This window comes from Juglans regia, chromosome 1, assembly GCF_001411555.2.
Source record: "Juglans regia cultivar Chandler chromosome 1, Walnut 2.0, whole genome shotgun sequence".
Taxonomy (NCBI): Eukaryota; Viridiplantae; Streptophyta; class Magnoliopsida; order Fagales; family Juglandaceae; genus Juglans; species Juglans regia.
The window spans coordinates 37,076,290-37,147,473 of NC_049901.1; the positions used below are offsets into that span (position 1 = coordinate 37,076,290).

The following is a 71,184-nucleotide window of genomic DNA, read 5'->3' on the forward strand; positions in this document are numbered from 1 at the left end:
TTGTAGCTTGGTAGAAATATTTGTCTGGATAGGAACATTGGCAAAATGGTTCTTGAGGATACAATGAAGAAAGTATGGAGAGTTAACAAGCCTACTAAGTTCGTTGAACTAGGAGGTAACATGTTTACCATAACCTTTGCTAACCAAGCAGACAAGCAGCGTGTATGGAGTGGGAGACCTTGGCTCTTTGACTCACATCTATTAGCCTTGAAGCTATTTGATGAATATACACCACCACAAAGAAAGAGGTTTGAAAAGGAAAGTTTCTCTGTCCAAATGTATGATATGCCTCTTGCATGCATGAATGAAGAACATGGCAAACAGATAGGGAAAACAATAGGTAAAGTAGAAGAGGTGGATGCAAAAGAAGGTGGGATTGGATGGGGTAAGTTTCTAAGGGTCCGCATCAACATCGAGCTTATGAAACCTCTGGCCAGAGGTAGAACAATCACGATAAAAGGTGACAAGTTTTGGATCCCAATTAAATATGAAAAGTTGCCCAGGTTCTGCTTTATGTGTGGTTGCTTAATTCATGGCTCACAAGGATGTACTGGGAAGGTGGGCGAAAAGTTGCAATATGGAGTGTGGTTAAGGGCTGACACAAAAATGGGGTCCAAGGTGAAAATAAGAGTTGATGGTTTTGAAAGAAAGTGGAGAGATGAGAATGAGGGAGAAAGGGGGGAAAGGGTTGACCAGAAGGAGATAGAGGGTGAGGAAACAAAAAGGGGCGAGGATGAGCAGAACACAGAGGAGGAGTGTGATGAGGGGGAGAATATTGTGCATGGGTTTAAAGGGAGGGGATGAGAGCAATGAAGTACAGAGTTGTTGGCTAAAGGTACATCTAAAAAAAGAATGGAAGGGGTAGATGGTTGGTTGGTGGAAGCAAGTGGGGATGATAGGTGTTTGGAGATAGAGGAGATTGTGCAAACAGCCACTATTGGCATGGATCTAGGAATGCTTAGTAGGAAGACTAAGGGAGGGGGGAAAAGGAGAGCTAGAGAAAAAAGGGAGGACACCAAGCAGGATGGTGGGTATGTTACTAGAAAAAGGAAAAAAAGAAGAGGTGATGGGGGGTGAAAAAGTGCAAAAAAAGATCAAGCTAGGGAAGTTGGATAGTGAAGGTTCAGAGGATAATTCTCAACAATTATTGGCGGAGGCTGATCACCAATCCCGTCACTCTCAATGAAAATCTTAAGTTGGAACTGCCGAGGGCTTGGGAACCCTCAGACAGTTCAAGATCTCTACCTATTGGTGGAGGAGAAGAAACCCGATGTAGTTTTCTTAATGGAAACTAGATTAAAAGCAGTCAAGTATGAAGGTTTTAAGAAGAGACTTAAGTATGAAGGGTGTTTTATGGTAGAACCAGTGGGTCAAAAAGGAGGTTTAGCACTTTTATGGAGTAGTAGGGTCCATTTAGAAGTTTTGAATTACACACAAAGGCACATAAATGCATGGATATCAAATGAGGTAGATTGCTCGAGGTGGCTGTTGACTTGTTATTATGGCCATCCTGAGACTCACAAAAGGGCTGAAGCTTGGGAGCTACTGTCATCCTTAAAGCCAACAAGTTTTCAAGGTTGGTGTGTGTTAGGAGATTTCAATGAAATCTTAACTCATGGTGAGAAGATAGGGGGCAAACCCAGACAAGAGAAACTAATGGAAAATTTCAGAAAAGTATTGGAGAAAGGGAACTTGTCAGACTTAAAGTGGGTGGGTAGCAAGTTCACATGGAGCAACAGACACGAGGATGCTTCATTCACGAAAGAAAGGCTTGATAGGGTAGTAGCAAACCCTTCCTGGGTCCAGTTGTTTAAGGAATATTGGGTGGATGTTAACAGGCAAGAGTTCAGATCACAAGCCAATCCTGCTGACTATGAACAGAAGGGACAGATTCACAAGGAAGGATTGTAGAATCTTTAGATTTGAAGCAAGCTGGAATAAGGAGGAGGGATGTGAGAAAGTAATCCAAGAGGCATGGAGGAGTAATGAAGGAAGGAGAGGTTCACAAACCCCAATAACAAAACGACTAGAAAGGTGTAGAGGGGCACTTCTAGGATGGTGTAAGCAGTTCAAGCTGGACAGGAATCAAGAAATAAAGTTAAAAACTGAGGCACTGACAAGGTTACAAGATGAAGAGAGTTGCCTTAATGCAGCTGAAATAAAGAAGTTACAAAAAGAAGTTGGAACTTTGCTTGAGAAGGAGGATATTAAGTGGAAACAAAGGGCTAAAAGAAATTGGTATGCTAAGGGTGACAGAAATACAAAGTATTTCCATGCTTGTACAAACCAAAGGAGGCGAAAGAACACAATTAAACAAATTGAAGATGGGCAAGGGAGAATCTGCAAAGACCAAGAGGGCATTGAGGGAGCCTTTAAAGGTTATTTTGAGAGCTTGTTCAATTCAACTCAGCCTAGTTCAGAAGAGATGGAAGATTGCTTAAAACACTTAGAACCTCGAGCTACAAGGGAGGCAAATGACAAACTGCTCAGACCATTTAGCAAGGGGGAGATTGAAGAAGCAATTAAAAGCATGGCACCTCTAAAGTCACCAGGCCCTGATGGTTTTGGATCTTGCTTCTATCAAAACCATTGGAAAACAATTGGAGATGATGTGTGTGCAGCTGTGCTTAACCATCTCAATGGTACCATTCCTTTCCAACTTGTCAATTTTACCTTTATTGCTTTAATCCCCAAGAAGAAGGACCCAAAAGTAGTAATTGAGTATAGGCCCATCAGTCTTTGTAACGTTTTTTATAAAATTATTTCCAAAGTGCTAGTTAATAGATTCAAAGGAGTTCTAACAGAGATCATCTCAACCAATCAAAGTGCCTTCATTCTTGGTAGAATTATTACTGACAATATCATGATTGCCTATGAGATTTTGCATACCATGAAGGTGGGGAAGAAGGGTAAGAAAGGAAACATGGTCATTAAGCTTGACATGTCAAAAACTTATGATAGGATAGAGTGGCCATTTGTGAAAGCAGTAATGAAAAAATTTGGCCTCTGTGATGATTGGATAAAGATAGTCATGAGGTGTATAAAATCAATTTCTTACTCTGTGTTAGTCAATGGAAAGCCAGGGTCAAAAATTTTTCCTTCAAGGGGATCTCCTATCCCCTTATTTATTCATATTGTGTGCAGAAAGGTTAAGCTCTTTGCTTAATCATTCAGATTTGACTGGGAATACTAAAGGGGTTACAGTTGTGAGAGGAGGGAGTAGAGTAAATCATCTGCTATTTGCAGATGACTGCATTTTATTTGGGAGGGCTTGTGTTGAGGAATGGAAGAGATTGCAAGAGTTGTTGCTGAGGTATGAAAAAGCTTCTGGCCAATTTCTGAATAAAGAGAAGACATCAGTCTTTTTTAGTTCAAATACTCATATGGCAGACAGGGATCTTATTCTAAGAGCAGGGGGTCCATGGTCCAAGGCAGCTATGAAAAATACATTGGTTCAAGCTGCAATTCCCTCTTACACAATGAGTGTGTTTAAGCTTCCCAAAAAGCTTTGTAAGGAAATCAATATCATGTTGTCTAAATTCTGGTGGGGTAATAGGATCCATTGGAGGAGCTGAGAAAAAATGGGGATAGCTAAAGGCAAGGGAGGTTTGGGGTTTAGAGATTTGGCTAGTTTCAATTTAGCACTCCTTGCTAAACAGGCTTGGAGATTGTTACAAAGCCCTCACTCTTTGGTTGCTAAGATTTTTAAAGAGAAATAATTCAAGAACACCTCTATTACAGAAGCTAAATTGGGGAATGCCCATTCTCTGATATGGAGAAGTGTTTGGAATTCATTGGGGTTACTAAAGGAGGGGTTGAGGTGGAAAGTTGGGGATGGTGAAAAAATCAACATTTGGGGTAAAAAATGGTTGCTATCTCCCTCAACCTTTTGTGTTCAATCCCCCATCTCGATCCTAGATGAAAATTCAAAAGTTAGAGAACTGATTGATGATGTTTCAAAGGACTGGAATGAAGGCTTAATCAGGTCTATATTCAATAAAGAAGAAGCTGATCATATTTGTAGTATCCCCATGAGTACTAGGGGTGTAGAGGACAAATTGATATGGGGTCCCTCGAGAAAATGTGTTTTTTCAGTCAAAAGTGCATACTTCTTGGATGAAAATAGAAAGAAGGTTGTGGTGGGAGATTCTTCTAGGGAGAATGAGAAGGATAGCAGGTGGAAGTCTATATGGGAAATGAAAGTTCCTGGTAAGGTGAAGTTGTTTATGTGGAAGGTATGAAACAACCTTCTTGCTACTAGAGTAAACCTCTTTTCAAAAAAAGTTATTGAGAACCCTTTATGCCCCATCTGTTTGAAAGAAGAGGAGACTGTCATGCATGTTCTATGGCAGTGCCCAGCAGCAAGTGGTGTGTGGGCTGAGGCTCATAGTGCAACTCAGAAATTGGGGTGCTATGGAGACTGATCTGCTTAAGCTTTGGGAAGATCTGGAAGGGAAGCCCAACAAAATTGAATTAGAAGAAGTTGCAGTCATCATGAGGGGATTGTGGATGAGAATGAACAGTTTTATTTTTGACAACAAATTTCTTAACCCAAGTAGTATTATCAGAGCTACAAGAGAATCTCTGGAAGAATACCACTTAGCAGAGGAGGGGACAACAGATTCAAGTAGAGGAGGGGACAGTAGAGTAGAAGTCATCCAGAAATGGTCACCACCAGGAGCAAACAGTTTTAAAGCTAACTGGGATGCAGCTTGTAATGTCAAACTTAGGAAAATGGGGGTAGGAGTCATTATTAGAGATGAAAATGGGGCAGTTACAACAACATATTGTGGAATCAAAGGTAATGTGGATCAACCAGTAATAGCAAAAGGAATTACTCTTGGAAAAGCCATGGAACTTTGCAGAGACTTGGGACTCAACAAAGTGACATTCGAAGGAAATGCTCAAAACATTGTTAAAGCTGTTTATAGCCCAGATGAAAACTTATCATGCCTCGACAGTATCATTGAAGATTCAAAGTCATTTTTATCTGAATGGTCCAATTGGGTAGTTCAATATTCACATAGAAATACAAATACAGTAGCACATAGTTTGGCTAAGTTAGCTTTAAGATCAAGTGTAGAGCAAGTATGGATAGAAGAGGTACCAATTTGTATTTCTTCCTGTATGCAGAAAGACATGGAAGGTTTTGTAGACAGTGTTCTATGATTGAATGAAAGAATGAGGTTCTATTTTTTTAAAAAAAAAGGACACTTCGATCATGTCCAACCAAACAAAGCAGTTACCAATCACAGCCGTACGTATGTCCCTCATGCAGTCACCCACCTTGGCTCACAAGGGCAAATGTGGACAGATATTGTAAATTCAAATCAGTAATGATATCTATACAATACATTTTATAATATATTTTACAACATATATTTTAAAGTTGAGGTATTTTTGTAAAATGATGTTATTTTTATAAAGTATTTTACTAAAATACTCTTCATTTTAAAACATGGTTGTGTAATATATTGTGAAAAGTTATGTGTGTTTATCATTTTTCAATTCAAATAATTGATAATTTTGAATACTAAATTGTTCATTTTGGTAGTTTTAGGTGCAATTTGAAATATGATGTGTTTGAAGGGGTATAAAACGAAGTTTCCCTACACTACAACAAAAAAGAATTTTTGGGACAATTTTTTGTCGGAACGAAATGAAAATCGTCTCAAAAAGCACTTTTTGGAATGAATTTTAGACTTCATCCTAAAAAAATGAAGGAAGAACAAAACCGTTTGAACGATATAATTAGAGACGAAATATTTTGTCCCTAATAATGAAACCGTTCGAATGTAAGGTTTTAACGTTCGGACGGTTAAATTTAACCGTTCGAACGTACATTTCCACGCGTTAAGTATAATTATTATAGCGGGAAACTGCATTACGTTCGAACGTATAATTTTACCGTTCGAATGATAAATCAGCATTGTTCGAACGTGCAATTTGGCACGTTAAGTAACATTAATATAGCGGGAAATTGATATACCGTTCGAACTTATAGTATTCACAGTTCGAGTGATGAATCAATATTATTTGAACGTTATTTTCATGGTTCGAACGGTGATCATATGTTTTTTTTTTTTAGAATTATAATTATATTAACTAGTAATTATAAAAAATTTATCAATTTAATTATAGGAATAATATCAATCAATAATTAGTTTAGAAAATATAAACTAATACTAATTCATAATTAAATACTAAATTTACAAAATATTAAATATTTTCCATTCTAAAAATAAAATAAATAAAATATAGAAAGTACTAAGACGCCAAATCTTTGCACACTGCCTCGACTGCAGCTAAGCATTCCTCTATCTGTGTCAGTCAAGTACTGATGGTGACCTGAGTCGCATACCGATGCTTAGAGAAAGAGGCTTTGATTGGGCACTGTTCGCGGTGGCGACGGCGGCTTTAAACGGCAGAGATGGATAGTTCACTTGGAGAAAACGAAGTTTTGTTAATAGTTCGAACGTCCGTGAAAATGATCGTCTGCAAGAACTTATTTATGCAATACCGTTCGAACCGTTTGTAAAAACGTTTGAACGGTCCACTTCAATACATTTAAATATTATACTAATATATTAATATATTATTATTTTAGTTATAGTCTAATTAGATGACACTATATATGATACTATATATATGTTATCTATAGTCTAATATATTAAGATATTAATTAAGTATTTATGGTCTAATTAAATGACACCATCTATGTTAGTACTGTAGATGACATTATATATGATACTATATATATGTTATATATATAGTCTAATATATTAACATAATATATTTTAGTTATAATCTAATTAGATGACATTGTATATGATACTATATATATGTTATATATATAGTCTAATATATTAACATAATATATTTTAGTTATACTCTAATTAGATGACACTATCTATGTTAGTACTATAGATGACATTATATATGATACTATATATATGTTATATATATAGTCTAATATATTAATATAATATATTTTAGTTATAATCTAATTAGATGACACTATATATATGTTATCTATATAGTCTAATATATTAACATATTATATTTTAGTTATGGTTTAATTAGATGACACTATCTATGCTAGTACTATAGATGACATTATATATGATACTATATATATGTTATATATATAGTCTAATATATTAACATAATATATTTTAGTTATACTCTAATTAGATGACACTATATATGATATTATGTAATAAACAATATTTCATAACATGGCATAACATGTGACATTGAATATTACGTGACATGACATACATGTAGCATATATGCCATGTCATCACATGTTTATTTATTACACGAATTATTCTATCACAAAAATCTTATCTGTTACATATTATATATATGTTATATATATAGTCTAATATATTAACATAATATATTTGTGTTATAGTCTAATTAGATAACATTATCGATTATATATTATAATATGATATTACTATGTTACTAAACTATAATATAATCTAATATGTCTATATATATATATATATTAATGTTGTTCTTTTATTTGAAGGTATAGTGTTAAAAAAAATATTAATAAACATTTAACAAACTGTTTGAACTGTTAAAAATAACGTTCGAACGATTAATGATCAAGCGGGAATGCATCTATTAACGTTCGAACATACTATTTATACGTTCGAACGTAAAAAGTTAGGAGAGAATTTATCCCGCTAAATATTTTTACGTTCGAACGGTTAGTAAATAACCGTTCGAACAGGAAATCTTCTGCAAATACACTACAGAACCTCACAATCTCGCTCTCCTCCCGCGTGCCACTCTCACAAAACAGATCAACCCCTTCGCGAACCAAAGCCATTCTTCCTCAAACTAGCCCCCAAACTCAAAATGTTAACATCTCACTCAATTATTCTCGGATTACTACTTGTTGGAGAGCTCCTTCGCACGGTATATAATCTAATCTCCTTGCATTTTCATCTCCAAAAATTCAGCTATGCCTTTTATATTCTCATTTTGGTTTGAATATAATATTTTGCAATGTTAGAAATTTGTATGCTATTGATATTGTTGTTTGTGTTGTTGTGAGAAATTTGTATTCTTGGATTAATGGGGTTTTCAGTTGTTGAAGACAACTAAAATCTGGAATGAACACATTCGAACGGGTTAGGATTACTGTTCAAACGTGTATGTTATGTTTGAACATAGTGTAGCACCGTTCGAACATTAACTATACATCAATGTATTTACGATTAGAATACAAATATATAAGAATAGTAGTAAATTATATGTACTACTAAGTCTTTAAATTAAAATACAATAGTTAAGATTTAATAACCCTTAAATACTTAATTCTAAATTAATAAAATTAATATTTAAATTAAAATACTATTAAATCTTTAATTTAAAATAAAATATTTAAGATTTAATAATGCTTAAATAGTTAATTCTAAATTAATAAAATGAAGTTTGTAAATTATATGTGCTACTAAATCTTTAAATTAAAATAAAATAGTTAAGATTTAATAATACTTAAATACTTTACTCTAAATTAATAAAATGAAATTTGTAAATTATATGTATTACTAAATCTTTAAATTAAAATATAAATATAGTTAGGATTTAATAACACTTAAATAGTTAATTCTAAATTAACTATATATACCTAGATTACAATGATTACTTATGTCTTGCACAACGGCTGTAGACATGACATAGCACTCATCAGACAAAATAAGGAACGATGATATTTTGTCACATCCTGCTGACTCCCAGGTGTGGAAGGAATTTGATTAGGAACACCCATGGTTTGCTGAAGAACTGCGTAATGAGACTTGGGTTGGCAACAGATGGATTTAATCCGTTTGGGAACATGAGTACTAGTCATAGTACTTGGCCAGTTGTACTTATGCCGTATAATCTACCACCATGGAAGTGTATGAAATATCCATATTTCATGATAAGTTTGCTCATTCCAGGTCCGATGTCACTTGGAAATGATATAGACATACACTTACAGCCATTGATTGCAGAATTGATAGATTTGTGGGAGAATGGGGTTGTCACATTTGATTCATCAACAGGTAAGTCGTTCAAGATGCATGCTACGGTGTTATGGACAATAAATGATTTTCCCGCTTATAGAAATTTGTCAGGTTGGAGTATTAAGGGGAAAATGGCATGTCCAACTTGTAACAAACATACCCAATCTAAATGGCTTATGTACGGGAGGAAATTATGTTTCATGGGTTATTGTCGATTTTTACCTACTGACCATAGATGGCGTGGAAATTCTAGAATGTTTGATGGAACTGTTGAATGGGGCCAACCTCCATCATATTTGTCTGGTGGAGATGTACTTGCACAATTTATAGATGTTGGTTGTAATGAATTTGGTAAAAAACAACGAAAGAGAAAACGAGTTACGAATTAGTTGAATTGGACAAAGAATAGTATATTTTTTAAACTCCTGTATTGGTCGAAGTTAAATTGCAGCATAGCCTTAATGTTATGCATATTGAAAAAAATATATGCGAACCTATATTGGGAACATTGATGTCAATTGAAGGAAAAACAAATGATACAATAAACTCAATGAAGGATTTGAAGCGGTTGGGAATAAGACGAGAAATGCAATTGCAAAAAAATGGTTCGTCTGTCTACATGCTGATTGGGTGGTATACATTGTCAAGAAATGAAAGAGTTACATTTTGTGAGTGGCTAATGAAGATAAAATTACCGGACGGTTATGTCTCGAATCTAACAAGGTGTATGAGAACAAATGATTGGAAAATAACTAGATTAAAAAGTCATGATTGTCATGTCTTCTTACAGCGTATCTTACCTATTGGTATCCGTGGGTACTTGACAAGTGATGTGCGCATGGCTTCAATCGAGTTGGGTGCATTTTTTAAAGACTTATGTGCGAGGACGTTGAATGTAGAAGCTTTGGATCGAATGGAACGAGAAATTGCCATAATATTGTGTAAGCTAGAAAGTATTTACCTACCGTCATTCTTCGACGTCATGGTTCACCTAGACGTTCATTTTCCACGTGAGGCTCGACTTGCAGGACCAGTTCAATATAGATGGATGTATCCCATTAAACGATTTCTTAGAAAGTTGAAACGTACAGTGGGTAACAAGGTCCTCCCAGAATGATCAATTGCAGAAGCATATATTGACTATGAGTGGCATACCTTCTGTTCTAAATATTTCCACGGAGTTGACACTCGAAAACAAACTTCGACGTTGACCGAGCAAGACAACGACATGTGTTTTCTGTGTTTTCCCAACAAGTTCGTCCAATTGGTGCAGTGTGTGGTTATGACTTGTGTGGAAGAGAGTTCGAGAAAGCTCAGTGGTACGTGCTGAACAATTGCCCTGAGATAGAGAACTACTTGAAGTAAGTTATAACATTTTCTTAATTTAAATTCGCTCATTTACTTTAAAAAAAGTCTAAGAATATAAAAGATTTGTGGTAATCATCAATTTCAGTGATCATATTAACGTGCTCAAGGAACTGGGAGTAAATTATATAAACCAGAATCATGAAGAGGAGTTCCCGAGATGGTTTGAAGAATGGGTAATGACATCACATATGCTTTACTCAATAACCAATGAAAAAATATTGATTTAAATTTTGATATAGCATATGCTTTAGTCAATATGTAGGTTGTACAAATGCATGCAAATAATCCAAATGATATATTGGATGAACTGTATGCATTGATGCGTGGCCCATCGAGACGCGCTACTCAATATTCTGCATGTATTTCTCGGGGAAGTAGGTATCACACAATGGATCGAGATTGTTATAGGAAAACCCAAAATAGTGGTGTCCTAGTCGAAGGAAGTCATGATGAAGAAAATATTGATTTCTATGGGATTATTGTCGATACAATTGGAATGAAATATTTGGGAGGGCTTGCGGTGTATCTGTTTAAGTGTGATTAGTGAGATTTAAGCAATCCTCGTATTGGAGTCCGTGATGATGAATATGTTTTGAGTGTTAATACATCAAAAAACTGGTATGAAGATTATCCTTTTATTTTGGCTTCTCAAGCATCTCAAGTATTCTACTTAGATGACCCAAAATTAGGAAATCAATGACGAGTAGTACAAAAATATTCTCCAAGAAATATATATGATATTATCCCTCAGGCGGAAGGACAAGATGAAGAAGAAGATGACCCATCTACTTAAGAAGCATACCAAGAGAGTCAACTCGCCTTAAATTTGTTTGTGGATTTGAGCTCATATGAGATGATTTCATTAAATAGAGAAGATATTGAGGCTGAAATTGTTGATGCAACAATTGAGGAAAATGTTGAATCATCTGAAGAATCTACAAATGATGAGAGCGAATTGTCAGATGAAACTGATACAGATTATGATTGACCAATTATGTGTTAACATTACACTTGATGACAAATATTTTACTTATTGAATGTATCAGTAGTTTGAAATTATGCCACCAAAGAGGAAGTAAGTTTGCAATCCATCTCCACATGTTCCTAGCTCTCCTTCAGACTCACCATTAGAGATTGACTCTACAGAATAAGGTAAAAATCTAATACTCATAAAAGTTATTAATTAAAGTCCTATAATAGACATATAAATGAAATTGATTACAATGTTATATTTTATAGAGTCTACAGTACAATCTCATCAACGTCGGGGCACCACTAGAGGGGTGACATTGGAAAAATTTCAGAAGGTGGGTAAGATCAAGGTTAACATTCCTGACGAACATACCGGGACAAAGGACAACCAGCAGCTTGGCTTGCATCGCATGTGGGTGCTCTTACACGAACTTACGCACCTTTGGCAACGACTTCATGGAAGAAAGTCCCCCAAAATGTTAAAGAGCTTATCAATAAGCATTATTTGGTAATGTTTAAAACATTAATTTAGTAGAATAAATTTCTATATTTTACTTAAATTTAGAATATTATAAATGATAATGTGTTTGTAACTATTTTTTTCAATGATGATTTTGAATTAAATTTTAGTCGAAGAGAAGAGCGCAAGACTGTGGAAGAGCTTATGAGTAATGCATTCGCAAATATAATGCGATGTGTCATGAGTATTATAATAAGTTTGAGAAGAAGGAAGATGCACGCCAACGTCCTTTTCAGGATGTCCGACCTTCTAAATGGGAAACACTTTGTGACATGTTTGAGAATCCATCATATCAAGTATAGTTAAATTTAATTATTTTACTTGTCTTATTTGTCATTTCGCTTCATAATATTATCAATTTCTTTGCAGAAACGAAGTTCTATAAACAAAACAAAGAGATCAAAATTGAAAATTAATCATCATGCAGGCTCAAGATCTTTCCATCGTCTCTCTAAGAAATTGGTATTGCTATTTTTTTTATTGGATATAGTTAATTATTTGGATGAATTATAATGACTTTATATCTTAAACATTTATTGTAGCAAGATTCAGATACCAATTATGATCTGACAAAATTATATGCTGCATCGCACACTGATCGTAATGGAGAGTGGACTCATCCTGATGCTCATAAAAATTATGTAAGTATTATAACCTGTTTTCATTAAATATATTAGAGTATTTATGACGATATTAATTCTTTATCTTATATATGTCTAGGATAAAATGGTTGCCCTACGTGCTGAATCTGCGTCAGATCAAAATTTCTCAACAAGTGATATTGATATTTTTACACAAGTCCTGGGTCAACATTCAGGATATTTGAGGGGTTTGGGTCGCTGTGTAAAACCTTCTCCCTCTTCCTCTTCTTCTGGGAATGCATCTATGACTTCTATTGCGCTAGAGAATGCGAATTTCAGAATCGAAAAATTGACTGCAAAACAGCATGAATTAGAGGCTCAACTGGCAAAACAAACAGATATGAAGATGCGCCTCAAACAACATGAAGAACAACAATAAGAGTTTAGAAGACAGATGCAACTCCAAATGCAGCAGCTTATGCAACAATACAGGCCTCCAAGCAACTGATGGTTTTTTGCATACAGATTTTGGGATTATCTATTTATGTATGAACAATGACCGTCTCACGGTTATTTATTTAGTTCGCACTTATTATAAAACTTTTGTGAGTGTTAAATAGTTTCTAATGTATTTTTTCAAATATTTTGAATGTTTATTTGGTTTTCTATTATTGACTTTAAATAAAATAGTTATCGTTCGAATGAACAAATAACGTTCGAACGTGTTCGGTAACATAATGTTTGAACGCAATTTATTTTTGTCGAGTTCGAACAATCACATAACGTTCGAACGTCATTTATCTCTGAAGTGTTCGAACATAACTTATACCATTCGAACCAATATACCGTTCGATCTGACCCTTTACCGTTCGAACACAAAGCTACTTTCATGCCGTTTGAACGAATTCATGTTTGTTCGAACATATTTTGTAATCATTCAAACACGTTACTACTGTTTGAACTTAAAATGATTTCTGTTCGAACGATATTCTGGGACGAATTTCAACCGTAACAAAAGAAATTCCCGTTTGAACGTGTTCGAAAGGTTTCCTTCAATTTCGTCCCAAAAGATATTTTTTGAGACGAAATTGTGATTTTCGTCCCAATATACCTTTTGGCACAGTATTGTTGGCACGAGTTTGGGACAATTTTTTTTCGTCCCAAAACATTTTTTAGGACGACATGGCTGTCTTTTGGGACAAAAATTATCAAAATATATATGATTAATTAATTAATTTAAAAAATTATCAAAATATATATATAGTCCCTTCGTCAAACTTTTGATGAAGAAACCATTAGAAATGTCACATTGGTATTAATAATGGTTTGCGTACGTGCATGTCACATGATAGATTAGATATATATTGTTATGTGTATAAAATTTTATAAATAGTATAAAAAAAATTCATTTAAAAGCCAAAAATTTGAAAGAAATACAAGAAAAACAATAAATAGAATAAAACAAGATCGAAAAATATGAATACAAAAAAAAAATGAAATCTAAAAAAAAAAAGCATTGATTTGGAATGAGAGAGAAGTTAGAGCCGCTTCCACCTCAACTTAGTTTACATTAAGGGCTCGTTTGGATAGTGAGAAGAAATGATATAAGATGAGATGAGATAGTTTTAGATGAGTTGAATAAAATATTATTAGAATATTATTTTTTAATATTATTATTGTTTTGATATTTGAAAAAATTGATTTATTTATTATATTTTGTATAAAAATTTGTAAAAATTGTAATGATAAGATGAGATAAAATAGATTGCTAGCATTTATGTATCCAAACGAGACCTAAAAGGGCTTGGTCTCCCCCAACTTACCATTAAAAAAATGGAAGTTTCATCTATTAAGTTGTCTCATTTTTCCAATAATAAAGGAGGAAAAGTCTACGCTTGTTCCTCTTGTCCAACAGCAGAGGAGCAAGGAAGAGTAGTCCCCTTGGGACATGATATTGCATCTTGGGGAGTTCTTCAAGTTAAAAAATAAAAAATAAAGGCTAGCCTCTCCCTTTGTCAAAAGAAGAATGTTTTTGTTATAAAGGAATTTTATAAAAGTAAACACATAAACTGTAGTGGCTTGATGTGGTATGTTAGATTATAAAATTATTTTTATTTATTATAAAATAAATCTAATGTATCATGCATGTCTTCATATGTTTGATCTAATGGCAATTAGAGTCATATATATATATATATATATATATATATATATATCAACAATTTCTGCAATACATTGACATTTCTCATAGATCATTTGGGAAGCAGCAAGTAGTCATGTATTGCATTCTTTTTGTGTTCCCTCCAAATTGTCCTGTGAGGCTTTGAACCAACATCTCCTAATTTTGTAAGGGAAGAGCATCTTCAGCGGTAGAGATCAGGAGAAGAGAAGGAAATTGAGGGAACATGTAATCATGTATGCATTTTCTACCTGAATTCATAATGTAAAGACCCTAAGAAACAAATTTACCTAAAGTTTAGTCGCATCTTCCATCGGCTTTCAAACCATTAAGTAATTTTCCCATTAGGCAACTCGTGACTTGATAAAGGCATGAAATGCAAAGAAAATCATACAAATTAAAGAGTATGGGTTGTTTGGATAAAGAAAAATTCTAGATTTAAGACTCTCACTCCTGCACACCACTTAAAAATATGCGATTTTATTCATTTACCCTCATATTTCATGAAATATGAAATATTTATGTCAGCCTGCCACTTCTCGGAAGCACGCTTGGCGACATAGCACAACTTTCGTCACTCCTTGACCTCCTCCTCTAGGTGGTCACGATATGCCACAATCCACGCCGCCAGATCATTAATGCCCTACAAAAGAAAGTGAAACAACCCAAGTAAGAAATTGTGTGGAAGCACAACAAGAAGAAAAACAGGCCGCATGGTACCTCAGAAAATCAGTCTTTTAAATGGTTAGCCATCTGAGCAATGGCTTTAGCTTGGGCATTGACAGAAGTAGAGGAGGCACCGTCACTAGCATCACCACCAATGATCTCCCTAGGGCTAGGAACAACCCTGAGCAAGGAAGCCTTTGCAAGCCTCAAGGTTGAATCCACCACCCTCTCTGGCAGACCCCTGAGGTGTATAGGTGGAAGGGGGGACTTGGCGTAGGCCAAGTCAGACTAGATTAGGCGAGTATCTTCTCGCAAAAAATTACCCCATGCCTCTTTGAAGAGGGAGTTGGTGTCTCCCCCAAAGGATGGGGTACAAAGGGGAGGAAAATATAGGCATTCGCCACTGCCAACCAATGAAGGGGTACTTCCCCCAGAGACAGTGATTGGTGGGGTCTCTAGGGCAGGTTGTTTTGCCCCAAACTGGATGTGAACGTCCTCATAGCAAGAGGATGTATGCCCAACGGCATCGCCCTGATCAGTAGCCCTGACGCCCAAGTTTTCACAAACATCCCCAGTTGGGGAAGGAATGAGACCGCCTGCCATGGGTGGGCGAACCCTTGCACCCGTGACAGCATCCAAGTTAAAAGCGGTCACGACCTCAGCATCCAGCTCGCCCTCCCTCACTCAACCTTCAACAACTGGAAATTCAAATGTAGGGTTGGCTGCCAGTGGGCGTGCCGGCTGAGGGGGTTTAACCTAGAAAGTGGCAGCCAAATCGAAGAGGGCAATGCTGGCCAAACTTTCAGCATCTCGCAGGCAAGACGAACGTGGCCGCGCAGAAGAACCCCAAGGTATTGGAAGTGCATCAGTAACCGGCGGGGTGGGCAGAGGAGCTTGACTGCCCTCAGAGGGTGCATCAGTTTCCTCTAACTGCAGCATAGGAAGCACAGTGGTGGCTGGCTACATAAGCGTCAAAGTCCGGACACCTTCCAAGGGCGCCAAAGCTTCCATAGGCAATGACACGGGAAACACGGCTGAGCGGACGACGTGGACTTTTGGGCACGGGCGCCCTCCGAGGATGCCAGAGTTTTCTTTTGTGGAGGTGATGAGGGAGGAGAATCTTCAGAGCGAGCTCTTTTTCTCTAACTTTTATCGTCATTCTTTTTCTTGCTTCTTACTTCCCTTTTCTCTTCACTTTCTTTCTTCTCAGACCTTTTCTTCTCCTTCTTTCCTTGCTCGGACTGGCCATCCTCCTTATTTTTCTCGGAGGGTTTTCGTAAAGGAGCAGGAATTATATCTGAAATCATGAACGAAAGCCCCTGAACATGGGAGCGATTGGGGGACATCAGAAATTGGTCAATGTAATCAGGCGTCAGCAAAAAATCAGTCCAAAGATATTCATGGTGGGCTGCAGCCTAAGAACGAACAATCTTAATTCGGGTTAGCTCCTGACGCGACAAAGGCGGCATGGTTGCCCACAAACTCTTATCGTCAGGAAGAGGGCGCCAGATCACCTTAATTGGAAAATCTTGGAAAAGAGCTTCTTGGGCGGGAAAGTCCCAGCCCTAGCCAGTGATAAAGAAAAACTTGGTTGTCCAAGCTTTGGCGTTAGAATACCAAGTTTCAAATCGGGCCAAAGTCTGCCCTTTATCTTTCTTGCCAAAGCTGGCAACATTGCCCTTGGTGGCTGACGTTGTAGAAAGCCAAAAACTCTTGGGCAATCAAGTTAGGGTAAAGGTCCCCAAGAGGCTCCAAGACTATGCGGAAAACAATGCAGGTATAAAGATAAGCTCTCAATGCAAAATGATGGAGTTGAGTGGGCGCTATATCTAGTAAGTCCAAGATGTCGCGAAGGGGGCAACAAAGGGAAGTCTCAACCCATGGGACATCAGGGACGTGGTCAGAGTAACCTTGCCTGCAAAACCCTCATCATCACAGCATCCCGATGGGGGAACCTCCATCATCGCCTCCTCAGGGATGCGATATTCCTCCCGAATCTCGGGAAGATGCTTCTTTCAAAAGGCTGAACACCACCCATGCCCGTCGAAGGTCGTGCCCTCCAAAACTTGAAAAGGTTGTATAGAGCTATCACCATTTTAGCCATGAAAACTAGAAGGGAAAAGAAGCAAGAAGACGAAGAAGACAGAATGGGCAAGAAACAAGAACAATAAAGGAAGCACGGGCAAGAAAGGCACAAGGAGAAAAAATGAGTAGAGAGAAAGATGAAGAAGATAGAGAATGGGTATTTAAAGAAGGGCGAATATGAAACGCCAGCAGCCGTAGACATCATGGCTTGACACTGAAGCTAAAGAGTAACCATCACACGAAAGCCCTCTCCCCTTTCGCCACGTCAGCAGGAAATCATAGGGCTCCTCGATTTTTGAAAAAGTGAAACGGCGCAGGAAGAGGAATATGAAAGACCGGTGGATACTCAATAGTTCATAAATGGGATGGGCTTGTCCCAATAGTCATTTGCTTTCCTATGCACCATGAGCCTTGCGCATACCCAAGCCAGTGGTAAGCCATTAAAATATTTAGGGCTGGAAATAAAGAGGGGACCCATAACGAGGCTCACGACACTTATGAGACAACAAGACTTATCAACATGAATTCCCTACACCATGGGGCGAAGAGAATTAGCGGGGTAGCTAGAGGGTCTATTTTAGTTGAGGGTCCATTCTATGTTAAAAGCCCAATACGAAAGAAGCCCAGTATAAAAAGCTTTTTGTTAACTGAAGGGAATTAGAGAGTCCAAGGCCCAGCAAAGTCACACACACACCTCACATGCCACCCTTCACGGGAAGATAGAGATTTCATGCAGATACGTGATCAGTTCGGTTACTGGGTAATGATCCACACTGATAAACTCTGTACCAGATAGACATCACGTTGGAATCTATATATACTAGGTAACCTTTGATAGTAAGGGATCGATCTCTCTCTTTTGAATTCTGAATTGTTTGTTACATTTACTGACTTAAGCATCAGAGTTTTCCCAGGCTTATCACGCCGAAACTTCTTGTCATCACGCAAGTGAACGGTTGCAGACTGGAAGTGAGATACGTCCTTTACAGACGCATCATTCTTCCATATTAGATATGATAATTATATTTCTTAATCCTTTTTGTGATATTATCTGCCACTACAGAGGATTTATATATTTTAGTAGAACCTTTTTTTTCAATTGGGCAAACATACCTCGCACGTTGAACCACCGCTAGTGTGTGTATATATATATTACCTATCAATATATATATATATATAGCTTATGTGCTACAATTAGTTTTTTAACGAAAGTAAAAGTTAAGGGAGGTATTATTTTTTAAGAGTTTTACTACTCATCATTCTCACACGCCACACATCATATTTATTTTAATTCTTTTTTGAAATTTTTAAAAAATGAAAAAAAAAAGGTGTGGTGTGAAGATGATGAGTATAATTTTTCATTTTTTAAATAAGTTGAGAGTTATTTTTGGAGTTTTTGTATTCATCATCTCCACATATCATATATCACACTTATTATTATTTTTTATTTTTTTTTTTTAAAATTAATTAAAATTTTCTACTCATTATTCATTATTCATATATCTGATAAGAGAAAAAAGTTAAAATTAAAAAAATCATGTATAATGTATGGTGTGAGAATAATAAATAAAATTTTTCAATTTCTTGACGCGAAATGTTTAACCCCTATTTATTTTGGATTGAATAAATCTAATTGTAAGTGATTTTATGTACTAATACGCGCATTCATTTAATATGATTAGTCAATTTTATTAAAAATAATAATAATTTAAATTTAAAATTTAAAAATAATAATATTAATACGCAGATTACAACCTAAATTTACTTAGAACTTGACAAAACTCATTTATTTTTCAAACATACGAGTGAAAGGTCCAGCCACTGGTTAAACCCCTCAATTCCCTCAACGTCCTCTCTCTTTTTCACTCTCACCGAACATACCTTGCGGCGGCGATAAAGCCAGCAGCGACAGAACCAACAGGCTCCTATCCGTTTTGTCCTTTTCTCTGCTCTTGATTTCAAATCAAGAACAATAAAGGGTAAATCCTTAGAATTCACTTCGTCTGCATCTAAGATTTACAGTTATGTTAATTGTATGCTTGTCATATACAAATATTTTAATTGGGTCGCTTGGGATTTTCACTTTCAGGCTTTAGATCTTGTGTTTTTTTGGTAGATCCACCTCCGTTCCTGCGCTTTGTGACACTCCCTTATTTTGGAAAAACGTACTTGTGAAGTATGACCATCGAAATGTAGCATGTGAATGCTTAAATTTAGAATTTTAGATTCATACCCCGAATGCGTTGAACGCGAAGTGGTTATGAACTGAAGTATTGGTCTTTTGAGCGCGAGACTGGTATTTATGCTGTGTTAGGTTGTGAATTGAATGAACCCTAATTGTTAGTCCTATCTGTATTGGTTATGGCTTGTTTTCCCGCACTGGTCCTGTTGAACGAATAGAATAGCGATGGGGTTGTGTTTTTGTGCTCCTTGTTTCTCTCTTATGTTGGAAGTTGCCCCGCCCTAGCTTACTAGGGTTGATTTGGTGCTAAGAAAACGTAGAAAAAGCTTGGAATTGAAAGTTTCCTAGCAGATTTATTTGTAATTGGACCTGGGCTAATAAGAAGTTTGCCTCACAAAATTTTGTGGCTCGGTTTGCTATGTTTAGAATAATAATGTAAGTTGCTTTGAATTTTTATTTCTCTCCATTACTATCCTCAATACCCAAAATAGTGTTCATTTGATGTGAAAACTATTATCTTTGAAATAGTGAATCCTTTTTTTGGTTTAGCATTGACATGGCTAACTGAGTATTCCATCATATATCGGCTTATTTTTAGTGATTAAAACTTAGTTTGGGAAGGTGATGGCGACAAAGTTGCGGCAGTTACAATCTAAGGCTTGTCAAGCAACGCAGTTCATCTCCAAGCATGGAGGTGCTTACTACAAGCAGTTGTTGGAGCAGAACAAACAATACATTCAGGAGCCACCTACAGTGGAGAAATGCAACCTCTTGTCAAAGCAATTGTTTTACACTCGACTTGCTAGGTTGTAGTTCTACTACCCTTGTTGTTGTGGCATTTGAAATTAATTTTCAGTTGGTTTTGCTGGGCTTTTTCCCACTGATTTGTCTGATGAATTGTGTTCCTTGGCAGTGTGATAGATAGCTCAAAGACATTTGAATACAAGATTTTAGCAATCTAGATCTTTAGACAAAACAAGAACTTGGAATTTATCAAATGTGATGTTAAAATGCTATAAAAAATGTTTTAAATAAGGATAAAATTAATTGTATAAGTTTTTTAGTACAAGTTATATTTAATCATATTCTAATGGCTTTGGTTGTGGACCATGTATATTAATGCAAATATCAAAAAATGAAGTAGGAGTTTGGTATGTTTTTTTGGTAGAGCATGACATTTATTCATGCAATGCTGACTGGTTTTATAGATTGCTCACAGTTGGAGCAAACTTAATATGTTTCTTGTTATTGGCTTTGTGAGTAGGAGTTTGGTATGTTTTTTTGCTAGAGCATGACATTTATTCCTGCAATGCTGACTGGTGTTATAGATTGCTCACAGTTGGTGCAAACTTAATATGTTTCTTGTTATTGGCTTTGTGGTAAGACACTGCATGTGATGGGCACTATAGTTACACATGATAGGGTAAACATCTCAGGTTATGCTCTTAACTTGTCCACTTGAACGTTTGAGAAGTTTCAAACTCTGTGCAAGATGACTTGTAAGGAGGAATTTGGCTCAATGGTCTATAGGACCGTTAGGTAGCATCCTTGCCATGGATATAGCCACCAACATTTTTTTTTTTTTTTTTTATAGTAAGAGTTGTTATTTTGGGTCTTTAGTTCGTCCTACTTGTTGGAGTAATTAATGTTTAATTTCTTTCTCTTGTTGTTCTAAGATCATATTTTATTACCCTTCTCATGATATTTATCATTTGTTATGCTAGTTGGATTTCCTGTATGTATTGGAGTCATAGATTTAAGATGGAAGGATTTCGTTCTTCTTGTTTTCTGTGAACAGTAGTATATGCAGCATGCCAATTGCTGTAAACAAACTTCAAAATAAGTTATTATGTGGATATATTCTTTAATAGGACAATTAATTATCAGTTTCAAATGTGCTCGTGTTTAGGTGTAGATATTGAATCAGGTGCCCTTTAAAGAGTCTTTTGGGCTTATTTTGGGACTTTCAAGGACGGGTAATGGATTAGGATACTATTTTAATGTCATTACGTTGGGGGGAGAGGTGGTTATAAATGTTTGGAACTTCCACTCTGGTTTTTATAAAATCATCAACCTTGGTTGCTTAATGAGTTTACTCTATGTAATGAGTGCCTACATAACCTTTTCCTTATTCTATAAACCAATTACCATACGATCTAGTCTGGATTTAAAAAGTAAAGGTTCGTAATAAAGAAGATGATATTGTTCTAATGAGTCACACCACAAGTGTAAAATATTATATTGATGAGAATTTTGTGCTTTAAATCAGTATTGCAAAAAACTCTGCCAAAATTAGATCCTGTTAAGTGAATTCAATACCACTAGAATGAATTAAATATAATGAATGATAATTTCATTGCTTGTGCATCGTTGAAAAGGCTCTTTTAGAAATTAAGTTTAATAGCTTGTGGATAATTATTGTAGTGGTCCCTGGGCTTTAATCTTTTTTCAAACTGGTTGTTAGGGTGATATACTTTCAAAAGATTCCTGAGGTGATGAACTTATATCAAACTGGTGCTTTTATCCAAATTTACTAATTTAGAGTGGTACTTTTATCCAAATTTTGTTAATTCATTAACTGAAATTGCTGGCGTATGGTCATTTGCCATGTCATAAGAAAATATTAAAATGTTGGAAAACATTAAAAATAAAAGAAAAGATAAAAAATAAATAATTGTACTAAAATATAAAAAAAAAAACGTATTAAAATTAAAGAAACATAAAAAGCTGACAGGAAAATAAAAAGGAAAACTTAAGAACTTTAAAATAAAATAAAAAAAATAAAAAAATATAATATAATATAAATTATATTAAATATAAACAATATTAAGGATTGGAAAATGCCATGCACGAGTGTGTTTTTTTTTAATTTTTTATTGTTGAAATTTTATTTTATTTTATTTAAGTTTTCTTTTTCTAACTTTAGTTTATAATTTTAAATTTATTTATTTTATTTAATTTATTAATTTTTGTTTTGTTTTTAGTTTTCAAGTTTATTTTTTTTAAGTTGTATTTTTTCTATGTAAGCCAATCAGTTACACATGGTGATTGATAAGAGTATTTTGAACTTCAGAATGAATTTGTTAAAGGAAGGGTAATGATCAAATACCAAGGATCACTACAGAAATTTTTCCTAATTTGAAGTGAAACTTTACTCATAATATTATTGCCAGTAAAATTATATGATGGTGTGTTGGAGCAAAAAAGTCATTAAATCATGCACCTCTACGTCTAGGTCCCATTCCACACTTCAAAATCCTTTAACAACCACATATACTTTTAACATTCCAACTGCTTTGTTGATGATACTTTGGATAGGGATGGTAGCATGTTATTAGGTGTGTTTGACTCGTAGATTCTTGATTGGGAGGACTTGCATTCCCACAATTTTTTTTTTGATTGGCACTGGGTGTCCGAGAAATATCCCGGGGTTGCACAGGTCATCGGCAAGGAGTTTCTCACAAGTGCACCTCAGGTAATTCAAGGAAATAATCTCCCAGTCTGATGGCCCCTTGCACCTAAGGAGATTTGAACCTTAGACCTGGGAGGAGCATACTCCCAAGCCCAAGGCCTTTACTACTTGAGCCAACTCGACTTTGCAGTTCCACAATACTGTTGATATAGATGTATGGTATCCCGTTGTTGAAATCTGTCTGAGTCCAATTCGGGTTTTACATCTATTCTTCATCCCTGCCATGCATCAAAGCTAACTTGGGTCTTAAATCTATCCTGTGCTTTGACCAAGTTCCAGTTCTTGGTCCTCCAAAGCGGCTGCATTAGGGGTAGCTCCCTACAAAATGGGGATAATTGCTACCCTACCTTGCAATCAATTATTCATTGGTTCGTGCGCTTGCTGGCATTCTCATTTTGCTACCAACTTTCTCTTTCTTTGTCATGATTTGATGTCGTACATACACCCTGATCAGTGATATTCTTCACTTCTTTCACGATGAACATGATTTTCTTTTCCTTTTCTGACCATACCCATACCTCTTCATTATATGTTAGCATGTTCCAGTATATTTTTTCAAATTGGCCATGTGTCAGTACTATTCACTACTGCTTTTATCTTTATTTGGCCCCAAAAACTTCTTCTTAAAGACATTGCAGTGGCAAAGATATGGCTTCTGTTATGTTTTGCTTTGCTGTAGTATTACTTATACTTATCAAAGGAGTTATATTTATTTATAATAACATTTTGCTGCCCACCGGATCCCATCAGAACTCCGCAGTTAAGCGTGCTTGGGCGAGAGTAGTACTAGGATGGGTGACCTCCTGGGAAGTCCTCGTGTTGCACCCCTCGTTTTTAAAACTTATCAAAAAAAAAAAAAAAACATTTTGCTGCCCACTATAGATGACCAGGGAATTGCATCATACTCTTATAATTTTATCATCTTTTGTGAACAAAATATCATACTCTTAGAGGTATTAATTCTTGAGATGCTAATGCCTGATCACACTGTCTTTCCTCTGCTCAATTAATGCTTTTACGTTGAGATGGAATAAAAAAAAGGAATATCATCAAGATGTAAGCTTGAATTGGCAGTTTTAACTGTCTGTTCCAGTTCCCATCATGGAAGGTGGTAAGAAGGAGAAGATAAGATTTGAGGGACTTAGATGATTACATAGAATGGATACTGTTCTATATCGAATTTTGCACCTTACTGGAAAAGAACTTCAAAAGCACTTTGTGGACAAAATAAACGTTGCCCAATGTCTTCTGCACAGTTGAACTCAGAAGCCTCAATCTGTTTTGGATTTTGGTAATAGAAAATAGAAAATCTATTGAATAATAACCTTACAGGACTTGCCAAAAGAAAAAAAAGATCTTTCGTAATTCTGAAATCACGATATAAGGTTATATTTTTCTGTTTCACAAGAATCCATTCATGAAAATGGTTTTATGATGTTTCTCATTCTCACTTTGCCTTGGGTCGTGCTTGCTAGAATCAGTCAGTGACAATGTGTCTGATACCTGCTTCACTAATATTTATTTGGGTTACAATGTTTCTTGCTATATGGTAAATGCCGTCTCAAAAGAAAAAAAAAATGAATAGCTTATCCCTTCTTTTGGAGAAAACTTAGTATCACAAATGCATGTTTTTCTATACCCGTTAGTGAAATATTATTGTGGTTTTGCTTCAGATTTATAAACATACATCTGAAACTTTATGGGACTTATTTCTTATGTGTACAGTATTCCTGGCCGTTCCGAGGCATTCTGGAAGGAAGTTGATTATGTCAAGCATTTATGGAAGAACAGGCAGGAGCTGAAGGTTGAAGATGCTGGTATTGCAGCTTTATTTGGGCTGGAATGCTTTGCATGGTTTTGTGCTGGGGAGATTGTGGGAAGGGGTTTTACTATCACTGGTTACCATGTCTGAGAATGACAACTGTTTTTAGGGGTTTGAGTGTGTAAGCTTCTCTTTTCATTTGAGCGATTGGAATCGTGGGAACCCTGCATCAAATTTTTGTTCTAAAATACTTTTGAAGCTGGGAAATCTGTGGGAATTTCTCTGGAAGCCTTAATAATCCATGCATTTGAAGTAATTACTTCTTATATACCTTTTTGTTTCAGTTGTTATCTATGTTAGAAGCAATGCTGCTCATGAATGAATGAAAATACTGCAAATTTGTATTGATTTACTGATTTACTACTCCAACATCAGTAACTAATATTTATATGTTCGAGCATCTTCAGTGATTGATACACTCAAAAGTAGAATCCAGCTTGGTGTGATGAGACAATTCGGCTACTGCAATCCACTTATTTTTAAAGAAGGCAATTTGGATGAGCTTTTACTTTAATTTCTATACAATATCACAACATTTTCTCCAAATTTTCTTGTCTGACATTTTGCAAATATTTACCTTATCTATTCTTGCAATGACTTTTTGTTATCCCATGTTGAAGGCCATCGGGCCATGGCACTCAAAAGATAGAATTCTGCAGACCAACTACGATGCTATTGTCAGTCAGGACTCAAGGTGATTGTTCTTACGTCTTAGGTGTTAACTGGGCTTAAGACCATAGAAGAATTTCTCCCTTGATCTATTAACATGGTTTACACTTTACTATTTAGGGTGAAAAGTTCTATTACTCTTTCTTTACTATTTTTTAAAGAAAAAGGCTATTATTCATCATGAGTCTTGTCACCACTGGTTATACAAATTGATATGTCGTATTTTAAGTAGCATTTTTTATTTATTTAAGTAAATGATTTATGAAATAATTTAAAATGTGCTACATTAGTTGTCCTAGAGAAAAACCATGAGATGTGCATGTTGATGCTTGCTGCAATAACCATGACGAAAACATCGGACACATGGAATGAACTTGCTTTCATGCATTGCAAATGTATTTGGTTTTTATGCTACCCATTGATGCTAATAGGTAGCATTGGTTTGAGGAATGAAATGGCTAATATGAAAGAAGAGGTGGAAAAACATGAGTAATCTCTCCTATATATCCCTTCATTTATGTGCCAAAAAAAGAGTGATTTTATAGGAAAGTGGAAGAAACTTTTTTTTTTTTGTTGAGTAATGCTAGATACAGTTTTGGAGTATATAAGTCTTGTGTACTCACTTCTTTTGAAAAAAAATTGAGACCCACTATTAAAATTTGAATTTTTTGAGGTGAGTTTCAAATTTACCTTTTTTTTTTTTAAAAGAGTACGCGGGATTTGTACATCCTATTACTGAATAAATCATTTTCCTTGTTGTATATTCTGAAATGAGGAATTCATTATGGGGAGGAAGAATGGCATCATGAAAGAAAGCTGATTGATTTGTCTGTGTATATGTTGAATTGTATCTCTTTCTTTTGTGTTGGGTGGATTTGATCGCAGTCATTCTGCTGTGTATACTCCATTAAGTTGCATGTGGCTCTCGGAGAAGACGAAGAAGTTGACAAAAGAAAATTCCTAATGGAATCTAAAAGAATATGCAGATTGTTGATTAGAAAAAAATATACCGAGAAGACAGACAGACAGACAGACAGCGAGACACAAGCAAGTCCAGCACTGCCAGCTTGTCCTAAATTTAATGGGTTTCGCTTTCAGTGATGGCGACAAGAACCCCCTAATATATACTAGGTAACAGTTTTACGCACAAGTGTTAGGTTGGCTTTGGATATATAAAATATCTCATTTGATTTTATTATTATAATTTTTTTAAATTCTTACACAAAATATAAAAAATAATTAAATTTTTTTAAATGTTAAAATAAAAATTTTATTAAAAATTTTTATTTTAACAATATTTTATTCAATTTCTAATAAAATATTTCATCTCATCTTAACTGCGTAACTAAACGAGACTTACTCTTTTTTACGTGATAAATATGAATTTTAAGATGAAATTAGAACAATAAGTATGATAATTATCAAGATAATGATAAATCTATTTAACAAAATTTTACAAATGATTATAATTATACTTGAAAAAAATGAAGAAACGAAAAATATAAAATTATTAAACACATAACAAATCAAATGTTTAGAACTCGTTATATTGAAATTATAATAGGACATACACTGTTCCACCAATTACATATATATGTACATGATAATAATAATAACAATAACAATATTATTATTCTTATAAATGAAAAAATAAAATTATATTATTTCTAATTTTTTTTAGAAATCTATTGGATATAATTGTTATTGGAATGATAAAATGTAAAAATAGACAATTCATTTGAAATTAAAAAAAAATATAATAGATTCTTTTTTTTCAAATGAAAATAATATTAGTTTAAAAAGTGTTATTTAGTATGATTCATTACTATGAGAAATAATATGAAGATCTTCAAACGATAACTAATAATAATAAAATATTATTCTTTAAATTTAAAGCCAATATTTTCATTTTTGGACTTCATTATACTTTTCAAGCTTTTGTTAATATCAGAATAATAGATAAATTAATTGTATTTTTAATGATGAATTAGTGGACAAAAATGTAATTGTGCAAATGGGATAGTATGAACACAAACAAAATCCACTATTCATGAGGCTGTAGACTCTTTTACTGTAGAAGAGATAAATATAATTGCAGATAGATACAGTTATGAATTATGTAAATATCGTGTATTTTTTTTTAAAAAATGAGTGGAATCTATTATTAAAAAATTAATTTTTTTCATATAAATTTTATATTTATTTATTTTTTAAAAAAATGAATGCACGATATTTGCACACTCTATAATTATAAATATCATTGTTATATTGAATGATTATTTAAAAGGATATTTCTTTTAATGTGGTGACAAATTGTATGGTCGATGCTGTTTTAGAAGATAAATTATATCTGTAGATTTTGACAATTCATTGTTTAAACTTATTGGCTTATTTTATATATTCCATGATTTTATTCCATCAGTGAATTATATTATTAAATAAATGAGTATTTATAAGTGAAATATTATAAATTAAGGGAATAAGCAAGTGGATTGCAATTTGCAAAGTAAATTAAATATTGATGAAAAGAAAGAGACTTTGTGAGCATCGTCACACAGGAGAGGAGAAGGAGAATATTCACAATTTTTGTATGAAGCTGATCAGTACAACAAAATAGTTTGACTTTGGTCAACCCTATCCATCCCATGTAAAGGCCTGCAGGTTGGTTAACTCCGAAAGACGATACAGACCAGACAAAGGACTACTTTCTACTTACAAATGGCGAAAGTTGAAAAGTGAACTCCACAATTGGGTTCCCTACACCTTCCCATACCCAAAGCCCTTTTGAAATTGCTGCTTTCTGCTTAATTCGGTTTCCTTCGAGTGATTATAAAGGAAAAAAATGTCATTTCCGTTTCCATTGTGAACTTGTAATTCCATCGATTCCACGAAAGCCCGTATTGATTCCCATTTTTTTACTGAAGTTTGCTCTGCAACGCGAAGGATCTGAACTTCGGCCTCAAACTTCGAATAGCTATGCTAAGTAGGAGTTTCAAGCCCGCCAAATGGTAAAGACTTTACCTTTACTTGGATGTCGTCTAGTTTCCAAGCTTTCTCGGAAACCAAACGTATTCTTTGTTACTTGCTTCTCTAGAATCAAAGCAATGTTATATCCTTTTTCTTCTTCTTTTTTTTTTTCTCTCTCCTGATTTTACTGTTTGATTGACGAGGTTTTTTTATCGGTTTTGGATTGCTGGTTTTTGATGCAGCAAAACTGCGTTGAAGCTTGCGGTGTCGCGGATAAAGCTGTTGAAGAATAAGAGGGAAGCGCAGCTGAAGCAACTGAAGAGGGAAGTAGCTAAATTGCTCCAGTCAGGGCAGGACCGGACTGCCAGAATTCGGGTATGCTATGACACTCTGAATTCTTTCATTAATCGTTTGCGGGTGTCTGGGTATGTACAATCACACGGGCATTTCACGTCATTTATGTTGTTAACGTGGCACCCCTTCTCTTAGTTTTCCATTTGCACCCAATTTGGAGGACGAAAGGGCGAGATTTCTGCCACCTCAATTTTTTAAGGACTGGATTGGAAGATTTTAAGTTCGGGATGAAAACCAAACCTGTGTCGATTTTCAAGGACCAAAATTGTAGCTGAGTGGGAGCTCCTAACTCTTAACTTGCTTGCTTTCCTCTCATAAAATACTAGACCTTAACTGCACTGTTTTCCTTTGCTTACTCTTGTGATAGCATTCGTGCCCCATACCCATGAGGCACTTCATTGGAAGTAAATATCTCATGGACATGAAGTATACAAGTTCCTGGTTTTTGCAACTCGGTTGGTTGTAAACTTGTAAATCTACCCGGACCAAGATCTTTACACTTTGCTTATCACGTCTGACGTTAACTGTACATGAAGTATAATTGTGCACCCCATTAGTTGGGACGCTGTTCCTGGACACCCGGTGCCAATCAAACAGAAAAAAAACTGTACATTACATCTACGTTAGTTTGGTTCTTCCTTTGTTAAGGTTTTCACGGTGATAGGAAGTGTATGCATTTTTTTTTTTAGGTTAACTTTTTCTTTATCTCCTGCATTTCAGGTTGAGCATGTTGTCAGGGAGGACAAGACAACATCTGCATATGAACTGATTGAGATATACTGTGAGCTTATTGTGGCACGCCTATCAATCATTGACTCACAAAAGTATGAAATTGTGTTGAAAAAATTAACAGCTATCTTTATTAATTTTATAATTTGTTGAGAATTTTCATGTTGGAGTTACTTGGGCAGTTGGCAAATGCCTGATGTTGTTTAAAGCCATGTTTAATCATGTGGCTCTAAAGTGTGTGTATATCTAAATATATATGTACTAGTACTATTTAGCTTCAGTCCCGCTGACTGAGATATGAATTATGGTCTTGTAGGTCCTCTACTCTTAGATTGAGTATAACATCTTTAAATAAGGTTGATGGTTGACTCACAAAGCTATTAAAGGAAGTAAATTTCAACATTATGAGAAGTGTTATGGTCTTTAAAGGTTTCTATATCCCGTGGTTAGGATGATAATTAATAAAATAATGTAGTCTTTGTTGGTTGAACTTCCTAAATTCTTAGTTCTTGCATTTTGAGAGCTTGTATTGTATTATTAATATGTTCTAGTCTTTTTCCAGAAACTGTCCCATTGATATGAAGGAAGCAATTTCAAGTGTAATATTTGCATCTCCGAGATGTGGAGACATTCCTGAGCTCATGGATGTCCGCAAGCATTTTACAGCTAAATATGGGAAAGAATTTGTTTCTGCTTCTATTGAATTACGACCAGAGTGTGGTGTAAGCCGAATGGTAGGTTTTCAGACACTGCGTGTTTTTTGGATGATTCAAAATTACAGAGAGTAACATACAATCTGCAAACAGACTATGGTTTAGTGTTACTGCTTTTTGATAACATTGTCCTATTCAGTTGGTTGAGAAATTATCTGCCAAAGCACCTGATGGCCAGACAAAGATCAAAATTTTGAGAGGCATTGCTGAGGAACATAACGTTAAGTGGGATCCTAACTCATTAGAAGAGCAAGATACAAGGCATCCTGAGGATTTTCTGGTAAGATTCAATCATTTGAAATTAGTCCTTACATTACTTGATGTGACATTGTCATAGAGCCTAGCTAATATTAAAGTCAGGAAGCAATAATGTTTTTTTTTTTATATATTTGTATTTCATTGTTTTAAAGGGGTTTTTTGTTCATTCCATTTTCAAATATTTGATCAGAATGGACCAAACACTTTTGAGAAGGCCAGTAAAATATTTTTGGAGCCTCGTGTCCAAGCTTCACCAAGTCGTGATGACAAGGGACCTCCAAATGTTCATGTTCCTCCTAAACATGATGCATCTGGAAATTTCTACGAGCACCATGCAAGATATTCACCTCCCTCCCAAAATGTTAATTCTGCAGATGGTGGTGCCAAAGGAGTGACAACATTTGGTACATTTCATTCAGATGTGGGAACTCCAGGTATGTGAAGTATTCGTTTGAAGATGGTAAATGGTTACTCCTTTGAGGTCTCATATAGTGGCAATTTTTTGTATCTACTTTCTCTCAAAGTGGATTTATAGGCTTCTGTGTCATATAGGAAATGAAAGTGAAGAGAGGGAGTCCACGCATTCGTATTCTGGGTATGGCAATGCTTTTTCTCTGGGTGGGAAGACTTGGAATATGGAATTTAAGGACGCTACAGCTGCTGCACAGGCAGCTGCTGCATCTGCAGAGCTTGCAGGCATGGCTGCCAGAGCAGCTGCAGAGCTTTCAAGCCGTGAAAAGGTCACTAGGCAATATTCTATGGAATCACCAAAGTCCTCTGCTTGTGCACTAAGTGGTAGAGAGTCGCAAAAATATGCCAGATCACAATTGCGAGGTGAACATCTTACCAAACATCCGGTTAATGATGCCTTTCCTGGAAGAAATTCTTGGATGCATGATGATCAAATTGATCACACTGAGCAAGATGTCCTGGCAGGAGAAACTGAAAATTTTTACAGGAATAATCATAAGAACACTGATAAATCTACCCGGTCAGCTTCCTTGAAGTCGACTACAGCTTCCATTGATAATGGTCCATTGGTTAGTGGTTCCCAAAAGACAGATAGATATCCTCAAAGGAATTCATCTGATCTAGAGAACAGTGATTCTATAGGTGGGGAGACCACGAAGAGACGATCCAACAACAATGAGGCAGAATTTGTTAGTAAAATGAATGATAGTATGGAATATGAGAACATTGATTATAGTCGAGATGCAGGTATCAGAAGACAATCCAGCAGAGTTTCCTCTCATTCTCATTCAAGCACTTTCATTGATGATCAGAATGATATTTTGAATTTGAACCGCCAGAAGCTAGGGCACAATGCTGGTCGGGAACCTTTTGCTATTGATCAAGGAAGCATCCACAGCGACCATGAGGAGACTTCTTATGACAAGGATTCTATAGTTTTTGATGAATATTGTTCAGATACTGATGACTATAAATTCAATGTAGACAAAGTGTTCAAGGGACAAGAATCTAGTTTGCATTTTTCTTCTCCAGGTAGAGAATCATCTGAAAATCTCTTAGGAAAGAGAAATGCTTTGAGCGCCAGGAAAAACATTGATGAGTTATTTGGAAATTCCCATTCCCCATCACATTCTTTCAGCAAGCTACATTCTTCTCTTCTATTTTCTGAAAGTTCTGTGGCTCCTGCACAACCACATGACCTGTCACACATGACTTGTGACTATTCAGATGGTAAAAGTTCAGGTGGTGGAGAGGATCTGGAGAAATCCAAGTTTGTTGGGAGTAAGAAGGGTGGTATGTATCCTCGTGAACAGAATGTTTACTCCAGTAATTCAGAGTTGTACAAGATTGCATGTCAGGGGTTAAAAGTATCATCTACACAGAGAGAAAATTTGGTGTATAAGAGAAAACCACGGTTGCCACCCTCTTCAATTGATTCAGATCACATGGAAGTACGCCTTGAAACAAACCAAGGAAAAGAATTTTGTGTCGTCTCTGATAGAAAGTTGGGTTATAGTGACCTGCCATCTCCAAAACTTGAGAAATCTGGATCAGATTTGAGAACCGAGGACAAGGAGCACGTGCCAGAGTTACCAGATACGTGGAAGGATGACGAACTTCTGAAAGGGTCTAGTTCAGATAGTGGTAACGGGTTGAACCTTGGAAAGTTGAAAGGCAGCCTTCAAAATAAGGGTTTCAGGCATCCACGTTATACTACAATTACATCAGGAAATGCATCATCATTCAAAAAACTATCAGGCAATACTTCTTCCATGATTGATCAATCCTCTCCTTCTGTAACTGTCCGGACTTCAATCAGTCCTAATGTTCACAATCGTGAGCCACACAATCAGAATGTGGCTCTAAAACACAGTAAAGAACCAAGTTCAAGAGCTCTGGTCTCATCTTCTGATTCTGATGAGGATTCAGAGCATGCCTTAAAACAGAATATTAGCAGCAATCAAGAGCCATACAATCAGAAAGTAGGCAGGAAAGTAAATAAACATTCAAGCTCAAGGGTCTCAACTAGATATTTTAATGCAGATACTAGTGATTCTGAGGGAGATTATCCTAAACAGGATTTCGCTTGTAATGCTCTCACAATTACTGGGTTTTCTCAAAGGACAAAAGCTGCTGCTTCAAGTACCAGTAGGAGTTCTTATTCGAAGGCTACAGATAGCTCTGCGGTGTCATTGACTCCTGACCATGCAGCAGGAAGGAAATCCTCTTCAAGGATATCCTATGCCACGGAAGATCTACCAAAGTCCTTGTCTCAGACCAAGAGTACAGATCACCTGGTAAGTTCTGAGTGGCGTCCACCAGCAGTGCAGGCAACTTCTAAGCCAATGCTAGAATTTAAGAGGTCCCCGGTTGGGGACAGTTTAAAGTCATCCACAAGGAAACATTCTTATGGTTCTTTTCCAAGGATACCAACATCAGGTAGCACTGAGATTCCGAAGTCTGCAAGTTCAAATGCAGATCAGATTCCATCTAAGGAAAAGCCCAGTCATGTTCACCCAAAGCTTCCAGACTATGATGCCTTAGCTGCACACTTCCAGTCTCTCCGGCAGAGTCGCTAACAAATTTAGGCCTCCTTTGTTTTCACAATCATTCTCATCGCATCTCATTTCATCTCATTTAATCATTACAACTTTTTCAAATTTCCACACAAAATAAAATAAACAATTCAATTTTTTCAAATCCTAAAATAAAAATAATATTAAAAATATATATTCTAATAATATTTTATTCAACTTTAAGCTTTTATCTCAACTTATCTCATCTCATCTTTTCTGCGAAAACAAATGAGGCCTTAGTTGCACATAGAATACAGGTAATTTTTAACGTGATTATTATTGGTGTTTTCCTTACAATGCTTCTTGTTGTAAATGCCGCTTCGATTTTAGATTCAAATGATTTTGGTTATAGGATTTGTAAGATGAAACTTTCCTTTGTCCAAAACGAATCAAGACAGTTGCACTATTTGTACTTTTTCCTCAAAAATTCTTTCTTCTACAATTGGCGTAATGCAATAAAATGTTTTCTTTTGGTTGAGTTGGGAGATGAAAATTCCAAGGTTGCAGCCCTATTTATCTTGTATGATTGTTTACATTTGTCCATAATAATTTCTGTTCAACTTGTAGTTGCTCTCATACTTGAAGCTGGCTTGATTTTAAATAGTAATGTCTTGAGAACGTTCCATGCTTGGCCTGGATCTGTATTTATGCCTCATCTCCATGTCACATATATATGGGCAACCTAAATGAAATATCACTCTAAATGAAGTTGTATGTTTTCTGTCGAAAGGGATTCCCATGGTAACCCCCACAATGCTCGAGGCCCCTCTCCCAAAGATAATAGATAAATGCACTGTTTGCCACACAAAAGAAAACAGCTATTCTTTGTACGTTTGGCCATGCTCAGTTTGGGATTGCTAAAGATTCTACTTGGATTTTAACTCCAATATTGTTTTTTTTTTTAATCTATGATACCCCATATTGATTAATAAGTGATAAGAGTAAGTAGTATATAAGATCTCGTATTGCTTGGGAAGGAAAAATTCTTACTCCTTATAATGGTTATAATGGAGTTTCAATCGTATCATTGACTAGTCCTATTAAATTATAACTCACATGTGGCTGGAGCCTCCTATTAAGAAAGTTGAGACCTCTAATTTCCAGAAAGATACATTTCATTCATTTGTGTATATCTTATCAGAGTGCGTACAAAGTTGCTTTATATACAAAGCCTTTCTTAGTTGTAATTGGCTGATACATTAATAGAAAGTAACTTCCTATACACGTGTGCAAAGTATAAAGCACTAAACGACTAAGTCTTAATACTCCCCCTCAAGATGGACTATATATATTAACTAGTTCCATCTTGCCAATAAGGTGATTAAACCGATATAAACCAAGTGCCTTAGTAAGAACATCTGCTATCTGATGATTGGATGTTACATGGAAGAGCTTAATAATTCCAGCTTGCAACTTTTCTCGCACAACATGACAGTCCAACTCTATATGCTTTGTTCTTTCATGGTACACTGGGTTTGAAGAAATGTGAATCGCAGCTTGACTATCACAGTACATCAAAACAGGTTGAGAATGCACAATATTAAAATCTGCCAACAAGTTTTTCAGCCAAACAATTTCACAAACAGCTGCTGCCATTGCTCTATACTCTGCTTCAACAGAGGATCTGGAGATAGTGTGCTGCTTTTTCGATTTCCAACTAACCAAATTATCTCCCAAGAAAACAGTATAACCAGTCACAGATCTTCTAGTATCAGGACATGCTGCCCAGTCTGAATCTGTGTAAACTTTCAGTTGCAGATCAGTTGAAGAAGAGGAAAAAAAATAAGGATCTAAAGCAGATGAAGGTGTTGAGGAAGAAGTATCAAAAGGAAAAACTTCTTCATGGAATACTACATCTCTAGAGATGTAGCAAGTCTGAGTGTCTAGGTTTAAAAGTTTATAACCCTTAACACCAAAGGGATATCCTAGAAAAACAGACTTTATAGCTCTTGGTGAAAACTTGGGTCGATTATGAGAGAGTGTTGAGCCAAAGCATAGACAGCCAAACACTCTCAAATGTGAAAAAGAAGGTGGTTTATGATATAAGAGTTCAAAAGGACTCTTATTCAAAAGAAGAGGAGTTGGGGTTCGATTAATAAGATATACTGCTGTAAGAATATTGTCTCCCCAGTAAGAAATAGGCAGTTTAGCATGAAATGAAAGAGACCTTGCCACATTGAGAATGTGTTGATGTTTGCGCTCCACAACAGAATTTTGTTGTGGAGTTGCAACACAACTCAATTGGTGAAGGACTCCTTTGGAAGCAAAGAAGTCTTTTAAAGCAAACTCAGGTCCATTATCAGACCTAATTGCCTTAATTTTGACTGAAAATTGTGTTTCAATGTGAAGAAAATAAGACTGCAAAAAAGGACCAGCCTCAGATTTTGATTTCATGAGGTACACCCAAGTGGCTCTAGAATAATCATCAACAATGGAAAGAAAGTACTTAAAACCATCGTGAGTAGGAATAACCATGGGACCCCAAATATCACAATGTACTAAATCAAAAGAAGTATCACACTTATTATTGCCAACAGGAAAGGGCAAACGCTTTTGTTTAGCAAGAGGACAAGTAGTACATGAATCAAATTTAGAAGACAAACAAGGAATGTACTTATGCAAAAGTTGCAGCCTAGAAGAAGAAGGATGTCCTAATCTAAAGTGCCACAAGGCTACATCAGATTGAACAGAAAAACAATTATAGAAATGAGAAGTAGTAGGAGTTATAGAAAGGCTGGAAGTCACCAGTTTGTACAAGCCACCTTGCAATTCACCCATCCCAATCATCTTCCAAGTTGCCAAGTCCTGCAGAAAACACTTGTCAGCTTTAACAATTAGACAACAATTGAGAGACTGAGTCAATTTGCTGACTGAGATAAGGTTGAAAGAGAATGTAGGTACACATAACACATTGGTTAGAGTCAAGGCAGGGCTCAAAACTATATCACCAATGTGTGTAACTGCGGCATAGGAACCATTAGGCAACTTAACAGAAGTAGAAACAAGGTGAGGTGTGCTGGTATAAAGAGTGGAAGAACAAACCATGTGGTCTGAAGCACCACTATCAATTATCCAAGAACACAGAGGAACTGAGGTGTCAGCAGCACAAAAAATCTGAGAGTTACCTGAGAAATTAGGAACCAATGCCATGTTAACAGAGGGTGTAGTCGCAACAGATGAAGCTGGTTTCAGCAGAGCCATTAACTGTTGATATTGATCCATTGTGAAAGGCATATTGGATGGAATATCAGCAAGTACAGCAGAATGCTGAGTGACATTAGCAGAGGCTGAAATCTTGGATTTATCTCGAAACTTGTAATTAGGAGGATAGCCATGAAGCTTAAAGCACTTATCCACTATGTGACCAACAAGACCACAATGACTACAAAGAAGCTTACTGCGTGGATTACCCCTAAATGCCTTAAAATTAGTGTCTCCTTTAGTAGCTAGAGCTACTGATTCAACAGAGGCAAAAGAGGCACCTCGAGTGCTAATAAGCTTTTGTCTCTCTTCTTGGATGACAAGAGAGAATGCTTTATTAATAGAAGGTAAAGGATCCATCATCAAGATCTGACCCCTTACATTATCAAAAGCATCAGTAAGTCCCATAAGGAACTTCATGACATAGCTCTGGTGATGATATGCAGCAAAAAACTTAGTGGAATTACACTTGCAACCTTTACAATAACAGATAGGTAAGGGCTGGTAATTCAACAGCTCATCCCATAGGACCTTTAATTCTGTAAAATATGTACTAACATCAAGCTATTCTTGACGTAGGGCAGAAATAGCAGTTTGTAACTCGAAGATTCGAGGTCCATTACCTTGTGAGAACCTCTCCTTCAACTCAAGCCACATCGCATTAGAAGAATTAACATATATCACACTTTGAGCAATCTTTGGAGATAAAGAATTAAGTAGCCACGAAAGTACAATTGTATCACACTTACTCCATGGAGAGAACATAGAATCATTCTCTGCTGGAGCAGGTAAAGATCCGTCAATAAATCCAAGCTTGTTCCGCGCCTTCAACGAAATGAACATCGAACGCGACCAGGAATGATAATTGTTGTTGCTCAACTTCTCACTAACTAAAAAGACACCAGGATGATCAGCATTGGTGAGGAAATAAGGACTACGTGGATCAGATTCAACAGAAGAAGTAGAATCATCCATGAGCGGAAGAAGATGAGGAGAAATCAGAGGGAAGCCCTAATTTCTTCTGATACCATATTAAGAAAGTTGAGACCTCTAATTTCCAGAAAGATACATTTCATTCATTTGTGTATATCTTATCAGAGTGCGTACAAAGTTGCTTTATATACAAAGCCTTTCTTAGCTGTAATTGGCTGATACATTAATAGAAAGTAACTTCCTATACACGTGTGCAAAGTATAAAGCACTAAACGACTAAGTCTTAATACCTCCCTTGGAATGTTGCATTGCCTCTAATAATTCTCTATAAAACAGAATCAGAAATTTTTGTGTTCTTTTTCTGTTACCACTCTCGAGTAATTGTAAGAACTGATCTTCATATCAGTAGTACCATAATAAAGCAAAGATCGGATTATCGCTTCCCAAGCACTCGGTAGTAATTGGAGCCTACACTTGGGATCATTTGGCTCAACGTTAATTTCCTCTCAGGTATTAGGCACTCCATTTCTCTTCTAAAACCACAGGAATTTTTTGCAGCTTTTTGTTTGATATAACTAATACAAAACACACACACACACACACTAGTTAGGAGCCTCCTCAAGTGTAAGTGTTGCTCTGCGTTTTTTATATGATAAAATATAACATTCAAAATGCATATCAATTAGAATAGATCATTGAGATTAAGAATCATTGAGGAGAAATAATAATTGTTAGCATGATAATGAATGAAAGTGTTTTGGAGTTTTTTCAATTATAAAACATAATTGCTAATCTGGTAGTAGCAAAGGTAGCAAACCAATGATAGATACGTGAATCAAAACATGGTTTCTGAACAAGTTAAGCCAATAGGCAGATATACAACCATTGTAAAATTTAGTGTTTGTTAGCTGCGGACATGTATTTGTTTCATACACGATCAGGCTATGAAGAAGATGGTTAACTTGTTTTTAGGAGATGGGAGTTTTTTTGTTCATAAAATGGATCTTCCCAACTCATGTATAGTTTTCCTTTACTGCAAGGCTCATGCTTAGCTCTACATTGTTTGGATATATGAAGATGATCTTGAAGGTTGAATGTTTTTGGATTAAACTAATGAGAATGCAAATGGAAGGGAATAAGAATAGAATGTTAACTTTGACATCCTTTAGTACACTAACCCATACGACTGGACCACTTATTTTTTGTAAATATTAATGGACAGGAAAATTATTAAATGGTCTTATTTCTAAATAATTCATACCATATAGTGTTATTCTTAAAACAAAATGGCACAGAAACCTAATCCTAAGCCAGTCATGGAAGGGGATGACCGAATTTATCTAAAAGTTGCTCAAAAAAATATCAGGGGTAAAAATATAATTTTATTTTAGAGAAAATACAATTTAATTAAGGCAAAATAAACATTAAGGAAAAGATGAAAAATCAAAAAATACAACAAGAGGCACCGAACATCTAAATGAAAACCTCAAGGACAGATAATTTTGCACATTAAACACAAACACTATTCTAATAAAAGAGACATTATATATATATATATATATATATATATAAACAGAATGAGATGAGAAAATAAAAAAGTCTAAAAAATAAAAAAACTTATTCCCAAATAAACTCAAAGGATAAAAACATAATTTTGTTTGAGACAAAATCTACTATTCACCTTTGGATAGGCGCTTGTATATATACTAGTCCCTTGTACATAGCGTCTGGTTTGAGGAAAAAAAAATCTTAAAATCTCTTCGTAGAAGCATATAATACTAATAATTTATTAAATAAAAACTTTTTAAAAATAAATTCTGAACAACACCTAATTAAAAATAGCTTCTAAAAATCTAAAGAGTTTCAACTGAGAAGAGAGATGAAGAAAACTCATACCCATGTAACAGTGAGATTCACAGGCAAGAAGAGAAATTCTAACGCTGAAGAACCTAGAAGTTTGTGTGAGAAATGAGAGAGTAAAAAATATTGGAAACGTGAGAAAGTGAGAGGAAAAAAATTTCGACCAACTTTTGGATAAGAAAAAAGCTATAAAGAGACAAGTGAAACATCATAAAAATACACTCTACACAGTCGGTGAGGAAAAGAAAAATACTAAAGGATGGACATTTGAGAAAACAAATGGCAAAATTAAACGAAAAAACACTATTCATCTTGTACAAAGCATTCGAGGACATAATTGTAATAACAATCAATTACACGTCGGCATAAGTGGAATAGAAAGTGTCAAACAAAAATACTATTCATTCCTATTCATATGCCTATAGGCACTTTTAATATATAAGGGATATCTCTTTATACTTAAAAGCATCTATCTCCTTATAAATAGTAATGAAGAGTACTTTATGTTTTGACAATTTGTTTTCCATCAATGCCCCTGGTTGGGTCTTATTACAGTCTTCTACTTGTTATATATATATATATATATATATATATATATATATCTCAGTATCCCTTATATTTTAAAAGTATCTATAAAGATGAACAAGAATGAATAGTAATTCGAGTTTGACACTTTTTACCCACTTTTTTTATTTATGCCCCCTGTATTGCTTGGTCTGGGTTTGAGGCTTTAAATCTCAATTCTTCATCTTGAATTTCCAGATTTTATCCCACAGCGGAGGTTAAAACATTGAAAATAAACTAACTTAAAATAGATAATTAAAATATAAATAACATATCATACATTTAAAATCAACTTTAATTTATAAAATACTAATCTTTCATCCTTAAATAAATGATAAAGTTTTGCTAAATATTTTTAAAAAAGTAAAACCATATAAATAATTAGAATTTTTAACATAATTTAAATCTCATAATATTTTTAATTAACTAAAATCATTTAGATAAAATAATTTTCTATAATAATAATATTTCTGGGACTTCTAGAATATAAGAGGCTTACTTTAATGATGAAAAAACGTGAGAGTAATATAGGAATAAAAAATGTTGTATTTGTTTAGTGCTCCATGGGTCATCGAGTAGCTTGGTTGAATTTTTATTAATTGTGAGATTGTTTTTTTGTTCATACGATCAAATTTTGGAAAGTATCTTCTCTTGCCATAATTTGAGTATATTTTCTTATTCTTGAAAATGATGAAACAGGGAGGGTGGATTTGCTTCATACGAGCTCACTACATCTTCTGCATGGTTGGAGGTAAAATGACATGCATGCATTGATCTCTACCGTCAAATATGGTTAATTTGTATAGCTGAAACTTCCATGCAAACTCTTCTTGTTGAAGTTTGCATGGAAATGTTTGGAGATACTGCAGTTGGAACAAACTCTTCTTGTTAAAATAGAGAAAAATGGAAATTCATATATGCCAACTTATATTAGGTTTTATGCTCATATATATTAGGCTATTTACTAATCAATCTTATGTACTCTTTCAATCTTGATGATTGTGAACTAACAAATAATTCAATTATTTAAGATTTTGTGCTGCGTGTAAGGAATCACACTTTATTTATTGTTTTGACACATTATTTTCAAGAATTTTATTTTTTCTTCCGATTAAGCAAATGTGGCAAACATGCTTTGCATGTTAAACCACTGCTAGTATATAAATAAGAGCTTACATACAAGGCATGTATTTCCGATTGAAAGTGCTATTGCATTTTTTATATGGTAGATATGAATTTTAAGATGCATGTCAATTAGAACAACAAGTATGATAATTGTGAAGATAATCATAAATCTATGCAACAAACTTTATAAATAATCATAATTATATTTGAAAAAAATGAAGGAAATAGAAAATATAAAATTATTGAACACATAACAAATCAAATGTTTAGAATTAACTTATTATATTGAAATTGTAGTAGGACATGCATTGTTCCACTTGTTATAAGACCGGTTAAACATGTACATAAACCATAAGGAAAATAGTTTAGTCATAAAGAGATTACACAAAAGTAAATCCATAAGTTGATGTGGTACGTTAGATTATAAAATTACTTTTATTATAAAGTAGATCTAACGGATTCCATAAAATCACGTCAGTTTGTGGGTTTATTTTGTATAATCTCTTTGTGTCTGTAATAGTTCTCAAAATAGAGTATTAATTTTAAATTTAAAAAAGTATAACTTTTTTTTTCAAATGAAAATAATATTATTTTAAAAAGTGTTATTTAGTATGATTCATTATTATGATAAATAATATGAAGAAAATTATTATTTTTTGGAACGATATCCTAAAGTAATAAAATATTATTCTTTAAATTTAAAGACAATATTTCCATTTTTGAATTTAAATATAATATTATTATTCGTTTCAAATTTGAAATTGAAATATCGATCTTACTTCTTAGAAAATAAAAGCATGTTCTTACCAAAATAATGTTTTAAAGGATAGAAAGTGTTTTTAATTTTTTTAATAATAATTTTAAAAATACATTACAAATAGATTAATATGAAATGTGTTACCACAAAAAATAAAATAGTGAATATGATAAATTAAAGATTAATTATAAATTGATGCATAAATTGAAACCTAAAAATAATAATTACATTTTGTAAAATGAAAATATTATTAGTCCAATGACTATGATTTATTTTTATGAATTACTATGAAAAGTAATATGAAGATAACTTTTATTTTTTTCAAATAACATTATATGAAAAAAAAAATTATTATATTTAAATCTAAGAACAAATATATATATATATATATATATATAAAAACCTAAATTGTTAAGTTGTTCCACAAAAGTTCAATAAGTAAAATATTTCATTCTTATTATTTGTAAGATAGTAATATTTCATTATTATTATTATTTTTATTTTTATTTTTATTATTATTATTATTATATTCTAATTAGTATTAGAATAACAGAGAATTTCATTGTATTTGTAATAATGAATTAGAGGACAAGAGCATAATTATACAAATGAGGATAGTGTGAACTCAAATACAAATTACTATTCATGAGGTTATAGCCTCTTTTATTGTAGAATAGAAATATAATAAATGATATTTGTAGTTATGAGTGTATAAATGCCATGCATTGGTTTTGAAAAAAGTGAATAAATACGAGGTCTATATGAAAAAAAAATAATTTTTTAATAGTAGACCCTCACTCTTTTTTAAAGCGATTACACGACGCTTACATACTCTACGACTGTACATAACATTACTTTTTTTATTTTTTTATATTAATATAAACTAAACTCACAAATTTACTTTATAAACCTATTATTCTTTAGCCTGATTTTCATACATTTTTTTTTCTAATCTTTTTCCAAACTACCTTTCTAAACTAACATTCTTAGAGCACTCTCAACGGATCCTTTATAATACATTTTTCTTTAAAATATAAAGAGATGCTATAAAAAAGGCTCTCTGTTGAATCTTCTATTTTAAAAAGACTTTTACATTCATCGGAAACCGCTAGATGTAGAGAACTTTGTTTATCATTGTAAACATTTTTAATTAATTTCTCTTTCGCACGCCTCTCTCAACCTCAATCTTCTGCAGTCTCAGACTGATTTCCTGTCTAACCCTTCCATCTTCAATGTTCATATTTAAGTTTCAAGGTTCATATCGCTTCAATGTTCATAAATTTGTACAAGAGATTTGACAAAAATTAAAGAAAAGTTATTTGCCGGATTTTGACTCAATTTTTTAAAAAAAAGTAGTGACTCAATTTTCTTAAGAATATTTTTTACAATTATCGAGAATAATATACTTTGATAATATTTTCATTATACAATAATATCTTATTTTTATTTTTTGAATTAAGTTATATTTTGATTTAGCCTATAAATTTAGATTAAGAGAAATTCTATTTGCAGTCCTGAAGTGGGGACTGCATGTGCAGGCACATGCTTAAATGAGAGAAAATATTATTTTATGAGGGATAATTTTGTAATTTTATAAAATTTTAAAGTTAAAATAGCCTAGGCCTGCACATGCAGTCCCCAAGTGGGGACTGTACCTAGCATTGCTCTTTAGATTTAAAATAGAACATAATTATATGACATTGTATATAAAAAAATATTATAAATATCAAAAGATACGAAGATATATTAGTAATCAGAAAAAATATTTAAAATGAATAAAAAATATTAAAAAGTATAATATTTAAATTATATAAAAATAAATAAATAAATAAATGTATGATATATTATAAAAATTAATATATAAAATAAAAAAAATAAATTTTAATAATATATTTTAAAAGATAAGATAATCATCCATTGGAGTACTCAGTTTGAGTCTTAGACATTCTTCTGTCTTTCGCTTGCAGTCGGTGTCATGAATTATGATTGCTGATATGTGAGAGGAAAATGATACTATAAATCTTAAATTTGCTTAATTTTTTTAATGATTTCGATGTTTTTATAAAATAATATTATTTTTATAAATTATTTCAATATCTCTTACAATTATTTTTAATTATTTCATAATTTCAAAGCCCACGCGAATCTCATTTAAAGTGTTGCTTTTGTTCTTTCTTTCACAAAAAGTGTGCAATTATTTAATAAAAATTGAGTACTGCTACATCTTCCTCCCGAGAATCCACCGACAAGGTAAAATTAGTTTTTATTTTTTATTTTTTTTATTTATATATTTTTTTAATCATCATAAATATTTTTTAAATAAAAATAAAAAATTCATAACATTAATAAAAAATATGTTTTTAATCATTAAATAAAAAAAAATCTCATTCAAAACACAAATTCAAGACTCAAATTCAAATCCCAAAACATTTATGATAAAAATGTCTATTTCATGTCAAAAGTCACGTGAAATCTCAAAATAGATTTATATTCATAAATTTTGTTTTTCAATTTTATCCCTCTTCATTTATGCTTTTTCCGTTTTGTCCTTGTCATTTGTTTTGTTTTATTCACAAATTTACGTTTTTATCCCTTTGTTTAATTGGGAAATTTACGTCTTTGCCCCTATTTAGACCACACACACAAACCTTAACAAACTCCGCCTGCCTTGCCCCCGCTTTTCTCAACAAAATATAGATGATTGGACAAAATAAAACCCAAACAAAAAATGTTCCTATACAATAAATGTCTACGTGATGTTAAAAACAAACGTTGTTCATATCTGCAAACCACCTTCACTAACTAGAACTGATTTCACATATGCTTTTTTTATTCTTCTAACCAGGTGCTATATGCAAGGGGTATATGTGTCTTGCACATAGCACCTTCACTAGTATGTATGTGTGTGTATATATATATATATATATATATATATATTACTGTTGGGTGTTGATTACCTTCCTCACTCACCCATTTTAAAAAGGTATAAAATAAATAATAAATAATTTTAATGTTTAATTGTCTGTTTTTGGTACGTTATCTTTTATTACATTAATAATTATGTGCAAAACATGATCTACAGGAACACAGATCACACTCGAATGAGTGAATCACACTAGTATGTTCCCAAGAGAGCCACAGCCTCTCAAGGAGCTGAGGGAAGCTACTGGAAAACACCCTTTGTAATTGTTCTATGATTCTATCCTATTAATTAAGCTTCATACATATTATATATATATATATAAAAAAATTAAAATAAATTGTATAAAAAAACAAAAAATAATTTTGAGGAATATTTATTTGACTTTTTGAAAACAAGTAAAAGACAGACATAAAAGAGGATGAATAATTCTATTTGAATACTTTTATATAACGCACCATCTACGTGACATAATTAAATTTGGAGGCAAAAAGAAAAAGAGCAAAGAAAGCTGGGGTCATCGTATTTTACACTTGCATGAGTGACTACATGAAATATATACGCTGTTGAACAAACATATTATATTATGCAGTACATTTCTGGGCACATCACCAGATGCAGGTCAGTTAATGGCTATGCTCTTGAAGTTAATGAAAGCAAAGAAGACCATTGAAATTGGGGTCTTCACTGGATACCCTACGAGATAGGGTTGCCATTTATAGAAAAAGCTGCCGTTGAACAAAAGATTAACTTTATCGAGTCACAAGCTTTTTTGGTTCTTAATGATCTTACACAAGACGTAAGCTTTGCCTGTTTGCTGTTTTCATCTGAGCTTCAGCTGAAAACCGTTTTTTTTTTTGTTTTCATCAACATTTCTCTCTCTCTCTCTCTACATATATATATATACATATATATATATATATATATCTCATGATTAATGCAGCTAAAGAATGAAGGGAGTTTTGACTTTGCTTTTGTTGATGCGGACAAGAACAATTACTGGAGTTACCATGAGAGGCTACTGAAACTGGTTAAGGTTGGGGGGCTGATTGTCTATGATAACTCGTTGTGGGGAGGAAACGTTGCTGCTCCTGAAGAGGCTATTCCAGAAAAGAAAAGAGCCTCGACAAAGATTACCATTGAATTTAACAGTTTCGTCGCTGTTGACTCTCGTGTTGAAATATCTCATGCTTCTGTGGGTGATGGCATGCTCATTTGCAGGCGAATTTGCTAGAATATATTCAGCGTTATGGCCTCTCTCAGGAATGGGGGAAGGAAGGAGATAAAGAGAGCACAAAAAGGATGGGGGAGTGTGTCAGATGAAGTGTTTGTCGAAGTGGGAAGTGAAGGGTTAGGGATTATGTGTAAGGGAGCACCAAACTTAAATAAAGTCCTATCATTTAGAGTCTGTCATTTTACTGCTTTTATTTACTGTTTGTTTTACAATTTAGTTACTACTTTACAAGTCTTGCACTTCTATTAGATCAATTGGTTATCTCTGCATGGATATGCAGACCAGAAAGGCACTGAAAGAATTATCTGGAACATTTTAAGAATTGACACTATTTGGGAGGCTAAGGGATTCCCTTGAAGAACCCTAATAGAATTCTGATTTTTCATGTCTATCATTTCATCTAGCACTTATCATTACTTCCGTCCCTTTTACTATACACTGCAATCACATTTCACATTTCCTTTACATTTACACAAACAGAAGAGAACCCTTACAATTGGTATTTAGAACCCACAACTCCAATGGCATAAAATACAAGGTCCAACAAATGACAACAAGAAATGCTTGCTCACCATGATCAAAGTGTTCAGGAGCTGTGGGATCAAATGCGCCAAATGAATGATATGATGCGCACCATGATGGCTACCCAAAATCAGATCCAGAATCAACTTGTTACCAGAGATCCATACTTGGAAGTAGAACAGGAACATCTTGATAATCGCAGGCACTGCTTAGAGGAATTAAGTTGGATTTTCCTCACTTTGATAGAGAGGACCTAACGGAGTGGATCTTCAAGGCTTCACACTATTTTGACTTTTATCAAACACCTACTCCTCAAAGGCTCCTCATGGCTTCCTCCCACATGAATGGTGAGGCCCTCATTTGGTATCAAGATGCTGTCGATATTGGCCAATTCACACGCTGGTAGACTTTCACACAAGCCATTCAACTAAGATTTGGCTCCACAGCTTATGATGACCCCATAGAGGCCATCACAAGGTTGAAACAAACCACTACAGTAGTAGATTACAAAGGCAGGTTTGAAGCTCTATCCAATAGGCTGAAAAGACTTCGACCAAGCAAAGCTACTTCCTCAATGGCCTCAAAGATGAGATTAGGCTTCCCCTTCGCATGTTCAATCATGTAAACTTGAATGCAATATTTGGCCTCGCAAGGATTCAAGAAGAATAGATGATTAGCTCAAGAAGGACATCAAGAACATGGGGGGACAAGGGCAGTACATCAACATTCATTGGTGGTCAAGGGGGATCCTCGGGTGAAGCATATAACAGAGTAAATAAACTAGCAGTACCTACCAAAAAAATTTACTCTATGCAAATGGATGGAAAAAAGAAGAAAGGGTTGTATTACCACTGTGAGGAGAAGTGGAACCCCTCTCATATATGTAAGTCTCCTAAGATCTATTTCCTTCAGGGTACAGAGGATAAATTTGTAGAGAAGGGAGATGAGGTTTTTATGATTCAAATTATTCAAAAGAAAATGGGTCTAACCATGTGCTAGAGAACAACCTAGAAATTTCAATCAATGCCTTAAGTGGTACTCCCTGCCCTAATACAATGAGGTTATGGGGAAAAATTGGCACTTCTATGGTGGTCATTTTGGTGGATTCAGGAAGTACTCACAACTTCATCGATCCTTCAATTATGTCAAAAAACAACTTGCCTATGGATGGGTCTAGACAACTCAAGGTCAAGGTGGCAAACAGGGAGATCTTGCAAAGTAAAGGCAGTTGCAGCAGTGTTGTAACAACCATACAAGGTACCAGTTTCTGTCCCTCATTTCATGTGTTATCATTAGCTAGTTGTGATGACGTATTGGGAGTACAATGGCTGAAGGGATTAGGACCCATTACATGGGACTTTTCAAGTCTAAATATGAAATTCCAGTGGAAGAGTAAAATGGTAGGGTTGAGGGGAATGCAGCTAAGTGAAACTACTTTTGCTGATGAAGAGGATAAGTTTTTGTTGAATATATTTGACAAGGGGAAGGGACTCATTTTACAACTAGTAGATACTAATGTTGAGTATTTGGGACACATTGTGACTGGCGAGGGGGTTAAGGCTGACCCCTAGAAGGTGGCAGCCATTTGGATTGGCCAGTGCCTAAGAACACTAAATCCTTGAGGGGATTCTTGGGTCTAACATGTTATTACCGCAAGTTCATCAAAGGATATGGGCTTATTGCATTACCACTCACTGAACTGTTAAAAATTAACTCATTTGTACTAAATGACAGGGCTGCTAAGGCCTTTCAAGAACTTAAATTTGCAGTGACGTCACTACCAGTATTGAGGCTGCCAGATTTTTCATAGACTTTCACTCTAGAATGTGATGCAAATGGTGGGGGCATAAGGGTTGTCCTAATGAAGGGGGGCAACCAATAGCTTTTTTAAGCAAGACTTTGAAGGGGAGGGCTTTAGCCCTATCTATATACGAGAAGGAACTCTTAACCTTTGTCACGACAGTTCAAAAATGGAGGCCCTATTTATTAGGCCAAGCCTTCAACTGTTAAAACTGACCAGCAGGCCTTAAAGTTTCTATTGGAGCAAAAAGTGGGCACTGTTGCCCAACAAAAATGGGTTACTAAACTCATGGGTTATGATTTCAGCATTGAGTACAAAAGAGGGAAAGAAAACAAAGTGGCAGATGCCCTATCCAGAAACCATGAGTCTGATCAGATCACATAAGAGTCTCTGGCAGTTATTACTTTCCCTACACCCATATGGATTGATGAGCTCAAGAATAGCTATGCCACCTCACTTGAGCTGCAAGAGCTCTTGACCAAGTTTCAGATAAACCAGGATGTACCTAAGGGCTACTACCTTCAGCAAGGGTTGATATTAAAAAAATGATGAATAATTGTGGATCCACAATCTGCCTTCAAGGGCAAGGTTCTAAAATTTCTACATGAAGACCCTCATGCTGGATACTTAGGTTTTCTTAAAACCTATAAAAGGGCAAAAGGGGATTTTTTTTTTTTTAAGGGAATAAAGAAAGACATCAAGAAGGCAGTAAGGGAGTGTGATGTTTGCCAAGTTAACAAAACTAAGACTGTTTTGTCCCCAGGTCTCCTGTAGCCCCTCCCCATATCAAGACAAGCTTAGGAGGCAATTTCCCTTAACTTTGTGGAAGGCTTGCCAGTTTCATAGGGAGCTAGTATGATACTAGTGGTGGTGGATCGATTGACTAAATATGATCACTTTGTAGCTCTGTCTCACCCATACACAGCTGCTGGGGTGGCCCAATTTTTTTTTCAAAGAGGTTTTCAAGCTTCATGGTCTCCCTAAGACCATAGTCTCAGATCGAGACCCCATTTTCCTAAACTCTTTTTGGAAAACATTATTTGAGTTACAAGGCTCTACCTTGAACTACAGATCAGCCTATCACCCAAAAATAGATGGACAGACTGAGGCACTTAACAAAACTTTGGAAGGATATCTCAGGTGCTACGCAGGGGCCAAGCCTAAGAGTTGGGCCCAATGGTTATCTATGGCAAAATTTTGGTATAACACTTCCTATCACACATCAACTAAGATATCACCATTTGAAGCTCTCTATGGATATAACCTTCCAAAACTCACCACCTACATACCAGGCACTTCATCAAATGACGCAGTGGACAGCTTATTACATACAAAAGATCAAATCAAGGCACTGCTCAAACAAAACTTAGAGACATCTTAACCAAGAATGAAACGGCTTTATGCAAATAGAAGAATGACTGAAAGAGAATTTGCCGAAAGGGACTGGGTTTACCTCAGATTACAGCCTTACCAACAAAAATCCATCGCTCCTCGATAGAACCTCAAGCTTTCACCAAGGTTCTATAGGCCCTTTAAAGTGATCCAACGCCTGGGGAAGGTGGCCTATAAGCTGGATCTACCAGCAACCTCGCGGATCCACCCGATTTTCCACGTCTTTTTCTTAAAACAGAAATTGGGTGACCAGATCTACCCCTTACCAAAGTTGTCGCCAGTGAACGCCGAATGAGAAGTTTTGCTAAAGCCGAAAGCCATTGTTGACTGGCATCTCAAAAAACTAGGCCATTGGGCCACCACAGAAGTATTGATCAAATGGGTCTGCGCCGCCCACGAAAACAACAGCTAGGAGCCCCTTTAGAAATTACGAGATCTTTACCCACACCTTATGGTCAAGGTGCTTTAAGGGAGGGAGATTGTTATGGCCTCTCACAAGGATGGGGGGAGGAAGGAGATGAAGGGAGCACCAGAATGATGGGAGAGTGTGTCGAGTGAAGTGTTTGTCGAAGTGGGAAATGAACGGTTAGGGATTATGTGTAAAGAAGCTCGCAACGCAACGTTTGGAGAGTAACTGAAGCTCACTGTTTCAGAGCCAACAAGCAACGGTGTCGTTTGGGCCCAAGCTTAAATAAAGTCTTGTTGTTTAGAGTCTGTCGTTTTACTGCTTTTATTTACTGTTTGTTTTACAATTCAGTTACTACTTTACACATGTTGCACTGCTATTAGACCAATTGGTTATCCCTGCGTGGATATGTAGACCAAAAAGGCACTAAAAGAATCATCTAGAATATTTTAAGAATTGGCATTGTTTGGGAGGTCAAGGGATTCCCTCAAAGAACCCTAATGGAATTCTGATTTTTCATCTCTACCATTTCATCTAGCACTTATCATTACTTCTGTCCCTTTTACCATACATGTAATCACCTTTCACATTTCCTTTACATTTACACAAACAAAAGAGAACCCTTGCATTCGTTTTTCTTTTCTTATTTATTTATTAAGAAAAGCTGCTCAGTGCTATTTATGAGGAAAAATTGCAGCGTCTTCATTGAAAGAACTGCTGTGAATAAAGGACTAGACTATTTCTTAGGAATTGCTCGACTGCTAGCTTTTATTTGGAAGATCTAGAATTATAATCACTATTATCAATTTTATGGTGGGTGCATGTGCATGGAAGAAGCAAACAAGAGCAGATATATCTAATGATAACTGCTACGTACAAGCAAAAATTGTGTCTGTACGTGCACGACGCTGGCATTTTGCCCGTTAGACATTATCTTATTAAAAAAAATTGAAGAAGAAAAGAGAGAGAATGGCGGAAGAGAAAAGCTTATTTTTCCCCTTTTACGATCTCTTCTCCCATTTTGCGATTTCTTCTCCGTAGATCGGTGTAGCTCCTTCCAAACAATCGCATGTTTCAGCTAAATTTTTCTACAAAAGTAAATATCCTAGAAACCAAAAAATATAATAAAAAAAAAAATCACAAACTGACAAAAGTGAAGTGAAAGTAGGTAGAGAAAGTTGCAGAACCCGTAGTAGTTAAAAGGGAGTTGAAAATGGGTGGAGGGAATAGTGGTTAAAAAGGGAGACCTTTTGAAGCTCTGTTTTTCTTGCGCTTACTTTTGTAGCAATCAGCATTTTCGACGTTGACGAAGATGGGTTGTACAACTTGTACTAGCAACAGTGTATGTATCTTGAGAGGGACGCAAGATTCATCAGAGGGCTTAGGGTTTTGTAATCGGTATAGGAAAATGGAGGTTCTTCGCATAGATGGAAGGGAGCTGGAGGTGCAAAGGGCTAGTTTTTTTTATCTTTATTGAAACACACTGTTTCATGAGGTTGTATTGGTGAGAAACTCGATTGAGGGATTGATTATGAAACGCTAAGTTTCAGTAATACATGGTGGACGCCGTGCACGGGGAGGCCCCAAGTATGCCTGACGTTAGCATTTTTCATATCTAATAGGCAAAAGTTGGAGACAAGGACAAGAGAAATGAATGCAGATGAAAAGGGAGGAAGAGGAGGGAAAAATAAATAGAATGGGAGGCGCAGAGATGATCACTACAAGTTTGGGAATTTGAATACTTTCAGTTTTTCTCTTCTTTCCTCCACGCAGCGGATTTGAATCCGTTGTTCTTAAAGTTAAGCTACTATTAAAGTTCTAAATTTCTCTCTTACCAAAAGCAACACTGATCTTTCTCAGAATGCATAATTTAATTGATACATTTTGATCAACAGTCCAGCGATGCCCAAGAGTGCCATTGCTACTCTTATCTTTGATTTTACTGAAGAAAGTATGGTCATCTAACTTAGCATTCACATATATGGTGCATAAATGGAGGAAAATATAAGCTCAATTTTCAGGTGCAAAAACGGCCAAACATGACTACAATTGCCTGCTAGCAGGCAAGCTCACTCAGTTTCAAGATTTTGGTGAACAATCGCAATCAGAAAAGTTACAGGGGAAAACAATCAGAAATTCAATGACCACTCCTACCCATATATATATGTATGCATTCGCTTCTCCAAGCTCCCCTCCCAATCCCATATCAAGGAAGTTACCCATTTCAGGGGTTGTTAGTGCCTATGAGAAATAGCCTGTCTTAGACTGCTGGCTGGATCCTTTTTTTTTTTCCCAAGCAAATTATGAGTTCTGTCAAGATCAGTTATTTTGCACCAATAAATGAATCTGCACTTTGGCAAATTTTATCAAGCCTTATTCTTGAAGAAATTCTTTCTCCTTCGAGGCGAAGGTCTCTGCAACCAGTAGAGGGAAAGCAATGGTTGCATCACAATGCACCTGGTCATTCAATCAAAAGGCGGAAGAATAAGAATCATGCGTACAAGGAAAGATAGCAAACATCTACAGGTTTGTGCTTGTAGAAAATTAAAATAAGAGTGAGAAGAAAAGCTGAAATGCAACAAAAGTAAATGATGAGACACAAAATGATATACCTTAACAGTCTTAGCCGAACCTCGTATTTTCCCCCACGATACGGCCTCATCAGGACGAGCGCCAGAGTCACTCCCGTCAAACTCTTGTGCAGTATTGATGAAGACAGCATAATCTGCACCATTTCGCATCATATTGGCATTGCAAATGTGATGTTTGGGAAGGCCCCCTCCAAGAATTATCATGCCAGTCTTCCTAGGACTTGCATGGACAGCTTCACCATTAATGGCTCTAATGTCTGTACAAAATCTAACAATTGTAGTTTCATTTCTCAACTATTGAAATACAAGCATGCAACAGCATTGAAAACTGATATAAATACCTTGCACAATGTCGACGACCAGACCTGGGCTGCGAAAGGAATGGAAGTACAACATGTCCCCTAGCGAGCCATCTGTTAGGCCTGGGCAGTAAACTGGGATGTTGTTCTGGAAATAATCAAAAAGGAAAAGCAAAACACAGTCAATATTACCAATAAAGAAGCATTGTGTTGAGGCCCTTTAAATTAGCAAGTGCAAAATGCTCCATCACTAATTGGAGTTCTAACACCTACTAGAATGCCATAAAAAAATTACTACAACGTTTCCATTTAGTCCAAACACAATAGCCAAAACCCCTCCATACAAAGCTTTTGTTCACTTAATTTGAGTTGCCATTCCTAATTGGATTGCAAATTCTGTCATGCATGAAAATGGGCCTATGAATATTGGAAAGAAGCCTCCTCGCAAAATATTAAGCCATGGGCACCTGCCTTGTACGCCCAGTAGAGGTATGAACTCTTGTTATTAATTTCTTTTCCCAAGCGAGCAATCAGCCTAGATGGCGTCCACAATACGTTCTGTGAAACCAAAAAGGAAAAAGGTAAGGAAGCTCTGGAAACATTCACATAGGGCAGTACATTATAAACAAAAAAGTGGGTGAGAAAAGGCTTTTCCATCAAGAGGCAAGAACAAAAGAAAAATACATATTAAAACTTTTATCCTTTATATAAAGTAGGCGTGTAAATCGGTCCGGTCCGGTCCGGGGGGGTGATGGACCCATCCTTTTCCCCTGACCGGACCAAATATCCATAGGGACCGGACCGGTAGCTATCGGTCCGGTCTGGTTGGTCGGTTCAGTTCAGTCTAATTAATTTTTATTTTTTTCTTCTTTTTTTTTCCAAATAAATTAATTAAAAAAAATTATTTAAATTACTAAATTAAAATTAATTGAATTATTAATGTGGATTATATAACTAACTCATTAAAAAAATATTTTATATGGTCAATGATAATAAATTAGATGAAAATTACATCATTAACTTATATAATTACTATATAAAAATAATATATTAAATTATTTAAAATATTTTTAAAACATATATATAGGAGTTCGGTCCGGTCCAAAATTTATAGACCCTAGGACCGGACCAAATTTTTTCAGTCCACAATTTATGGAACCGAGACCGACCGGTCTGGAGTTCGGTCCGGTCAGTTTTTCCGGTCCGGACCGAACTCCTTACACCCCTTTATAAAGCATACATGGGCTGGCAGACCAAAACATAAGTATCAGCACTCATACGATATGAATAGACAACTCTGAACCCTTTTTCCTGCTTGTGGGCCCTGGGGTAGGTAGGGGACTGTGGCTGAGCAAAATAACATGAACCACCGTAATTTGCAATGATCCACAAAACATCAAGCATTTCAATGTTGTTGTAGCCACTTTTTGGTGCCGTAATTACTGACAAAGTACAACCTATGCAATAGTTTCGTCTTTTTTCATTTACATACCAAGAAATATTCTTGAGCTAGATATCAGGTAGTGACATCCATTTTGAAAACTTCATATTTTTAGTCGCCAAAGATGTGAGACTGCCAGATTTGAAGCAAACCCAAGAGTCCAGATCCAAGTATGATACATTTAGACATCATATGATAATTTTATGCAACAACAAAGAAATGAATTTAAGTCACAACTAGCCAATGAATTTAAGTTGAAATTCTCAAATCATAGTAGAATAGCCTCAAAGAATTACCTCTCCAATTTGTTCCTTCAGCATCTGGTCAAAAATTGGAATTATCCAGTCCTCAAATTTGCAGTAGTTGTTATTAGGAACCAACAAATTACCAATGCGGTTCAGCCCTTGTGAGCGTAAATAGGCTCCTGGTAGAGAAAATTGACCTTTATATGTGGGTGCAAGGCATTTTATAAGATCTTCTTCTATACCACCAGTTGTTGTAACCACTACATCAACCTGCAATCAGAAGAGAACACTTCTATTGATAAAGTTGACACAGAAGAAAACAATACAAAGATATGATGAGATACTGATATAAATCCTTTTAATACCTCGCAACCAAGAAAATCAAACTTATAATGAAAGAGCCTTCCAGGTATACTTACCATATGATGCTCGACAAGATAGCGAACGACATCCCTCACACCAGAAGATATAAGATTTGATGTAAAACCCAGAAAAACTTTGCATCTCACGGACTTTCTGTATGACAGATCCCTCTCTTCCTCACTGCAATCGTCTGTTACAATCTCATCAGCAAGCCTCCAATCTAGCTTCAATCCAATTCAAAATATCTTTAATAAAATAAAACTTTGTAATATTTGAGTAGATTTCATATCAACCATGTAGTATCTGTTTAAAAAAAACTAACCATTTGATTAATGACTTCGATGGCATCTCCCAAATTGGAGGCTTGAAACCCCGTGGTGACCATGGACCTAAGAATCTGAGAGTAGTCCACTCCTTGATTGAAATCATAACCCTCAATCTTAACACAACTCCCTTCCAGATTTTCAGACTCCTTGAAAACCGTGGAATGCACAGATGCTAGAACATCCTTCCTCGCTTCCCCCATTATTTATGTAATGTCCCAAACCTCAAAAGGATAGAATTGCAGCTAAAACTAGCCCTTCCCCTGTTTACAAATATTCACAAGAAAAAATTACAAAATTTCCAAATCAATGTTTGAAAATTCAATTCTCAGATATTGTGTCAGAGCACTGTAAACCTTATTTAAAAATCCAATTGTCAATAAAATATTAAGGAAAACTTCAAATAAAAGCAACTAAAAAAATCTCCGAGACTCAAGGAATCTCTAACCAGCTTGAACTCAGAGGACTCTGGCTGTAGAATTGGAGCTGAAGAACCCCTTGCTAATTCATAAACCTTATTTAAAAATCAAATAGTCAATAAAATTTTAAAGAAAATTTCAAATAAAATCTACTAAAAAGATCTCCAAGACTCAAAGAATCTCTAACCAATTCAAACGCAGAGGACTCTCTAGCTGTAGACTTGGACTAGAAGAATCCCTTACTCATTCAAAAAGCGTGAAAAGCATACGGTGAGTTACAATGCGCACTAATTAACAAAATTAATGGGATGGAAAAAATGACTATTTAACTATTAAATTCTTTTGGAGAGGTCACTTTAATTATAAAATTATTCCGAGAAAACATATTGTGAGCCATGTAAGTTCCCAAACAATATACTTCAATCAACACACATTACTGTATTTTATGGATTGTCTTTATTATACATCATTTTAAAAAATGTGCGCTTTACTTCAATCAAGTGCATACTTACGCTTTGCGCTTAAGTGTGCCTTACACTTTCATCAACACTGATCCAAATGCAAATGTTCCTTGAAATTGCAAAGTAGTCACTTTGGACCTCAGTCAAAATTGACACATCATCAACATCTATACCATGTTCAAATCCACCTTCATGGCTTTAAAATAGATCAATCTATAATAAGAGATATTTACAACTTAACTAAGTCCAATAATCAAACATTCACCATTCTCTCGTTGTACTTGGATTGAACCTTTTGTGCTTTTTAATGAGATTCTTCCTACTTATTAAAAAAAATGACTCCCTTCAACAAATCCACATAGCCCCTAATCAATTTTAAAATCCTTCTATAATAATTAAAAACCCAAAATTTTAAGAGTTACAACACATGCCACTACACAACATATATGAAGAACTTAATCTTTTGTAATAACCCGAGATGAAAACGGTCCTAAGCTTGTGCTAATTAAAACAACATAAATATAATGACCCAAGGAAAGCCTGAGCCACATATGAACCTATACTCCAAAATGAGTAGTCAATGTTACAATCAGAGCCCCTTGGAATCATTATGAAAGGCTAGAACCCTCCCACATGGGAAATTTGGGATCCCATCCATCACCCTTTTATACTCAATCCACAGTATTGCAATCTCCCCTCTGAAATCCATGACGTTCTCAACAGGCTATTCCATTGTAGGTGTGGCACAGCTCAAACTACACACCTAGTTGGAAATGGGATTTGAAGCCATTTGTAATGACCTAGAGAAAGCGCTATCCACATTTGAGCTAACCCTGAAAAGGTCAGTCAATATCAAGCTTCCCTCTGATTGTTTCTTGCAACATGAATAGCCGTGTAAGGCTTTTAGTGGACCCATGAATAGGCGAGTTTTATTGTAAAGCCTAATCCCACACTGGGAATGTGATTGTTTACTTTGGTGCCTCACAGAACCAATTCCTTCTGGTAATAAATAATCAAGAAAAATAACGTGTCAATCAACTTATAGGTCAAAATTCTTTATGTAACCTACTCGGACAATTTAAAGACTTCCTAGAAAAAAAAATGCAAGACTAGCTTCCAAGCATTCCCGCTATCCAACAAGCTTCGAGGTTCAAAGTGATTCGTAAGTTAGAAGACAAATGCGTCAAACAGTTTGTGAAATTAACTATTTGCAACTGTCCCATGCATATTCCGGCTAAAACCAACTTAGAAAAAAAAAATTCTATGGGCGGCATTGTTAAGTCTTAACTTCATTACAAGATTTAACTTTTGAATTCATTATATACTCATTATCATTTTTCATTTTGTTTATTCTAACACATCGAGACAACCCGCCATATTTAACTCGCACGTTAAGACTCCAACAAGGTCTCATGAATTAGTCTACAGAAACACTATATAGCCCGTATTACCTGCAAACCGAATCAAAACAGGTTCCCTTAACCGAAATTTCACTAAATAAAAACGTCGGCTCACGCACAAACCACCATTGTTCAATCACACCCATATGGGTTAACCTCCAAACCCTAAGAAGATACGGTTATAGAAATATTTTTTAGAAAGTAAATACGGTCATAGAAATGATCATGAATTCTGGCGGAAGTGGAGATCAGCACAGCTATTGGAGTGTGTTTCAGTAGACACCAATACAAGAACGTCCGAGAGAGATAGAGGTGCTTACCGAGTGTGTGGTTGTTTTTCTGAATTTTTACTCCCAAACTGGAGGAGTGAGCATCGGCCTGCTGTCGAGGTTGATGTTGCCGTCGGCGCCTTTGGCGAAGAGCTCGGCGTGGTTAGGGCACCTCGTAAGCACGAATGACTTTCTTTTTTTTAATTCATTTATCATTATGGGCCTTTGGGCTATAATCATTTTTATTTTTCTGAGAGCCCAAAATGATTTTATCTCCTCATTATGATCAGTTTTTTAAAATGGATCCTGTTAAGTGGTGACCGGAGCACGTGATTGAACAATATACTTTTCAAGTATTAAAAAAATTAAAAGAGAAACGCCTTGCAACAGCGCCGCTGCTGTTTGGCGAAAAACAGCCCACCAACGGGCTGGTTACACGTAAGATAAAGATTTTGTAATACAATAAAATGAAAAGAAGCTAATTAATTTTTCTAATAGCAGAATAAAATATAATTAGAATATTATTTTTTAATATTATTATTATTTTAAAATATAAAAATATTGTATTGTTAATTATATTTTGTATAAGAATGATAAAATGAATTAAGATGAGTTGAAGTAAGTTTTGAGTTCAAACTACCTTTAATTCTTTTCTATAAAACATCAAATTACATTTTCTACATGTGTATAACATAACATATTTGAAATTAAAAGTTTGATATTTGAATTTTTAAAAAATGATTGATTGTTATTTTTCACATGCACATGATATGAGTACAAGTTTGAATTTTAAATTTTTGAAAGATGATTGATTATCATATTTTACATATGCATATTTTGTTTGAAAATTTTGAAAAGTGATTGATGTTCTTTTTGACATATATAAAATATAGATGCTTTTGTTTGAAATTTTTAAAAAGTAAATAATGCTCCTTTTGTCATATAAAAAAGGTAAAAGATTAGGTTTTAAAATTTTGAAAAGTGAATGATATTGCTTTTTATAATTGCAAAAAAAGTTGAAGTTTTATTTTAAAATTTTGAAAAATGAGTGGAACTCTTTTTTGACATGTAAATCTTTTAAAATTTAAAAATAAAGTCTACAAAGCCTGATGCACGGACGAGTGGTGAGTTTGGGTAAAGGATGAGATCTGGTATAGTCAAGTGCATAGTTAGTCAGATAACATGCTGATGTGGCGGAATGGGATTGGAGGGCTAGTTATGGCCAGAGACCAGACCATCTGGTCTCCAAGTTTTCTCAAATAAGAATTTTATACACTACACCACCCTTATATTTTCATCTCATTATACAATATGTGATATAGTTATCACTATTAGATGATTCTTTGTTAAATGATTCTTTATCATTTAATGGTAATAAATATGTCGCATCTTACATGGTGGGATGAAAGTGAGATAGTGGTATGATATATATCATTACTCTTAAAAAATAGAGAAATATATTGTTCTGTCACATGCCAGTCACCACTTTCGGACACTCAAATTAGGTTTGGGTACAATAAATCACTCAATAGTCAACTCATTTCATCTCATTTAATTATTATAATTTTTTTAAATTCTCACACAAAATACAATAAACAGTCTAACTTTTTCAAATCTTAAAACAATAATAATTTTAAAAATTAATATTTTAATATTATTTTATTCAATTTTAAATTTTTATTTCAACTCACTATCCAAACCTCCCTAAATTACAGTATCTATTTTGTAATTATTGGAGTTGAAACTCTTCTTTTTTCTTTCAAAAACAGATTTGCCGTAGGCATGGATGGAGTAATTTGGCCAAGTCCAACTCTCTCCGTCGTGACCATTATTTTTTATCCCTAATTTTTTTACTTTTCTAATTATACGGATTAATATAACACATTTTAAATAACTTATAAACTACTAAATGAACAGTTACTTCAAATATAACACAATTAAAAACGATAAAATTTAAGATAAAAAAAAATAACGGTTTTCTTTGACAAAAAGCAAGCGAACCATGTTGGCATAACTTTAGTAGAACCTTTAGGCTGTGTTTGGGTCCTGAAGTAATTTCAGATAATTTGAGAATAATAGTATTATGTAAATCCTATTGAGATATGTTTGAGATGTATTAAGAATATCCTCATAAAAAACCCAGTGACTCGACAAGCCTTCCGCTCCAATTTTTGCAAGATAATCCGTCGAAGAGTTTCCTTTTCAAAAAATATGTTGAAAATTTACATATGTTTAACTAAACACAAATATTTAAAACTTATAAAAAAAATGTTTTAACTTTTTATGAAAAGTTGAAAAAATAATAGATCCAATCAATAATTAGTTGAAATAAGTTAAGATGAATTTGACACCCAGACCTACCAGGTTAGCGAAGGTCTCGACAAGAATCTGGTTTGCCTTAAACTGCTACTTTTTCTTTAAAAAAGGATCATGAATGCGTGAATCAATGGAAAGCAGGCCCTAGAATTCAAGTATTTTGAACAACCACTGCATCTTTTACAGAGTGCCATCAATTAGTTTGTCTTTCCTTCTCTTTTTGCATTGGCTTCCCTCCCTCTTGGGGCCATGGTTTCAAGTTAACCATCTCATGCGGCAGTCACAGTAACCCAGGCAATCTCTTCTCCAAATGAAACCGACAATCCAACAATGGGGTTTATGACACAAACCAACAGTGATAAGGATCACATCCCTCAACAGTGACTGGCTGAATAAACATTAAATAAAATGTGAACAGATAAATGACCTTCGCAAGAGATATTACTGGGTTGATTGATCTAGCAGTGAAAACCATTTGGATGCAAACCATATAAAGTACAATCATAAATTGAGAATAGATTACAGCTTTAGCATATATGAACTGTCAAATTAAGAAATATTTTCTGAAACAATAAGACCAAATGTTCTGCATAGATCTAATTTGATATGTCCTAGTTCCATAACTGAACAAACAACAAACTTAGGAAGAGGAAGAAACAGAAGTTTGTCCATCTCCTTCATCGGTACATAAAAAATTTAGATAGACTGAATTAGAAGGAAGATAACAAACAATTCTTGCCTGCGTAGGCAAGCTGTTAGATATGGAGCAACTCTTTCCATCTCTCCATGGCAAGCTATTGAAATAGACAAGGTTTGGGTCTAATGGAAATAACCCAGAACCTGTCCACCCACATTCCTTTTAATAGCATCTTCATGATCCAAAACACCATCTGGTGTTGTGATTACAACATAACCCCACCGAACGTAGAGAGAGCGAGAGAGAGGTAATTATGAGATGAGTTTGAAGAAAGTAACGTTCATCCTTTGGAAAACAAGATCCTATAAACAAAGTATATTGAAAAGCCCTTCTTCCCCAAGCCTTTTCCATGATATAAGGGCTAATGAGAGATTCTCGACTATCGATGTTAACAAACCTGATGTGTTGGAAGCATTCGCACTCTGTACCCTTCGATATCCCTTGCCTTGATATCCTGCCTGTAAGTGAGTGCCCGACAATCATTAATCATGCCTTGCAGTTCAACTGTTATCCTCCCCACCCTATGTGGATCATAGACCTGAAAATTCTTGATGTACCCTGAAGTATACCAAACCTGCCTTTCAAAACTTGAAAGAGAGAAACAAGTAGAATACGTTGTCCTTGCTCCAGCAAAATCATAGAAAATGCTCATCTAGAGCAGCAGCTCCAAACCAAGTGAGTTGCAGAGCTTTCTTGTTTAGAAAACGATGGTTCAAATTAACTTCCGAAGTGTCTTTCCCTAGGCATGTAAGTGACAGAACTATTAGCAAATGCCTGGCCTTGTCTAAGCAGCTAAAGATGTTTAACCGATACGACCAATAGAGGTTTGTGCATAAAGAAAATTTTATGCAGAAATAATCCTTCTGGGGCCCTTAGAACAAACAAATATCTACAAGTTACCAAAGGAAAATCTTAAAACATATGACAACTTTTCACTTAAAAATAACAAATGTTAAAACATATGAAGAAAATCACCCACCTTCATTTATGATAGCCAATTAAAAATCTTGACATTTAAAGAGAACCCTTTTCATCCTATCTTTTTATTTTTATGCTCACAGTGATGCCCATTTGTCCAGCATGACGAGAAGCATAAACTCTGAAATAGAACCGTCCTCCCTGATATAAGATTAAATTTTTTTTTTATAAGAAAAAGGAAGGAGTACCTGATATAAGATTAATAACAAGTCCATAGAAAACACAACACCCAATCCTTACATAAATGGCTCCAGGAACTGCAAGAACAGTTCCGCAAAAAAGAAAGAGCAAAAGACTGTTAAATGTAATAGCAATAGACTTCAAATTCTACACACTGAAAAGGGATCCCTCAAATATCCTCTAAAATTCATATTCAAAAGTGTGCGCGTGTGTGTGTGTAATTCCTCGACGGCCAAATTTACATTACCATAAGGGAATTCCCATTCGACCTCATACAAAGAAAAATACCAGAGGAAAAAGCAAAAGAAAAAGCGCTGAAGTCGCATAGATAAACCCATGAAACCCCGACAATTTTCCTCAAATTAGAGAATTGAAAACGAATTGCAAACCCAATGATCCACAAGAATAAAACTATTGACTATATGAAAATAGATAAAAATTCAGATCGTGCAATCAAAAAGAGCAAAACCATAATAGCTTTTACCTCGATCTTTCGTGATCTTTAGAAAAGAAGACATGACAGTGGATATGGGCTTCAACTCCACCGTTGCTTTTCCTCTCCGCTCCGCATTCACCATCGCTCTTAACGCTTCGTTCAGTATCCTCCTCCCCATCGATCCCTCCGTGCGTGAATCCTGAAGTCTCCCCCCCACCCTCCCCAAGGCCACAGCTCCACTGGCGGCGGCGGTGAAATTGAACTTACAGTGGTATTTTGGGTATATATGTGAAAATCAGGGACAGTTTTTAAAAAGTTCTAGCCATTACACACAGCACGCGCATTTAGAAGAGCGTGTAAACACGGTGGTTAATTCTCTAATTTATTAGATACCGAAGATTCAAATGCCACGCCCTTTCAACTCCAAACTCCGAAAGGCTCGCTCTCTTTCTACATGGAAGAGCTGCCACCGCCTCTGATTGTCGAAATCCTGGGTCGACTGGCCGACTCGGCCGAGCTCGCTAGGTGCCGGCTCGTCTCGAAAAACCTCAACGCGCTCTCCTACGAGGTCGCCTCCGTCCACCTGATCTGCACCTTGTCGCGCTACCTAAAGTCTCGTGCACCCGAGACGAAGCACTTGGTCACGCCATTCAAGGCCGTTTTCAGCACCCTGGCTCGCAACTCTCGGACCCTCGAATCCGTCTCGATTGGCGTGGACAAGTCTCTCGGAAGCATATCGTATGACGACGTCGAGGACGAGTCCGACGACCTTTACCTCACCGATGTGAGCTTCGTGAGGGAGTGGTTGCCGGAGATCGGCGGAGGACTGAAATCGTTATCTTTGTCGGACTTTTGGGTTCAGTCTTGCTGGAGAAAGTCGGAGGTTCTGTCACTGATTTCATCATGCTGTGAGTTCCGTGTACACGTTCTATGTCTACGAGTTTTTCCTCTTTCTTTTTCCTGGGTAAAAGTACCTATGAAATCTTCCTTTACTTGTTAATAAGAGGAGCTTATAGCTTTATATTATTAGGGCAGTGTATGAAACACGTTGCGCTATATTGATATTTACATATTTAGCATAAGATTCCTGTTGGTAATTTTTGTATGGTTTTTTGTTTGTTCTGTGGATTAGAAAGAAATTAATGACCTAAGTCAATTCTTTCACTGTAATATCGAGAGAAATGAGTTTTCACTTGTTATGTGAATGCATTCGAATGAATAATAAGATTGTAAATGTCACCGTTACATGACCTTCAATTGCTTTATGAGTCTGCACTATACCACATTGACGAAAAAAAAATTCTGAAACAAGACGTTATATATCTCACCTTGTAAAAAGATTTGTGAGTTACAAATAGAAGTTTAAGTCAAAAGATGTCAGAGAAATAATGAACAATAACTTTACGAAATATGATTACTTTTTATTTATGTACACAACAACAGTATAAAATTTGCATGATCCTGCTGAATATCATGTATGCATTGGATATAATATCAAGCATGCCCCATCTAGAATTGTATGCTCGTGGACTTGTGTTTGCAAGGAAGATGTTGATGCTGAGAGATATGAGTTTCGAATATGACTGTACGAGTTCATTTTCCATCTATTATTTAATTTCATGAATACCTGAGCTTCAGTTTTACATTTACTTAATCATGCTGCATGTGATCTTATATACATATATATATATATATATCAAAGGTGATCAAATGGCATTAATGTTTGTATTTGCATGTGTAGGTCATACTCTTCTCGAACTAAAGGTAAAGAATGCTTGGCTGTCAGTGGATGGCCTGGATCCAATGCCTACGCTCACAAGCTTGACACTTGAGTTCATAAGACTGGATGATGAAGACCTAAACAAGGTTAACAATTGCTTCCCCTCTCTGGAAACTCTGAATTTGATAGGTGTGGGAGGACTTAAGGAGCCAAAGATTCATCTTCTGCACCTTAAGACCTGTCATTGGACAGTGTCAAATGCTCCACTTTCTCTAGCTATATTGGCACCCAACCTTGTCAATCTCACACTGAAGTGTATTAAACCACAGTCTCTTGTCCTTGAAACCCCTTCGTTATCTGATTTCCACCTTTCCCTTGAGGAAGCAAATGAATTCGAAGTAAAAGACCTTCATCATTTGAAAACCCTTCAGCTTCAGTCTGTGAATCTTTATAGTCTCATTTGCATGTTCACATGGGGTAGAACTGTCAAGAAGCTCACACTAGATTCATTGCAATTGAAAATGACTGGATTTAGCCTTGATACACTGTTTGATGTTTTCCCAAATTTGAGCTATCTTAATTTGGGCGCTGGAGGTTGGACAGAGGCACTTTCTAGTTTTGGCTCAGGAGGTTTGGAAGGTAGAATTGGGATGAATGGTTTGAAGGAAATTGTTGCATATTTGATTACAGTGTATGATATTGAGCTTACACTTCGATTCATTTTCTCTATTTTGGATAAATGCACCAACTTGTCGGCCATGGTGTTAATGATCTACCATCAAGTTGGTTTTCTCACTGCTTGCAACCTTATCAGGAGGTGTAGAGCTGCTTGTCCTGGAGTTAGATGGAAATGGGGAGTGTGGAAAGAAGGAATGGCAGACGTTTGGGTTTCTGATGGCATCTAATTTGATAAGTGCAGTTGTCTAAAATTTGTTTTGTTGACTGGCTCTAGGAGACATGTGATGGAAGTATTCAAGTGTTACTCCGAGCAAAAATTCGTGACATTTGGTTAGAACATGCTTGGAGGAGGCTGCAAGGACCAACCATGTGATCATCTTCAAACGCCCATCATGAATGTAACCAAAAAGCTAGTTTCTTGTTATGCTTCAGTGTCAATGCCTGTATTTGAAGTTCTCATTCTTAACCCTCAAAAAACAGAAACTTTTTATCTTTGTGAATATGTTTTTGCATTTAGACTTCAAATATATTTCATGTGCAAGAATAAATGTTTACATTTCAATGATCCTATGGATGACTATAGCCTCTATTTATGAAGCATGTTCTCTTCTCAATTTGCTTGGATAAAAAATGAGATCTTAACTGCTGGGATCGGGTATACCACGACATATACATGATGCTAGCTGAGAGGATGTATATTTTATGCAACAGATCAAGTGACAGATCACTTCAATAAACTGGACTTAAAAATAAAGGCTAAGTAAGCATGACATTTGTACTTGAGTTGGTGCATTTGTTTTCAATATGGGGGATGGGGGCGTTCCAAGAATCAAACTCGAGACGTCTGGCACCCACTAAGGCCTTGTTTGGTTATATAAAATATAGTATCTCATATCATCTAATCATTACAATTTTTTTAAACTTCAACACAAAACATAATAAACAATTCAATTCTTTCAAATTTCAAAATAAAAATTATATTTAAAAATTATATTCTAACAATATTTTATTTAACTTTCATCTTATCTCACATGTGTAACCAAATGAGACCTAAATCTAGTGCAAACTTTAGCCATCAATAAACTTAATTTTGTCATAAATGGATCTAAGTAAATTCAAACAAGTATGGTCATAGATGAACCAGCCTCTTTGATAGCTTGTTTGATACTCATCTTATTAAACTCGAATCGAATTTGATTCATGAAGAAAAAAGCTCGCTTGTAAAAATAGATATCCACTCAATTGGAAAATAACACATACTTGACTAAACTCTACTCAACTCGGTTAAGGCCTTGTTTGTTTTGAGAAAACATCTCATCTCATCTCATTATTACAATTTTTTTAACTTTCAATATAAAATAAAATAAACAATTCAACTATTTCAAATTTTAAAATAAAAATAATATTAAAAAATATAATTTTTTAATTTTAATCTCATCTCATCTTTAAAAATAAACGAGCTCTAAGGTTATCTAAGCATTTCCATCCATTTCCTCGTATGCGGTCCTTGGTTAAATTATAGGAAAAAAATATGAAAATGGAAGAAAAATGGGCGACAGCCGGGTGGGCCTACGTAGACAAGCGGCTTTTTTTTTGCATGTGCAATGCCAATGCGGAATAATCTTCTCCTGTTTGTATAAAAAACCCATCCCCGATTCCTTCACGGTTCGTACAGTATTATTTTCCCGCCTCTCTTCCTCCCATTTCCCGCTCTGGAAAACCCTAAGCTCCCAAAAATGGGCCAGAAGCAGCAACCCACCGCCGATCCCATCGCCGAGCCCAAGAAACGAAGGCGCGTCGGCTTCTCCAACATCGGTGAGTCATCTCAGTTCCCATTTTCGTTCTTCCGGAGCTTCTTCACGGGCCTTCATTTACGTGGTTTTGTTTCCATTCTTTGTTTTCGGAAGCAATTTCATCATTTTAGCTTATTTCCACTGTTTCTTTTGTGTTTTTTCTTAGCAGATGCTGGAGTTGAGGCTAAGGAGTGCATTAAAATTTACCTGGGTAAGATTGAATTATGGGTGTTAATTAAGAGTACTAGATTGATTTTGGTTTAACATTTATAGTAATGCAATATTAGAATTTTTTTCGTTGATATTATATCCTGGTTGCATAAGGAGTTAAAAAAAAACATGTTCGGTTCTTATCGTGGTTTGTATAAAAAAACTCGGGTATATAGAAGTAGAACTTAGCCCAAAAAAAAAGTTGGCTTTGGGGGTTAAATGCTCATGGGCATTGTTTTTTTAGGTTTTTCTTAGTGAGATAATGTGGGACAATTAAAATGGTATGGATTTTGAAGATTATGTTCTTTCATTTATTTTTCCCTTTATTTTGGGTTGATGATTAATGTCCTCAATAGAGTCAACAGCAAAATCATGCCGAATAACATTAACTTGATTAATATTATTTTTTTTTGGACTGTTAAGTTAATGTTATCAAGGATTGAAAGCTACAATTTTATTAGCTGAGGTTCTTTGGGAATTAATGTGGTTTCTTGAGAACTTGGAATCTGATCTTGTTGAGTCCATCCTGCTCTGTGGAAGTGAGATATAAAGAGTCAGTTGGTGAAATGTCCGTCTGGGGATAAATAATACATCCCTTCTATGGGCTTCGACTATTGTATTCGATGGAACTAGTGTTCATGGTTTCCTTGTATATTTTTCTAGTTCCATTTTTTTTTTTTTTAATGTCGGGAACCTCTCCAAGGTAGGGCCTTTCAGATCCACCCTTGCAGAGTAAACCCCGGTGTGCACCGCACCCTCAGAAGTTTCCTTACACGTAACTGGTTAAATTGCTGGCTTTTCAGCAGAGGGTGTGGCCCCAAAGGATTTTTTGCACCCATGAGGTGTTGAATGTTGGACCTTAAAGGAAGTTATACACCAAGACCAAGGCCTTAACCACTTGGGCCAGCCCCTTGGGGTTAGTTCCTAAATTGTAACTAGGTGTTCTCGTTTGTATACTTCCTCAATACTTGGGTTACACCTATTTACTGGAGTAAATAAAATCTCATTCTTACTCATCAAAACAAATATCATATCCCTATTATTTGTAATACCTTATATTGTTATCTTTAGGAATTTTCTCTGGGTTAGTTGCTTAGTCTAAAAAAAATTGGTAATCTAAAACCTGTTAATGCTTGTGTTAACATGGTCAATTTGCAAGCAATTGATGCTTGTGCACATAAGCATGTGTATTTGTGCATGTTCAATAATCTTAATATACTCTGATATTTTGTGGAGCGAATCAAGGTTAGATCCACTTCTTGAGGGCACTTTTTTAATGCTTTGAGGTTATTTCTTATTTAAGTGTTGGTTCCGGTGAGAAATTTTTCTTATGATAGGAAAGGGCTTTACAATTCCAGCTCTTGATGGAGAGCCTTGCTAGCATATTTGGGTTCAAGGCATCCTCTCTGCCTATGAAATACCTTGCCTCCCTTGGGAAGCCTCTTTCAAGCCCAAGTCTATTTGGGATGGTGTGGTTGAAAAGATGGAGCGCGAATTGACTAACTAGAAAAGGATGTATTTGTCTTAAGGTGGAAAGGAAATTATGTAGCTCATACGTTTTACATAATTTCCTTGTATTTACTTCTTTTAATTAGGCGTTTTCTTTTGTACACATACCGTGTATTTGGGCTATGCATCTTGTTTTTATTTATAAAAATCTCGATTACTTGTTAAAAGAAAAAAAAACTGTAGGGCAGAGAAATACCATCCTGGCATGGTTAATGCTCTTATGATAACAATCTTGATATTGCATCACCCTTGATTCTTTACAAGTCAAGCTTCCAATTCGTCCTTGTAAGTTATCACATAAGCAGCTCGAGATCAGATGTTTTGTCTATTTCCTCTCTAATTTATTTTTTTTCTTTCATTACATGTTATCTTTCTTGATTGGTTTGAACTTCATGTCTTCTTGCTGATATAATTGATTGTTTGTGTCATAGTTTCAAGAAAAGAGGAGGTGGATTCTGCAGACAGTTTCTGCATCGACCCTATTGACTTGAGCAGCTTTTTTGATGAAGATGGGAAGATATATGGTTACCAAGGTTTAAAGGTAATTAAAATTTTGTAATTGTGGCATATTGAAGCTTGCTGGTGAAAGATGAATGGTGTCAAACCAATGTTTTCCTTTTTAAGTATATAAGTAGAATGGTAAGTTCTCTACAAGGGCCCTTTCATTAATGCATCTTTTAATGCATTTTATGCAGATTACCATCTGGGTTAGCTGCGTATCATTCCATGCATATGCCGACATTACATTTCAGAGCACAGCTGATGTAAGTATCCATGTCTGCTAGAACTGTTTTTGGATAAGCAAGAAAAGTATATTCGTATAGAAACAATATCTTTTACTTGAAGAATCGAAACTACTTTACTCTTTATCTGCATTTAATAATTGGTCTTGTTTATTGTAAGGGAGGAAAAGGTATCACAGATCTGAAAGCTGCTCTTCAGGTATACATTAATTGTCTGCTGTGAATTATCGCTTCTCCTCATTGTTCCCATAGATCTGCTGATCAGTTGGTCATTTTCTACAGAGAATTTTCGCCGAGACTATTATTGAGAATAAAGATGACTTTCTTCTGACTTTTTCAACAGAGACTAATCTTATTAGGTACCATTTCATGTTGCAAATTATATGTTCAGTCTTTTTTTTTTGCATGCAGTGTTTGGTTTTGGTTCCTTGTACTTTTATTTCCATCTTTTAATCTTTCACAGATCTATTATCTCAAGTGGGGAGATATTGAAGCACAAAGCCTCAAATGGGCACATCAACAATTCTAACAGTCATTTGGAAGCAGCTAACTCAGATGTTGAGGTTCTTTTTGTATATCTTTGTGATTCATTCTCATGAACAAAATATAGTTGCTTGTCTTGAAGTCTGTAATCACAGCCACTGAATGTGGTTTTTTGTCGATAATGGTGGTTGATACCTTATTGTTTCAATACCAAGATTTCCCAATGTCCAAATTATATGGCCTAAACCATTAAGAGGTGACCATTATATTAGTAAAGCACTAGATTTGCTTAAATGTTCAAATTATATGGCCTAAACCATTAAGAGGTGACCATTATATTAGTAAAGCACTAGATTTGCTTCTGTGGTAAGCAAAGCTTCTCTTCTGCAATACTTCTTTTTTCAGAAAATTTTTGCATTCCCTGGTTTGTGTTTTGTCAGTTGGTTACTGTGCAGAGTTTCCAAAATGTTAGGTTATGCGCTGCCATCCCATAAAGACATTTAAAATACTTACAGTTTCTATTTCCAGTTCCCTCCAATGATTGTGGCTTCAATTTTTTCCTTGTTGATTTTCTTTATACTTTTTTTGGGTTTGGTGGGGGGATGCCAATATTGACAGTTTACCTCAATAATGTAGATGCTTTTGTTTTTGGATGATATATATACTAGGGATGAAAACCGATGTCATTGGTGCGGTTTCAGTCCAAAACCAACGCCACACCGACGGATTTTTCAAAGGTTTAGAACCGGCCAATTAAGGGGGAGCAAACCGGCAGTCTCGGTGTCGGTGTGATTCCAGTCGGTTCTTCGGTTTCCCGTCGGTGGCGCTATGAATATGGAGGGGAGTGGAGGACGGTGGGGCTACATGTGAATGTGTGAGAGAGGAGAGATATTCTAAAGAAAGAAGAAGAAGAGGGAGGGGAGGGGAGGGGAGGGGGTGGGCTTATTAAACCCTAGTCGAAACGGCGCCGTTTTAAGCCAAACGACGTCGTTTTATATAATTTTTTTTATAAACATCAAGTCTAAAATGACGCCGTTTCACTCACTTAAGTGAAATGCTGTCAATTTATATATGTATAATATAAAATATATATAATTGGCCGGTTCGGTCGGACTGAACCAGCTGACGTCGGTTTTCATATTTTTTTGCCGCCAGCTAACCGGTTCCGGACTCCAGCAGCCGGTTCGCATCTGTGACGGCTGGTGTGGTCGGTTATTGTACAGCCATAATATATACACCTAATGTGTCCCTTTGTATTGTTTTGATACCAGCCTGCCTTGGTACACATACATATCTATTTATTTT

At 35.4% G+C, this 71,184-nt stretch overlaps 7 protein-coding genes and 2 pseudogenes across 13 annotated transcripts in view; 7 read left to right on the forward strand and 2 right to left on the reverse strand.

Moving 5' to 3' along the window:
• Positions 1-852: 852 nt before the first annotated feature.
• Positions 853-6,438, forward strand: LOC109009239. The gene is made up of 6 exons (XM_018989643.1): positions 853-1,027; positions 1,839-3,036; positions 3,149-3,549; positions 3,742-4,235; positions 4,324-5,007; positions 6,331-6,438. The coding sequence occupies exons 1-6, from the start codon at positions 853-855 to the stop codon at positions 6,436-6,438; spliced, it is 3,060 nt and encodes a 1,019-aa protein (XP_018845188.1).
• A 12,726-nt stretch (positions 6,439-19,164) lies between these two features.
• On the forward strand, positions 19,165-25,225 carry LOC109009954. 2 transcript variants are annotated; one of them, XM_018990629.2, is made up of 3 exons: positions 19,165-19,376; positions 20,178-20,385; positions 24,777-25,225. In XM_018990629.2, the coding sequence occupies exons 2-3, from the start codon at positions 20,204-20,206 to the stop codon at positions 24,961-24,963; spliced, it is 369 nt and encodes a 122-aa protein (XP_018846174.1). In that variant the 5' UTR covers positions 19,165-19,376; positions 20,178-20,203; the 3' UTR covers positions 24,964-25,225. The 2 variants fall into 2 exon arrangements, with proteins under 2 accessions (XP_018846174.1, XP_018846183.1); XM_018990638.2 differs by having other exon boundaries at positions 19,185-19,376; positions 20,192-20,385.
• On the forward strand, positions 23,757-23,879 carry LOC118344427 (annotated as a pseudogene).
• A 2,939-nt stretch (positions 25,226-28,164) lies between the features above and the next one.
• On the forward strand, positions 28,165-33,711 carry LOC109009964. The gene is made up of 7 exons (XM_018990650.2): positions 28,165-28,550; positions 28,752-28,884; positions 29,584-29,687; positions 30,155-30,326; positions 30,445-30,585; positions 30,754-30,997; positions 31,116-33,711. Exons 1-7 carry the CDS (start codon positions 28,519-28,521, stop codon positions 33,611-33,613), a joined length of 3,324 nt encoding a protein of 1,107 aa, XP_018846195.1. The 5' UTR covers positions 28,165-28,518; the 3' UTR covers positions 33,614-33,711.
• An 11,459-nt stretch (positions 33,712-45,170) lies between these two features.
• LOC109009249 lies at positions 45,171-46,204 on the forward strand (annotated as a pseudogene).
• A 6,114-nt stretch (positions 46,205-52,318) lies between these two features.
• The window catches only part of LOC109009972 (deoxyhypusine synthase), an 871,604-nt gene continuing 852,738 nt past the window's right edge, over positions 52,319-71,184 (reverse strand). The window contains exons 1-9 of one of the 5 annotated variants that reach the window (XM_018990659.2): positions 58,188-58,483; positions 56,036-56,101; positions 55,587-55,850; positions 55,321-55,488; positions 54,953-55,171; positions 53,687-53,773; positions 53,258-53,363; positions 52,938-53,173; positions 52,319-52,782 (exon numbers count right to left, since the gene is read on the reverse strand). In XM_018990659.2, the coding sequence (XP_018846204.1) occupies positions 52,699-52,782; positions 52,938-53,173; positions 53,258-53,363; positions 53,687-53,773; positions 54,953-55,171; positions 55,321-55,488; positions 55,587-55,790 (1,104 nt within the window). In that variant the 5' untranslated portion in view covers positions 55,791-55,850; positions 56,036-56,101; positions 58,188-58,483 and the 3' untranslated portion in view covers positions 52,319-52,698. Of the gene's footprint in view, positions 52,783-52,937; positions 53,174-53,257; positions 53,364-53,686; positions 53,774-54,952; positions 55,172-55,320; positions 55,489-55,586; positions 55,851-56,035; positions 56,102-58,187; positions 58,484-71,184 lie in introns of those variants that run through there. The other 4 variants (XM_018990664.2, XM_035695338.1, XM_035695339.1 and 1 more) reach the window with 4 other exon arrangements.
• Positions 55,839-62,885, reverse strand: LOC109010002 (40S ribosomal protein S15a-5-like). Its single transcript, XM_035691163.1, has 6 exons — positions 62,792-62,885; positions 62,368-62,384; positions 62,209-62,268; positions 61,547-61,723; positions 56,036-56,101; positions 55,839-55,850 (listed from the first exon to the last, which is right to left on the reverse strand). The coding sequence occupies exons 1-6, from the start codon at positions 62,883-62,885 to the stop codon at positions 55,839-55,841; spliced, it is 426 nt and encodes a 141-aa protein (XP_035547056.1).
• LOC109010021 (F-box/LRR-repeat protein At4g29420) lies at positions 63,143-65,604 on the forward strand. Its single transcript, XM_018990724.2, has 2 exons — positions 63,143-63,651; positions 64,485-65,604. The coding sequence occupies exons 1-2, from the start codon at positions 63,198-63,200 to the stop codon at positions 65,366-65,368; spliced, it is 1,338 nt and encodes a 445-aa protein (XP_018846269.1). The 5' UTR covers positions 63,143-63,197; the 3' UTR covers positions 65,369-65,604.
• LOC109010028 (histone acetyltransferase type B catalytic subunit) overlaps positions 66,748-71,184 on the forward strand; it is a 6,231-nt gene continuing 1,794 nt past the window's right edge. The window contains exons 1-7 of one of the 2 annotated variants that reach the window (XM_018990734.2): positions 66,748-66,956; positions 67,101-67,145; positions 69,085-69,194; positions 69,349-69,417; positions 69,557-69,595; positions 69,679-69,755; positions 69,860-69,959. In XM_018990734.2, coding sequence (XP_018846279.1) covers positions 66,878-66,956; positions 67,101-67,145; positions 69,085-69,194; positions 69,349-69,417; positions 69,557-69,595; positions 69,679-69,755; positions 69,860-69,959 — 519 coding nt within the window. In that variant the 5' untranslated portion in view covers positions 66,748-66,877. The remainder of the gene's footprint in view (positions 66,957-67,100; positions 67,146-69,084; positions 69,195-69,348; positions 69,418-69,556; positions 69,596-69,678; positions 69,756-69,859; positions 69,960-71,184) is intronic. The other variant, XM_018990741.2, reaches the window with a different exon arrangement.

Bases quoted from the DNA above. Each gene is read 5' to 3' on its own strand.
- LOC109009239 (XM_018989643.1), top strand. From the start codon at position 853: ATGGAAGGGGTAGATGGTTGGTTGGTGGAAGCAAGTGGGGATGATAGG. The intron at 1,028-1,838 runs GTGGGTATGTTA...GGATGTTAACAG, and splicing joins GGAGGACACCAAGCAGGATG to GCAAGAGTTCAGATCACAAG. The intron at 3,037-3,148 runs GTGTATAAAATC...GTGTGCAGAAAG, and splicing joins TGGATAAAGATAGTCATGAG to GTTAAGCTCTTTGCTTAATC.
- LOC109009954 (XM_018990629.2), top strand. From the start codon at position 20,204: ATGGCGACAAAGTTGCGGCAGTTACAATCTAAGGCTTGTCAAGCAACG. The intron at 20,386-24,776 runs GTTGTAGTTCTA...TTATGTGTACAG, and splicing joins TTTTACACTCGACTTGCTAG to TATTCCTGGCCGTTCCGAGG.
- LOC109009964 (XM_018990650.2), top strand. From the start codon at position 28,519: ATGCTAAGTAGGAGTTTCAAGCCCGCCAAATG. The intron at 29,688-30,154 runs GTATGAAATTGT...GTCTTTTTCCAG, and splicing joins TCAATCATTGACTCACAAAA to AAACTGTCCCATTGATATGA. The intron at 30,998-31,115 runs GTATGTGAAGTA...TGTGTCATATAG, and splicing joins TTCAGATGTGGGAACTCCAG to GAAATGAAAGTGAAGAGAGG.
- LOC109010002 (XM_035691163.1), bottom strand. From the start codon at position 62,885: ATGGTGAATGCGGAGCGGAGAGGAAAAGCAACGGTGGAGTTGAAGCCC. The intron at 61,724-62,208 runs GTGAGCATAAAA...TTTGAAAGGCAG, and splicing joins CTGGACAAATGGGCATCACT to GTTTGGTATACTTCAGGGTA. The intron at 56,102-61,546 runs GTTTGTTAACAT...TTTTTAAATAAG, and splicing joins GAATGCTTCCAACACATCAG to GTTTATGAATTAGCAAGGGG.
- LOC109010021 (XM_018990724.2), top strand. From the start codon at position 63,198: ATGGAAGAGCTGCCACCGCCTCTGATTGTCGAAATCCTGGGTCGACTG. The intron at 63,652-64,484 runs GTGAGTTCCGTG...TTGCATGTGTAG, and splicing joins GTCACTGATTTCATCATGCT to GTCATACTCTTCTCGAACTA.